The following is a 58,554-nucleotide window of genomic DNA, read 5'->3' on the forward strand; positions in this document are numbered from 1 at the left end:
TTCGTGCCCTCGGAGCGACCACCCACCACAGGCTCCCGCCCCCAGGCTCTGAGAAGAGGGGTGGGCTGGGCCAGGAGGGGCGGCTGTCCCCCAGCTCCTTTGCACCCAGTGCACCCAGCCCTGGGTCCTGCAGATGGAGAGCTTGCGATGAAGCCGCCCTTGGCCACTGCCCCTTCCCCAGCGAGGCCAGCCCCCTGGAGGGGAGGGAGGATGGAGGAGTGAGGGCTCCACACCTCAGCAATGGCAGCGGCATGGCCTCCCCTGAGGTCAGACTTCCCCAGCAAACAGTAGGCTCCAAGGCCCCAAAAGGCAGCATGATGTCATGTAGGAGCAGCGAACTAAGAGCAAAGAGATCTGGGTCGCGGCCCTGGGCAAGCCCCGACTGGCTGTGTGTCTGTGAGCAAGCCACATGCCTCTCTGAGCCTCAGTCCTCCAGCTGTAACACAGAACGGTGGGCCGATACTGCCAAGGTCCTCCCGGGCTCCGACGGTCAAAGTTCTCCTCCACACAAAGGGGATCTCGGTTGGAGGCAACCTAAGGGCTTGGCCTGGGCCTCTACCACCTGCCCCTGAGGCACCTGCCCCCAGCAGCCCCTCCCCTCCCTTCTCCCTTCTCCCCCCCTGCCCAGCACCTGAATCCCGGGTCTCCCTGCTGACCTGCCATCTCTGTGCTCCTGCAGCCCAGCCGGCCCCCAACCCCCAGCCCTGCCCCACATAGAGCCAAGGAGGCCGGACTGGGCTTGAGGATGAGGCTGAGCCGATGGCGAGAGCCAGGGACTGGACAGTGGCCACAAGCCGTTCACCTGTCACCAGGTGTTGGCACTGGAGGCTGGCCTCTCGTCTTCCTCCCCAAGGAAAGTGAAGAAAGCTGCTTCCAGACGCGGAGCATCTGCTCTCGGTCCCTCCACCCCCCCGCACCCCAGCTCTGCTGTGGAGGAGCAGGTTCCTCGTAGGGGGCTGTGAACGAGGCTGTCAAAGCTGCGTCTGGCTCGCAGGCTGGGGGCTTACGTAACTGACGGCTGGCGCCCCTACCCGACTCCACCTCAAGGCCCAAGGCCACCTGCTGCCCCCACCCCAGGCCCCGTGGAGTCCCTCCTCCTGGAAGGTGTCACAGCACCAGTGTCCTCCCACGAGGTCCTCCGCGCTGCCCAGACATTCTTCTCTGGGCCTTTCTGCTCCGAGGCGGGAAGAAACAAGCTTTGTTCTCCGTATTCCTGGTGTCTAGGAAACGTAGTGGATGCCCAGGAAATGTAGTTGAATGGACTAAAAAAAAAAATCACTAATAATAATAGAAACACATAGCACGTACCATGTGCCAAGGACTCGCCCAGGAACTCTGCATACACTAATGCCTTCCAACCTCATCCCAACCCTACACTGAGGTCCTATGCAAATCTCCCCAACACAAGTGGCTGAGCGAATGGCACTCTTTCAGGAGAAGGCACTGACCCAGGAGAGCCGACATCACAGGGCGTGAAGCCTGAGAGGGTGTAGGGGAGTGATAACCGGTTCCCTAGCTCCTCCATCTCTTGATGATCACACCTCCCCAGGGAGGTAGAAAGAGCAAAAATTCTGCCACCATCCCCGTTTCCCTGATCTGTAGCAGTCAGGATAGGAAAGATGAGGCCGTGTAACCTCCGAATCTTGGTGGCTTAACGCAGCAAAGGTTTCTTTTGCACTCATGTAACACAACAATCTCGGGGAGAGCAGGGCTCTGCTCCCCCGTGTCCCCACGGAGGAACCTGCCTGCAATTTCCCCAGCCGCTGCTCAGGACGAAAGGAGTTGGAACAATTGGGCAACAGCCCCGCAAGATTCCTACCCACAACTGATCCTTCTAACACTTAAGATTCTGTGATTTTCAGAGGCTGTTGGCAAAGATTCGCGGGTCAGATGTCCCTGAGTTTGGATCCAGGCTTCCCCCATTGCTGTGACTTAACCCTGCAGTGCCTCAGTTTCCCACCTGTGATCAGAGCCGATTCCTGCTTCAGGCGTCCCCCAGGGTCTGGTACTCACAAGGCCTCTAACCCAAGCAAGTGGTGAATATCCAGAGCCTACTGGATTCTCCAGGCTGAGTCTGAGCCAGGGAGTTTCCAGATTCCCAGGGTCAGGCCGGGAGGTCCCTGGGAAGCCACCGAACAGAGCCTGCAGCCAGCCCCCGCGGGGAGGGAGGTGGCAGTCCGCTGCTGCCGTGGCTGGCGCTCTGGCTCCCCCTCGTGGACACTCTCCCCTTCGCGCGCCCAGAACAGGGGCTCACTTTTATTTTTAAAATCTCCTGATTGCTGCGCCCCAGAACGCCCTGAGTCCTCGGAAAACCAGGACAGTTGGTCACCCTAAAATAGGGGAAATACAGATCCATCTTGGGGACTTGTGGCCAGAGCTGGAGAACACATATGAAAAGCCATCAGCTCGGGACCCACCACAGGGCCCACACTCTACAAGTGGAAGGTGCAGTCATCCTTACAGAGTGAGCCTGAGTCTGAAACCCAAGGCCCTCCCCTTCCTGGCTGTGTGCCCCAAGATCAGTTTCTTTATATCCCTGGGTGTCTGTTTCCCCTGGTTTCAAAAGGGGCTAATAATCATGCCGACCGAGCATGGTGTGGGGAGGGCAAGGTGAAGTAACGCAGGTAGAGCACGTCATTCAGAGGGCACCGTGCCTGCTCGGCAGGTGTGCCTGTGGTTAGTAACAGGGTCACTAAGGCGAGGGGAGAGCTGCTCCACGTTTACCAGGTGCTGTACCCCACCGGCACCCAGAGCAGCCAGTGGGTCTCTTACTTGGTCCTGAGCCTTCGTTCTTTTTTTACCTACCCACAACTGACCTAGGAGGTGGGGCCTGGCTGTGAGCAGCCTCCCCCTTGGTACCTTCACTCCCAGCCCACCCACCCCTCCCCCAGGAGGCATTTTCCTTGAGAGCAAGCTGAGGTTCAGGCCTTCCGGGGAGCAGCAGCTCCGGACCCCTCCAGTTTGAGGTTCTCCTGGGCCCAGGGGCCTCACACCCTGTCTATGCCCCAAACAAGGCTGGAAGTCAGGACAGAATCTTCCCCAGAGCACAAGGGCCTGTTTGAGAACAGACCCCAGCAAAGGTCCCGGGTTGGGGGTGGGGGGTCTTCAGACATTACGGAAGGTAGAAACCCCAGACTCTCATCCCTCTTCCAGGCTGCTCATTTGTTCCTTGTCAGAGTCCTTTCTCTGATCTCACCACCACCATTCATTCGCTGTGTGACCGTGGGATGGTACCCAAGCCCTCTGTGCTGTTTCCTCATCCCTGACATGAGGGTAATAAACCCCTAACTCAGGGTCTTCTGGAAAGAGGAAATCACGAATGTACTCGTGCCTCGCACACAGTAGTGCTCAGCAAGGGTGGCCCATTACCATCCATCCATCCATCCATCCATCCGTTCAGCACTGTGCTGCGGAATTCGACTCAACCTGCCCATGAACTGCCAGGGGGTAGCCCAGGGCAAAGGAAAGCCCCAGAAGGCCCTGGCACCCCGCATGAAATATGTTCCCAGCAAGCCCTTCATCCTGGTCTCTAAAGCCCTCCTCCCCGAGTCATTGTGCTGTCATAGCTACAGGGGACTTGGCTCTCCCTTGAACACAATGCCACACGGCTCCCTCTGCCTGCAATGCCTTCCCTTCTTCCCCTATCCCTCGTGAAGGAAGGCTGGGGGACCACCCAGGAGGCACCAGGCTGGCCCTGTCCCACCGTGGCATCCATGAGAACACACTGCATTTTCCTCCCCCACTCACGTCCCCTTTGTGGTGGGCACAGTGGTGTCCCCCCACCTGAGAATCCTGTTGGAGCCTTAACCACCAGGACCTCAGAATGTCACTGAGAGGATTGTGTTAAAATGAGGTTGTGGGACAGACCCTGACCCAGTATAATTGATGTCCTTTTAAGAAGAGATCGGGGGGCGCCTGGGTGGCTCAGTTGGTTAAGCGACTGCCTTCGGCTCAGGTCATGATCCTGGAGTCCTGGGATCGAGTCCCACATCAGGCTCCCTGCTCGGCAGGGAGTCTGCTTCTCCCTCTGACCCTCCCCCCTCTCATGTGCTCTCTCTCATTCTCTCAAATAAATAAATAAAATCTTTAAAAAAAAAAGAAGAGATCGGGACATACACAGAATGAGGACACAGAGCAAGGTGTGAGGACATGGAGCGAGGTTGGCCATACACAAGCCAAGGAGAGAGGCCTCAGGGGAAACCAACCCTGCCGACGCCCGGATCTGGGACCTCCAGCTTCCGGAGCCGGGAGGACATGAAGGTCTGCTGTTCAAGCCCCCCAATCTGAAGTACTCTCTTATGGCAGCCCGTGCAGAGGGGACCCTCCACCCCCTAAATCCAAACGGCATATTACAGGCTCATCCAAACTGGCCTTTTGCTGAATTGTGGTAGAAGCTTACCAGTCTACTACTCCCAGCCAATTCCAACTGCCCACTGAAACAGCTGTAATGACTCCAAAATGGCCGGGGCGGGGGGGGGGGGGGGGGGGGCGGGAATCATAAATCGCCTCTTGCGAAGAATTCGGTTTCCAAATACCTTTGCCCACCGACACTTTGTGCCAGGGTGTTATCAATGCTCAGTCGAATAGGTGATCCCCTGGTCCTGGGGCCTGCCACAATCCGCCCTCCTCCCTGGCCCTGCTTCCTTGCTTCATCAACAGGAACGGGCACCCAGAGTTCGAGCCCACTTTGAAACGCTGATGTTTAGGACTTCAGCACGAGCACTCACTTGGAACACTATGTACCCAGCACAGGCCTGTGTGCTTTGTAAACATTAACCCGTGTCACCCTCGCATCCCTCCTCATGAGGTGGGCCCTATGATCCCCATCTTCCAGGGGAGGGGATGAAGACACGGAGAGGTGGAGGGAACGGCTCTGGGTCCTGAGCTGGAGAGTGGCCGGCTGGGGTTTGAACCAAGCCATCTGGCTCTGAGACGATGCTCTTAACCACCGTGCTTGATTGCCTCGTATTTTAAGTGTGAAGTGCTTATTTCTGAGCTGCACATTGCCAAAAGGTGTAGTCGAAACCATCACAAGGCACCCTTTGGTCTCACCATACAGCTGCAAAACAAACGTCTACCTCTGCTCTTCTACACTTGAAGCTTCTGTCTGCATCGGTCGCTGTCAAATGAATCTACAACATTTATACTCGTGCTCAAATATATATGAAAAATAGTTGTTACGACACCCAAAAATATAAAAGCTGCTTCTTTCCTGAGCTGACATTTGGAGTGCTCATCTTCTGCATTTTTTAAATGCAGGGTTTTTTGTGGTTTTGTTTCTTCCACACAAGAGAACGGGCTTTGGGCAGCTCCCCACAAGCCCTTGTCTGAAATAAACCACTTCAAGTGTGGGCCATCTTTGTTTCCAATGAATAAAAACCCAAACTGGCAACATCCTCACAACACTTCCTCATACTGGGTTTTTAAATACATCGGTTCCGTAAGACTTCTGACCTGGGGGCGCAAAGGCACGGGCCTAGTGAAGGTGCCCTTCAGTTACCGCGGGTCCCCCGAGCCGGGCGGGCTGCTTGGCCTCCCGTCGGAGCCCCCCGCCCACTGTGGATAGAAACTCAACCACACACGCCTGAGGACAATGAAAACGTGTAAGTGTCCAAACCAACAGGCAGAAGAGCTGAGGAGCAAGTTCATCTGGTCTCCCCTCACGGAGATGGGGGACAGGGTAGCCCCCCTTAGTGGGAAGAGGAGGTACGAGGGCCACAGAAGCCAGGGGTGGGGTAGGGGGCAGGGGCGCCCAGAGAGGCCCGGAGTCACCTGGGCAGGAAAGGTGAACAGCGAGCATGCAGGGGGAGACAAGCTCGGCCTTCCTAGGAGTGGCTCTGTGCCCGGGGCTGAAGGGGCTGACCCGACATCTACCGTCTCCACTAACCCTTGAGCCCTCCCGGGGCGGCGGGGGGGAACTATTGGCACCCCCTTTCCACAATGAGAAAAGGGAGGCCAAACAGGGAGATGAAGCCGCTTGCCCCGCAGAGGCCCGTGTCCACAGAGCCGCGTGCAGAGGGCCGCGGGGCGGCCCACCCCCACAGCAGCTGGGAGCTGAACCCCCGCCCGGCCTAGGAGCCTTCTCCTCGGAGCTCATGAAGACCAGCCCCGGCCCGCCCTGACTCCCAGCCTGGATGCTCCTTCCTGGGCAGTTGTGCAGCCTCCCACTGCCACAGAAAAAGCCACGGAAGAGGCCGGGCTGCCCCCCTCTTGCTCCTCGCTCGGTCTTTGTGGAGGTTCAGGGGGCTCCTCAGAGGCCTGAGTGTTCTCGGGGCGCCAGGCCCTGCAGCTCCCTCCGCGCGCACCTGCCTGAGCACAGCGGCCACCTGGGTCACAGCCAAGCCATTGCCCCCTCTGGTCCCTCCACACAGGGCCTGCCAACAGGGCCAGCTACCCAGGGGATGGGGACTCTGCCAGGGCGGTCTTCCCACTGGACCAGCACCTCCTCCCAGGCCAGACCCATGTCTACACCAGCACCCCGCTCAGCCTGGGCACAGCGCCTGCCCGGTGAGGGCGTGGTGCATGCGGCAGAGTGGCACGGGGGTTCAGAGCACACCCGGGGTTGAACCCGGCCCCTGCCCTCCACGCACTGTGACACGTGCCTCTCTGAGCCTCAGTGTCCCCATCTGTAAAATGGAGGTGACCACAGGACCCACATCCACGACTGCTAGAGGGTTAAGTGCATCCCAGCTGACAAACATGGGTTGACCGAGCCACCATTTTGCAGTCTCCGCAGGTGGGGCACCAACCATCACAGGTAAGACCCCAGGTGAACACACTCCCTGGAGAAAGATCCCTCTCCACCTCCCAGAAACGCACGCGCCGGCTGCGGGGGTAGAGCTGACTCTCCTTCCGGCAGCCCCCGTACAGAGGAATGGAAAGCCAGGGTCTCCACCTGCACAAGATGAAAGGTGCAGAGGGTCCGGAAGCGCGCACAATGCTCTCAGGAAGACGGGCACCCCAACAAGGCAACAAAGAGCTGCTCGAAAGTTCTCCAAATTACCAAAGAAGAAAGGCCTTTGAGCATGAGCACATCGGAGGAAAACTAACTGAGCTCCTCTCGTCTCTGCATTTCCTGGCACCGGGGAGTCGGAAAGAGCTTGAGGCAGCTGTAAACGGCCACGCACGCACACTGTCGTGACAACAGGGACCGTACTCGGGCATCCGGGTTTCCTGCCTGTGTTTGGAGGAAGATCACACAATCTCACGCCGAGGTCGTGGCTGGCTTCGTTTTTACATGGTGGTTATTTATAAACACTGTGCTCATAGTTTATTAGAATAAAATGTTTAATACACTTGTCGGGATGCTCATGTTTTGCCTGAGGTTCTGTATTTCTAAATGCACCTTAAATATCAAGTATTTTATTTCACTGACTTTCCTTTAATTTTATGAATTCTACCTTCACATTGGTATATCATATTAGGCAAAATAGGGATACCTGGGTGGCTCAGTCAGTTAAGCCTCTGCCTTTGGCTAGGGTCATGGTCCCAGGGTCCTGGGATCGAGCCCTGCTCAGGGGGGCCTGCGTCTCCCTCTCCCTTTGCCCCTCCCCCCACTCGTTCTCACTTGCTCTGCTCTCTCTCTCAAATAAAAATTAAAAATTTTTTTAAAAAATAGTAGACAAAACCATGACAAAAAACTAATACTATGGATTTTCTCCAATACGTTACTAGTGCTTTCTACCACTTGAACCTCGTGACCTATGGTGCTGAATGCCACGACTTCCGGCTTACTGATGATAAACTCAGGCGCCCACAGATCAATGGGACAGAGCCCAGAAATAGACCCATGCACATACGATCGATTAATTTACAACCCGGGACATGAAAATATACACTGGAGACAGGACAATCTCTCCAGTAAGTGGTGCTGAAAAGCTGGAGAGCCACATGAAGAAAAGAGAAACTCACACCGTACACAAAAACTCAAAATGGATTAGAGACGAACGTAAGACCTGCAACCATAAAACTCCTAGAAGAAAACGGGGAAAGCTCCTTGACATAGGTCTGGGCAATGACTTTTTGAATCTGACACCAAAGGCCAACAAGGAAAACAAACAAGTGAAGGGACGACCTCAAAATAAAAAGCGTCCGCACAGAGAAGGGAAGCATCAACAAAATGAAAGCCAGCCCACGGAAGGGAACAAAGTACTCGCAAACCACATACTAACAAGGGGCTAATATCCAAAATAAATGAACTCATTTAACTGAGCCGCGAGACAATACAATTAAAATATGAGCAGAGGATCAGAAGCGACATTTCTCCAGAGGTCTGCAGTCAGCCGACAGACACATGAGAAGCTGCTCACCACCACTCACCACCAGAGAAACGCAAATCAAAGCTACCACGAGCTACCATCCGTCAGAACAGCTAGTATCAAAAAGACAAGAACAGGTATCGGCGGGGACAGGGACAAAAGGGAGCCTCGTGCCGTGTTGGTGGGAGTGTAAGCTGGTGCAACCACTGGGGAAAACGGCATGGAGGGGCCTCGATTAACTAAAACTACAACTACCATGTGATCCGGCAACCCCACTTCTAGGTATCATGGTATTTCCGCACAGAAAATGAGAACACTACTTTGAAAAGAAACAAGGCACTAGCAAGTTCACTGCAACATTATTTGTAACAGCCAAGACACGGAATCCACCTAAGCATCCCTGACCAATAAATGAAGAAACTGAGCAACACAGACACACACACACACACACAAATATTATCCAGTTATAGAAAAGGAAATCCTGCCATTTACAACTCGGATAAAACTGGAGGACACCATGCGGACTGAAATACGTCAGAAGGCGTCAGTCGGTCAGCCAGACCTCTGGCTCAGGTCATGATCCCAGGGTCCTGGGGGTCCTGGGGGTCCTGGGATTGAGTCCCGAGTCAGCCTCCCTGCTCAGTGGGGAGTCTGCTTCTCTCTCTTGCTCTGACCTTCCCCCACTGTTTGTGCTCTCACTCATTCTCTCAAATGAATAAAAAATCTTTAAAAAAGATGATATACGTCAGAGAAAGAAAAATATCGTATGATCTCACTTACATATGGAATCTTAAAAAAAAAGAGAGAAAAACCCCTCAACAGACACAGACAACACATGGGTGGTTGCCAGAGGTGGGGGTGGGGAGTGGGCAAAATGGGTGAAGGGGGTCAAAAGGTGCACACTTGCTATAAAATACGTCAGCCGTGGGGATGAAACACCCCACGTGGTGACTTTGGTTCATAATACTGTACTGAACATTGGAAAGTTGCTGAGAGATTTAAAAGTTCCCATCACAAGAGAAAAAAAACAACTGTGGTGACCGATGTTAACAAGACCAAAAAAAAAAAAGGAAATGGCAAAACAAATTAAGGCATATCCTCAGGCCCAGAGAAGTCGAGTGCCAGAACCAAGGCCACAGAGCTGTGGGTAGCCCAACGGGAAGAAAACCGGTCCACAGAATCCCAGAACCTTCACTCTTACTGACTTTGCTCTAAGGCCTAGGGGGAATGCATGTCCCCAAATCCCAAAGGCCACTGGAGTCTCACCACACTGCCCCGTCCCTTCCTGGGCACTTTGCTGCCACTCACCCTAAACACAACCCTGCAAAGCAGGGGCGGCATCCCTTCACGGATCAGGACACTGAGGCACAGGAAGGTCTGGTGACTCGGCCAGTTGGAGGCAAATCCACGTGCCCCACCTCCCCCCCAGGCCGCTGAGGCACAGCGGGGGCCGCCAGCCCTCCGCGCTCTCCGGGGCACGTGCACATGGGCTGGGCCCGCTGGTAATGTTGCCACGGCCGGAGGCCAGAAACTGGCCGCACCGGCCCCACAGACCGGTTCAAGAACGCGGAGCCCAGAACGTAAAAGCCTCACCCAAGAGCCCGAGTGGCAGACGCAGGTCAAAAGCCCGTTCAGGCCGGCTGCAGGGCTGGTCCTTCGCCCACACCTGCTCTGCGGGGACGGCAAGACGGGGGCAGCCACAGGCTCCCCAGCGCAGAGCCCACAGCGTGCACACACACCACGGCTTTATTAGTTCCACAGTCTTCCAAAGCACATCTCCTGGCCCTGCGCCAGGAGCAGATGCCCAGAGGCAGCGAGGCAGGCAGAAAGCGCCTTCCTGGGGGGCAGCTGGGGCCCCCTGCACTGGGGGGGGGTGGAGCGCAGGGGGCAGTTCAAGACGCCGGTGGCGAGGACAGCGACGTCCCCGGGGGGGTGGGGGGGGTGACGCGCAGGAGGCCTGGGCAAGTCTGTGGGGCCACGGGGGCTCACTTGAGGCGGTGGGGGGGGGGGAGGCTCCCCGGGGGGTGGGGGGGGTGACGCGCAGGAGGCCTGGGCAAGTCCGTGGGGCCACGGGGGCTCACTTGAGGCGGTGGGGGGCGGGGAGGCTCCCCGGGGGGTGGGGGGGTGACGCGCAGGAGGCCTGGGCAAGTCCGTGGGGCCACGGGGGCTCACTTGAGGCGGTGGGGGGCGGGGAGGCTCCCCGGGGGGTGGGGGGGTGACGCGCAGGAGGCCTGGGCAAGTCCGTGGGGCCACGGGGGCTCACTTGAGGCGGTGGGGGGCGGGGAGGCTCCCCGGGGGGTGGGGGGGTGACGCGCAGGAGGCCTGGGCAAGTCCGTGGGGCCACGGGGGCTCACTTGAGGCGGTGGGGGGCGGGGAGGCTCCCCGGGGGGTGGGGGGGGTGACGCGCAGGAGGCCTGGGCAAGTCCGTGGGGCCACGGGGGCTCACTTGAGGCGGTGGGGGGGGGGGGAGGCTCCCCGGGGGGTGGGGGGGTGACGCGCAGGAGGCCTGGGCAAGTCCGTGGGGCCACGGGGGCTCACTTGAGGCGGTGGGGGGGGGGGGAGGCTCCCCGGGGGGTGGGGGGGTGACGCGCAGGAGGCCTGGGCAAGTCCGTGGGGCCACGGGGGCTCACTTGAGGCGGTGGGGGGTGGGGGAGGCTCCCCGGGGGGTGGGGGGGGTGACGCGCAGGAGGCCTGGGCAAGTCCGTGGGGCCACGGGGGCTCACTTGAGGCGGTGGGGGGCGGGGAGGCTCCCCGGGGGGTGGGGGGGTGACGCGCAGGAGGCCTGGGCAAGTCCGTGGGGCCACGGGGGCTCACTTGAGGCGGTGGGGGGTGGGGGAGGCTCCCCGGGGGGTGGGGGGGGTGACGCGCAGGAGGCCTGGGCAAGTCCGTGGGGCCACGGGGGCTCACTTGAGGCGGTGGGGGGCGGGGAGGCTCCCCGGGGGGTGGGGGGGGTGACGCGCAGGAGGCCTGGGCAAGTCCGTGGGGCCACGGGGGCTCACTTGAGGCGGTGGGGGGTGGGGGAGGCTCCCCGGGGGGTGGGGGGGGTGACGCGCAGGAGGCCTGGGCAAGTCCGTGGGGCCACGGGGGCTCACTTGAGGCGGTGGGGGGCGGGGAGGCTCCCCGGGGGGTGGGGGGGTGACGCGCAGGAGGCCTGGGCAAGTCCGTGGGGCCACGGGGGCTCACTTGAGGCGGTGGGGGGCGGGGAGGCTCCCCGGGGGGTGGGGGGGTGACGCGCAGGAGGCCTGGGCAAGTCCGTGGGGCCACGGGGGCTCACTTGAGGCGGTGGGGGGTGGGGGAGGCTCCCCGGGGGGTGGGGGGGGTGACGCGCAGGAGGCCTGGGCAAGTCCGTGGGGCCACGGGGGCTCACTTGAGGCGGTGGGGGGCGGGGAGGCTCCCCGGGGGGTGGGGGGGTGACGCGCAGGAGGCCTGGGCAAGTCCGTGGGGCCACGGGGGCTCACTTGAGGCGGTAGAGGACCTTGCGCTGCATACGATGCTGGATCTCGCCCCGTCGTAGCATGAGCTGCAGGACCTTGTGGATGGCATGCTCCGGGTATTTCTACGGACACAAGGCCAGATGCGGGAGCGTGCCTCCCGAGGGGACCCCAGAACACCCCACTGGCTCACCCTCTGCGCGCTCCTATCCTCCCTGCTCCCAGAGAACGTTCTGGTTTAGGAAAGGCCTTCACACCCGTCTCCGTCCTTCCTAAGAAGAGCTCCCACGTCCTTAGCACCTACAACATACCAGGCACTGTTCTGTACATCAACTCACTCCCTCCCTGTGCGGCTAGTCCGCTGATTACTCCCATGTTACAGGGGAGGAGCTGAGGCGCAGAGAGGCGAAGTCACTTGCTCAAAGTCACACAGCAATTAAGTGGCAGAGCTGGGACTTCAACGGAGTCCACCTGACTCCAGAACCCAAGCTCCTGACACCCTACACTTCTCTAAGCCTCGGTCTGCTCGCCTACAGAATGGGCGTAGTCCCACCTACTGCCCAAAAGTGCTCTAAAGACTGAAGCAAGATGACGTACATGAAGAGGAACTGAAACCAGAAACTGGTGGACTGTTCCTGTGCTTTTAAAGACAGAAGCAGTTCTCCACAGCATCTAGAAAGCCCCACTCCTCTCTCTCTGGGGTCAAGAGCATTGTCCTCCAGGAGCTGGACGGCTCACTCTCCTGGCTCTGCCCCCGCCCCCAGCCCCATAAAAGCCAGGCAGTGGGGGGAAGGAATCGATGGGAAGGGCTCGGGGAGCCTGACTGTGGTTCTACCAGAACGCCAGCCCCCTGTCCTCTCCCCTAATGGGACAGATAAGTGCCCCCTCCCCAGACTGAAGCAGTCCCTAGGGAACGAATGACAGGAACAGGTCCAGGACAAGAAACAGCTGCCCTGTCCCCATCCCAGGCCTGTCTGTTGAGCCACAGGACACGGCTGCTGGGGAGGTGGGAAGCAGGCTACGGAAGTAAGCAGGAGACGCCCCCCGGCCCCGCTTCCAGGCCCCAGGGAAGGCCTACCTGCTTGGTGAAGTCCTGGATGATGCTGTGCTCGGACACCTGGGAGCCGATGGCAAAGCGGCGCTTAAGCTGCTTCTCGATGCGGCTCAGCAGCTCCTGGTCCTCCTGGCTGGTAAAGCCCTCCACCCCTGCGGGCAGAGAGAGACAGCTGGGTGGGAACGGGGTGCCACAGATCTCAGTCTGCCCGTGGTGGGGCAGAGGCCTGCAGAGACAAGGCCCCTGAGCCAAGAAAGAGGACTCAGAAGAAAAACTTAAAAAAAAAAAAGAAGAAGAAACAGCTCAAAGAAGGGGAACATGTGGGGGATAGCACAGGCCTGAGCAGATGGCTCAGCAGAGCCCTGAAGCCAGGGGACGAGGCACACCTGTGCGAAAGGATGCTCTAGGCAGAGGGAAAGGCAGGTGCAAAGGCAGGGAGGCAGAAACCTGACTTCGTTCAAAACCCAGTCCAGGGGCTAGGGACGTGGCCAGACCAGGGGTCAGGGGTCAGCTCCTGGGGACCCCTAGGCCATGGCACGGGTTTTGCTTTGATTCTGGGGGAGCAGCCAGTAGAGGGCTCTGAGGAGGGACAGGAGCTGACTTGTGGGAACACATGTCTCTGGCCGGTCAGGCAGCAGGGACAAAGTTCCAGGAGAAGCAGATCTCAGACAGCTGAAGCCCCCTGTGACACAGGAGGGAGGCAAGGCGCCCCAGGGAGCCCGGGCCAGCAGGAGGCTCCTGACTTCCAACTACTGATGCAGGGTGACCAAGGCCTACAGATAGATACCTTGGGGTTTCAGCTAAGGAGAGGGTGGGGCATAGTCAGTGAAGCCACTAGGACGGACTTCAAGGCTCCAGGTTGAAAGGGGTCTGCAAGGCAAACTCCTACACAGCCTACAAGGCCCAACTCAAATTCCACTGTCCCAAATCACACCTGACCTCCATGCATCAGCATCCCAGAGAGCTCTCCATTGGCAAATGTCTCACAGGACAGAAATCCCCTCTTGGGCAGAGACAATCTTCGCCAAGGGGAGGGTGGGAGTGATCCCTCTCACCACCCAAGGTACCAGCCACACTGGCCCTCGAACCTGCCAAGACTGCCCCCTCCTTGGAGGCATGGCACTGAGCCTTCCCTCTACCTAGAAGGTTCTCTACATCCCCCACCCACCCCCCCCACACACAGAGCCTTATGTCCTCATTTCACACCACTGTCTCTATGTCCCCTCCGCAGTGAGGCCGTCCTGACCAACCCCCTGATGCGGAGGCATCCAATCCTCCTCCAACACACCTGGCCTGCCAGAATCCGCCCCCCGAACTTTTGACTGCCTGAACCTGATCAATCTGCCTTTGCTCTCTCTCCCCCCACTTAGAATGAGAGGCCCACAAGGCAGGGACTTGGAGATCTATTCCCTCTTACACCCCAACACCTGGAACAGCGTCTGGCAAATACCACACCCCACCGGGTGAAGGAATGGATCTATCCCAGGAGAGCCTGGCACACAGTCAGTGCTCCAGAAAAATCTGTTGGAAGGCTGAGCCTGAAGCAGGTAGCGGGACTGACAGCAGTTTGACCGACACTGGCCTACGGGTCGAGAGAGCTGCATTCTAGCTAAGCAAACGGCCATCCTGGCACCACAAAAAGGCCTCTGAGTGTCCATCTTATTTCTAAGTGCCCAGCTGGCTTCTGGAAGGCAGCTGGAAGTCAAATGAGGGAAAGAGCTTTGGAAGCGCTCAAAATGGTTATGAGGTCACAAGCAGAGTGCTAGCGTTCTCAGACAATGACAAAATTACAAACCTTAACGATTAACGGGGTCCAGACGGTTGTGTTCAAGGGTCTGGAAGAGAAGCTGCTGCTTCTCATCTGGGAGGAAAACGGCTGGGGGCAGACCGGGGAAGGGTGGCTGACCGCCAAGAGGAAGCTCAGAGACGCTGGGCAACCGCACAGGAGCAACCAATGCTCCAGGCCCCCAGGATGCCACCCGGCCCCCCGGGACCCCGAGCCGGGACCCTCGGCCCGTGCCCCCGCGTCTGCTCACCTGACAGAGTGCCGGACATGGCAGCATCCAGCGTGGACACCTGGAAGAGCCGCAGAGCCTCTTCCACGTCGGCCTCCGTGGCGAAAGGCTGCAGCTTCATCTTGCTGAGGGCCTCCGCGATGCGCACGACGGCCTCCAGCTGCCTGCACGGGAGCGACGGGGTGGCCTCAGCTCACTCCCCGCCCCCGACCCGCGCTACTGTCAGGGAGGTGCCTGCCCAACGTAGGAAGGCCACCAGGAGACTGCCTGCGGTCCCCATGACCTGTCTCCCTTTCCTCTTCAGTAATGGAACCGACTTTGACTCCAGCATGTGGCACCCAGCTATAACACACTTCCCAGCCTCTCCTACATCCAGGTGCGTCTATGTGACTAAGGTGTGGCTGAGAAGTTCTAAGTTCAAACATTTTGTGGGGATTTCAGGAAATGTCCTGAAAAGATAGGCCCTTCTTCTCCTTCCTCTCCTGTCACCTGGAATACAGAGGTGAGGGCTGACGTTCCAGCAGCCATCTTGGACTATGAGGACGAGCCCGAGTTGCCAATGACTCTGAGGAGCCATCACACCAGTCCTGGACCACCCACCCTCGAAGATTCCCTAAGAGAGAAAGAAACTTCCAATTTGTTTACTCTTCTTTATTTGGGTTTTCCATTACATACAGCCAAACTCACTTCTAACTCATCAGCGCTGGCAGCAGGATGCAGCCCAGGTAGGTCCAAGCTCCTAATCGCTATACTCTACTGTATAAACTCACAAGAAGAGGAGTTTAAGAACTATGAAAGCAGGTCCCGAGAAGGAAGCAATTTCCCTGCTGTCACACAACAGGCCAGAGTCTAGGAGCCAGGTCTCGTAACTCCCATGACTGGACCCTTCCCTCACCCTCAGGCTTCCCTGCAATGAGGGAAGCCAGACAAAAGTCACAAAACAGGGTTCCAGGTTTTCTCAACCTTAAAACAAGCCAAGACGTACATATAATCAGAGAGGCCACTGTATATAAACTCCCAAAAGCCTCCCTGGCCAACAGCCCATACTACGGGCCTACACTGTGGTCAGCAAGGGAGCCTGGCCCAGGGCTTGCTAGGCACACCCTGCTTTGTAAACTGAGGCCCATCCAGCCCGCCTGGGTCCGGCCCTCCTGCGCCTGCTCACCGCACGGTGATGGGGATGTTGGAGCGGCGGTCGATGTCCCGCTCATGCTGACGGGCTCCGCTTCGCATGATGATGTACCGGTTCTTCAGTTTCTCTGCAGCCTCTGCCGACAGCCGGGGGCCACACTTCCTGCAGGACGGTGGGGGGCAGCTGTCATGAGGCCAGGAAGGAATCTGGGGGCACCCACCGCATCCCCCAGCCAGTGACAGTCACTCATTAAGGGGAATGTTGAGATCACCTAGTCCCACCCTCATCCTGAGGATGAGAAGACAGAGGCCGGAAGAAGGGAGTCAACTTCCCAAGGCCGCCCAGGACCTGGCATCAAGGTGGGGCGAGACACAGCTGGGGCCAAGCCCCTGAGGACAGAGCCCTAAAGATTCAGAACCAGGACAAGGACCCAGGACTGCTGGGCAGCGCACTGCTCGGGACCCCAAAGGAGGGGGTGAGTTCAGGACCCACCTGAATACAGCGCCTCACTTCCCACTGGGGGGGTTCTCAAAGATTCCCTGCCCTCAGTGTCCACCTCCAACAAGAGACAGCTGAGGGCGCGTGCAGGCTCTCGGCGCTGGGGCTAACAGCGCGGCCTCTGGGGCCGGGTCCCTGGGTTCAAATCCTGGCTCTGCTCCCTCCCACTTAGGACCTTGGACGAGTCACTTAACCTTTCTTTCCCTCCACTTCTCTGCCTCAGCCCCACCTGTAGAATGGCTCACTACAGGACCCTCAAAGGCTTCGGGACAGGGCGAAAGCTCAGTTACACGTGAAACACTCAGAGGAATGCCTGGCACAGAACGGTGACCATACGCATGGTTACTGTTATAGGCAATGTGTGAGCGAAACAAGACTAGGAGTCGCACTCACACACACAAAAAAGACTAGAAGTCGCAGCTGCCATTTCCTGAATGTTTCCTCCGTGCAGGGTTCTGCCAAGCTCTCAATCTCTGTGCAGTCCTCAGGAAAACCCCAGGCCACACCAGTCCAGGGAAAGCGAGGCTCAGGGGTCACCCGACTTGGCCCAGGTCACACAGTAGTGGGGGCGGACGCTACCCAGAGCCCGCAGCCACACTGTCCGCACTGCAGTGCCTCCCTGCATGGGAGAGTCCCAGGGGTCGGCGAGACCTTCTAGTTCCCACACCCTTGTTTTAGCAAATGGGGAAACGGAGCCCAAGAGCCACAGAGCAACCTGTGCAAGGTCACAAAGGAGCCGAGCTGAAACTGTAAGCAGGGCCTCATCTCAGGCACCCTGTGTGAGAGGCAGGCCCAGGCTTCAGGGTTCTCTCCCCCAGGAGAGCTGGGCCACCCCACTCCCGCGGGGCCCGCGTCCAGGACTCACGCTCGGCAGTAGGCAATGAACTTCTTCAGCTTGGCCAGGTCGACCTCACCCTCCACGGCCTGGGTCTGGGTCAGTGCACTCACGTGCAGAGTGATGACGTGTTTGGCCAGCATCTGGGGGCGCAGAGGGGACACTGGGTCAGCCCGCAGGCCCTCCTGAGCATAGATCCCAACACAGAAGTTGCACAGGCAGGGAGGGAGGGTGAGAACTCATGGAAAGGAGGAGGCCCCTTTCCTTGTGAGCTATGAGCTGATTAGACAAAATCCCACAGCTGCCAGGGCCTTATCTGCCGCCATAAGGAGATCAGCTACCTGAGAATAGGTCTCCAGCAAGGGAGGCAGAGCGGAGGGGCAGAAACAGAGAGCTCTGGGGCCATCGAGCCCCGGATCCAGGTGGGCCTCACACCTCTAGGCTTGCCCATTACATAAGCCATTCTGTTCCTTCCAGAGACGTTCTGACCGGAGCTGGGGTTCTACCACTTGCAAAGGTCAACTCCCCTGTTTCGTATACAAGGCGCTGAGGCCCAGGGAGAGAATGATTTACCCAACTGCACAGCACAGCCCCGGCAGGAGGCAGGACTCTGGACCCCTAGTCCAGCGTTCCCTGCAGGCCGTAGCCGCCCCCCCTCCCCACCCCGCCCTGGGCTGCCTGCTTACAGGCAAGTCTGACGGGCAGGACTTTGGGCCAAGCCCCTTGTTTACCCTCCCCCAGAACTGTGGGCCTGGCTCCCGCAGCCCCAGCCAGCTCCAGACGCACCACATCCCTCTCTTCATTGTGCTCGTCCTTGACGATGAAGATCATGTCAAAGCGGGACAAGATGGTGGGCATAAAGTCGATGTTGTCCTCCCCCTTCGTCTCATCCCAGCGACCGAACACCGAGTTGGCGGCAGCCAGGACGGAGCAGCGGGAGTTGAGGGTGGTGGTGATCCCAGCCTGAGAGGCAGAGAGAGGGGAGCAGACAAGAGAGATGAGACCCTGGGCACGCGTGTCTCCCACGTACACACGAGTCTCTCCCATGCACACGCTCGCACAGGCCGGCTGCTGCAGCCAGCAGAGACCGGGGCAAACCGGGCCCAGCCCAGGGCCCGATCGCGGCCCCGGGCCAGCACCCTCCACGTGGCCGGGCCAGGCCGGACGGCAGCCGCGCACCTTGGCTATAGAGATGGTCTGCTGCTCCATGGCCTCGTGGATCGCCACTCGGTCGTCTTCCCGCATCTGTGTGGGGCAGAAACGTCTGTGAGGCCTGGGCAAGGGGGCGGGAGAGCTGGGCAGCCGGAGACCTACAGTAGCGACTGGTCCCAAGTCCCGACTCTACGCCTGGCCCATGGCAGGAATCAGGTGGCCTCTCACCCTGGTGACAGTGAGCCAGGTGGGCTTGGCTCTCCTCTCCCCTCTCTCCAGATAGGGAAACTGAGGCTCAAAGAGGTTCAACTACTTCCCTCTAATGACAGGCCCAGGACCGAACACCAGTCTCCAAGTCAGAGGTAGTTTCTGCTGTCCCAGCCCAGGAGGCCACACCTTCGGCCCCATGACCACAAGGTGCCACCCACCTTTCGGCCACCACCTCACCGTCAGACCCACCTTGTCAAACTCGTCAATACAGACGACCCCCCCATCAGCCAGGACCATGGCTCCGCCTTCCATGATGAAGTTCCGGGACGAGGGGTCCCTCATCACTGAGGCTGTCAGGCCGGCCGCACTGCTGCCTTTCCCAGAGGTGTACACCTGGGGGATGGGGGAGGGGAGGGTGGCATCAGGACATCACCCAGCTCCAGTGAGTCAAGGACCCAGACTGATGTGGCTTGCCCAAGGTCACGCATCAAAGCTGGCTGCCGAGCCCAGAATAGAACCCGTGCTCCTCCCTTCGGGTGGGAAGGCCGCCCTGGGCACCGGTCTGGCCTGGAGGTTCTCCCCCAGGGGGCGTCCACGTCCACGGTCAGCTGAGCCCTACCACAGCCCTGTGAAGCAGCGCTCGGGCCCGCTCTCAGATGAGCAAACTGCGGCCCAGAGGAGAGGAATGCCACACTTCCAGGAGGCCTGAGGGCCGGGATGGGGACTCCTGACTCCTAAGGAGAAGCGTCCCCCTCCCCAGTCCCTTGTCGTCTTTGTACAGACCCACGCACCACAAGCCGCCACCCTGGCAAGTGGGTGAGGAAGTTGGAGGTGAGGAAGTTGTGGTGGGCTTAGAGTGTAAAACACACACGCCTTCAACAGCGCTTCAAGAAAGACAACGTAAAGCATGCCGTGGTGTTCTATTAACCTATAGGCTAAAACAGTAACACCTCAGATAAAATAATTAATTTCATCTGCTCCTTTTAGTTTTTAACCAGGGCAGCCAGAAAACGGGACACCACCCCCATGGCCCATATAGCAGCACCCGTGGGTCTCTATCACGCGGCTATGGCATGAACACCTGGCACTTCTGATCCCCCCGACCACACCTCCCCCCACACAGCCCTGTCCTGCTGGGTCATCTTCGCCCCACTCTGAGCCCCCAGGCCCACCGATCACTGCACAGAGGACCCCACCAACCACACACTCGGGGTCAAATCCCTGTGCTTGCACTTACTCGCTGTGGGACCCTGGGCAAGACTGAGCTATTCTGTACCCCAGTTTCCTCCTTTATTTAAAGGGGTCACAGCACCCACCGCACAGTGAGCGCAACGTTAGGCCAGTAAACCAAAGCAATGCGCTGCAAGCAGTGCCTGGTCCTTGATCTTCAGGTGCTGACTGATGTCATAATTTAGCAGGTGGATAAACGGAGTCTCAGGGACAGGGAGATGAGGCAACCCGCTCAAGGCCGGCAGCCAGCTAGCTACTGGCCAGGCTGAGACTCAAAGCCCACGCCGCCTTTTGGGCCGCACTCCACCCACCGCCCCAAACCACCCCACACCTGTTGGTCCCCTTCCTCCTCTCTGTGCCATCCTGACCCACAGCCAAGAAGAACGAGGAAGAGACTCTGGTGAGCCAGCCCACCACGGAAAGCCCAGGGACCAGGTAGCCTGGGCTGCAGCCTGCCCTCCTAAGGGGGCAGCCGAGCGGAGCGGCATGTCCCCAGGCACTCACCCCTATGGGGGAACACTTCTCCACAAACTTTAGCAGCTGGGACTTGGCCGTGCCCGGGTCCCCCAGCATCAGCAGGTTGATGTCTCCTCGGCGGGTGAGTCCATCGGGGAGCCTGGGGGAGGACAGGCAGGTGGGCCAGGCTGGGACTCAGGCCGGTCACGGGGAGGGCTGGCAGTGGGGCCCACAACCCGCATCACAAGCCTCGGTGCCGCAGGCAGGCGGGGGCTCTGGGCTGAGACCCTCGTTCACAGCCGTGTCCCCAGCCGCACCCGTGGTAACGATGGAGGAGAGAACTTGCCTCCAGGCCAGGGACAGCCAAGAACATGGCACTCAGGGCCGGGGCACACACGCTAAGGGTCTGATCAGATAGCCCTTGTGGCTGGAAAGGAGGGGGGGGGCCCCCAGCAGCCCGTGCACAGCACAGTGCGACCGGCACCAGACGGGCAGGATCCTGGCCCCACTGATGTGCCTCTCAGCAAGTCCCTTTCGCTCTCCATGCCTCAACTTCCTCACCTCCAAAGTGGACTTGGTCAGACCTTCCTCTGAGGGTGACTGTGAGGGCTGGCTGGGTGTCAGACACACGAAAGCGCTTGCAAGAAGGCCGGGTGCACAGTGAGGCCCAGTATGTGGTAGCTACTAATAACATTATCTTCTCTAGCTCTACTACTTTCTTGTTTCAACACAACATGCGCTGTCCTGCGAGGACCAGGTTCTCACCTGCCCTGTTCCCATGGAAACTTGGGTCCAGAGAGGGAGTGTCTCTCGCCCAAGGTCACACAGGAAAAAGTGGCAGAGATTTAATCTCTGGTCTCCAGTCTCCAAGCCCAGAGCTCTCCCCACTGCAGCTGCTGGCCCCCCTCCCCCATCCACCCCTAGTTCGGGTGAGGGGATCCCTCCGGGTAGGAGAGCATGGATTAGCCACTAGCCGGCTGACAGCAAGCCTCAGAGTAGGGGAAAGGACCTGGAAGTAGCAGGCAAGGCTGAGGGTCCCAGGAAAATGAGAACATTCAAGTCCTGACCATTGGCGGCCATCCTCCTATGGGCCAAGTCACCCCCACCCCAGATCTGGTGGGACTGGAACCCCACCTCTTTCGGGAACCCCCAAACAGCAGGCAGGCGATGGCCTTCTTCATGTCTGTGCCCCCGAAGATGGATGGAGCGATGCTTTTGGAGATGACCTCGTAGACATTGGGGAGGGCGGCCAGGCGTCGGAACTCCTCCTCTTCCTGAGGGGTCACAGCCCCGGCAAAGCTGCGGCCTGGGTGGGCCAGGGAGGGAGGGCACGTGAGTGCTGTGTGAGGCAGACCCTGCCCAGCCAGGTCAGGGCTCCCTGCAAGGCAGGGCCTCAGAGCCCAGATGGCATAAGCCTGAGGAGACAGAGCCCAGGTCTCCCTGCCAGGAGTGGGCCTGTGCTCACCATCCAGGGAGTGAGGGGAAGGGGGGTGTAAGGAGCTGGAGGGCCAGATCGTAGAGGCCCTCAGGGACCACTAGGAAGGGTGGGGACAGGGAGACCAGGAGGCCTGACCATAATCCCAGAGAGAGACGGCAGGGGCTCAGCCCAGGGTACAGCACAGCCGGGCCCCAAAGCCAACTCACCAGAGCCATCTGTGTCCACCTGGATGCCCAGGACACGGATGTAGGAGCTCCGGATGCCCACACCCACCCTGTCACGGCCCCTGCTGGAGGTCAGGCCAAACTTCTTGATGGAGTAGATGCCCATGACGGTGACCCTATTCCCAGGGACAACCCTGTCACACAGATACCTGAAGAGACAGGGAGGAGGGAGAAACAAAGTGAGAGCCTGGGGGGGGACAGCGAATCCCTGACCCTCTCACCCACACTGTCACACTCACAGTCCACCTTAGCATTTGTACTCCAGATCTCTCCATCCCTCAGGGCCCCCCTCCAAGCATGCATGGCTCAGCTGCCTACAGGATGGTGCTCAGCACCCTTGCTCGTGGTGGTGGCCTGACCCTTCCCTGCCCTCAAGGGCTCTTTTGTTTTGCCGGTTGGGGCCCCAGGAGAGGCTTGGTGCTAGCCACCCCAGCCTTCAGAAGCCACATCCCCATATATGCTGCCAGACTCGCCACGGGGCTCCCCTTGGCCAACTCGGGGGAAGCCTTCCTCCTCAGGCCCCCTGGCCTCTCTGCAAGGGCCCCCCCACCACCACTTCTGCCTCTTCGGGGCTCCACGAGCTCGGGTACATCCTGCCTCTGGACGTCCACGTCCTCTTTTCAAAACTAAGACACTGCAACAAGGAGTCTCCAAGTCGCTCCAGTGAGAACCAGTGTGGCACAGAAGGGACACTGGTGCATGCATCTGCACTCTGCCATTTAGAAGCTGCGTGACCTCAAAGAAGTCACCGTACCTCTCTGAGCTTGAGGGAAGGGGAGGGGGCAGCGACAGAGTAACCGGACCTGCTCATATAGTGGGATCAAGTGAGGAAACAGACCACACGTGCTTTACATGCCAGAGTCACATCCCACAAAGGAGCGTCACTGTCACAGTTTCAGCCCTGAGAGGATCCTAGGGCGCCCCTTCCCATGCACCACTTTGTTTTTCTTATTTTGGAGATGGGAAGAGAGTATCTTCAGCAGGCTCCATGCCCAGTGCGGAGCCCAACACGGGGCTCGATCTCACGACCCTGAGGTCATGACCTGAGCCGAAATCAGGAGTCGGTCACTTAAAGGACTGAGCCTCCTCCCAGGAGCCCCTTCCCATATACCACCTCTTACGTCTAGACTAGACTACCTGGAGAATAACCTAACAAACATCAAGTACTTAATTCGTATTAAAGACCAGTACGAAACACGTGCATTTTCCAATTAACATCTCCCAGCAGCCTAACTAGAGATTAAGGATGGTCATCACGCCCGTTTTACTGCTGAGGAAACCGAGCCTTCGCCGGCTCATGTAACTTGCTCCTGTCTGGCTCCTCCACGTTTCCACCGTCACTGACAAAGCTAACAAAAGCTCTGGACCCACTCCTCAGGAAAACACGCAGCACAGAACACCTGCAAGCACATCCAGCTGTGGCACCCCGGTCACATCTCCAAGCCTTCCTCCCAGGTGGCCACGAGAGGACCAGACCCCAGCCGAGCACCTCTCCTCCTTCCCAACTGGTCAGCAAAATCCAAGGAACGATGTTATCAGAAAGCCCGGGCACAGGCGGGGCAGCGGCATCAGACAAGCAGAGGCTCTCCGAGCTGCAGCTGTAGGGACTCTCCGGGTAGGGCCCGGGCTCCAAGCTCACGAAGCCATCAACCTCTCAAGAGTTCCAGGGCGCTCTGGAACTGCACAGCGGGGGCTACGTGCCTTGCTGATTTCGGGAAGACGGAGCGAGCGGAAATGTACGGGAAGCACCGGTGTTCCAGTGAACCAAGTGTTGCCAACCGGGCCTTCCTCTCCTCCCACCGTGCTCACCGGGCCTCGGCCAGGGCCACCCGCCCCCGCGGATGCCCAGCCCCAGCCCCGGCCCCTGCCTGCTTCACCTGTCACAGTAGAGCTGCATGTGTCTGGGCATCTCGCCGTGAGGCACTGCGTCAGGCAGCTCCTGCAGCTTGAGAGTCTGGAAGTCCACACACTTGCACTTGTCAGGCATGATAAAATATGGGTCCAGTGGGCATTTGGGGCGCCCGGCTTGATCCCTGTACGGGGGTGGGGAGGAGAAAGGGTCACCAGAGCTCCCCTGAGAACCCAAAGCCCAGGGAGTCCATCCCAGGAGTCGGCGACAAGATCCGGCCAGCAGCAAGTTGAGGGTCTCTGGGATAAGCTGAACAAGGCCCTTAAAAGGAGGGCAGCTCTGTGGGGGACCATGAGCCAGATCAGGAGTGGGGAGGTCTGCTCCAGGCCTGGCTCCTCCATTAATTTATGGGACACAGACAAGTCACACTCTCAACCCCCATGAGGTCTCAGTGTCCCCACAGGGAGAGGGGCCAAATCACCAATGACCTCACGAAACCCCCACTCAAATCCCAGGATCTCGTGGTGAGGGTCTGGGCACCTACAGACCATTCTCAGGGTCTAGGCCTCTTTTTACCTCCATGTAATGAAGTCAAGTTCAACTACCATAGCAGTGTTACTGCAGGGCACTCACTCCATGCCAGACCTTGTTCTACAGACCAGGGACCCAGGGGCAACAGAAGTCCCTGCTCTTACAGAGCTCACATTCTAGTCAGGGGCCGCCGGGGAGACTGAAAAAACCAGCCAACAAATGGCTGAGTGACAGAATGACAGCAGTGCCCCATGCTGTCGGGTGGGTGGGGAAGAGTGACAGGGTATGCGTGCACCGAGTGTAAGATGGAGGAACCTCTGGGAGGTGACATAAGAGAAAGCTGACGGAAGTGAGACCGAGGACTGCAGAGGGCAGAGGAAAGAGCACGTTCAAAGGCTCTGTGCCAGAAGTGTGCTCAGTGATCGCAGGAAGAGGAGGGAGGCAGTGAGAGAGGGAGGAGGACCACGGAGGGCCGTGCACGCCAGGACAGCGCCTGACTTTGGATGACGTGGAAATGACTGGGTCACCTGCAGGACAAAGAGTCCTCTCCACCAGCTGCGGGGTGGAGAAGAGACTGGGGGACGACCACTCCAAGTGAGGGAGAACAACAGCATGGAGCAAGGCAGACGTGCCCAGGTGGTGAGAAAGGGCCTGATTCTCTACGTGCAATCTCAGGAGCAGAGCCAAAAGGACTTCTCAGTTGTCTAGATGCAAGTAGGAAGAAACACTCTGAGACCAAGGATTTGGGCCTGAGCACCTGAAAAGATGGTGTTTCCATCTGGGGTGCAGGGGAGGGTCTGTGGAAGGGGAGATCTGGGGGTGGGATGGAGGTCAGGTCCGTGTGGGGTGCGTTCAAATCTGCAATGTCCACTGGACACCTACATGGGGATACCTGGCTGCCGGCCAGCAGCCGGATCCGACCCTGGAGTTCAGGGGAGACACATGTGTGAGCGTCCTCTGCATGTGGACCATCTTTAAAGCCCGAGATCACCCAGGGAGCGAGTGCAGAAAGAAAGCAGCGTAGCTAAGCCCCGGGGCACTGCAACATTTAGGTCAGGAAGCTGAGGGGGACCACAGAGGCCAAGGAGCAGCCTGAGAGAGGGGGCGGGGCCTTCAGATCAAGGGTGGAGCTCATTTCCTCTAAGGGGCCAGAGAGCAAACATTCGGTCTTAGGAGCCAAGAGGCCATATACTCCCCGCCTCTGCAGAGCAAACGTGGTCCATGGCAATGTGTAAATGCACAAGCTTGCCGTGTTCCTGGGCCGGCCACCCCAGCAAGCCTCCAGACAGACTCATTCCGCTGGACTGCTTTTCCCTCCCAACCCTGGGTTCCCCACAAAGGTTGTCTGGGAGTCCTGGTGGGGACAGAACTCGCCAATGGAGGACACCAGCCCTGAGCCCCAGCGCACGGGCCTGTGCCACTCCCATGGGACACATGCCCTGCTGCAGGCCGGCCCTCCCCCTTCCCATCTCCCCCCAGACGTCACCCCCCCACCCCAGCCGCTGGGCCCGGCAAGGCCCACTCACGTGTTGCACTTCCTAGGCAGGGCGTAGCCCTCCAGGCCCGGGTGCATGGCGATGTTGCTGAGCGTGTTGCGGCAGCTCCGGCACTGGATGGAGATGCGGGTGGCCTTGGCGCGGACCCCGGACGCCGAGATGATGATGCCAGGGATCTTCACCAGGTGCGACATCATGTCCGACTGCAACAGAGCCATCAAGAGCATGGTTGGTGGGCGCCTGGGTGGCTCAGTTGGTTAAGCGACTGCCTTCGGCTCAGGTCATGATCCTGGAGTCCCGGGATCGAGTCCCGCATCGGGCTCCCTGCTCGGCGGGGAGTCTGCTTCTCCCTCTGACCCTCCCCCCTCTCATGTGCTCTCTCTCATTCTCTCTCTCTCAAATAAATAAATAAAATCTTTAAAAAAAAAAAAAAGAGCATGGTTGGTTAAAGGGAGACAGGGACAACGGAGATTATGATAAAAATCTCTTTTTCTGGGGTGCCCGGCTGGCTCAGTCTGAAGAGCATGTGACTCTTGATCTCAGGGTCTTGAGTTCAAGCCCCACAGTGGGCGTGGAGCCTACTTAATTTAAAAACAAAAACAAAAAAAACCCCACACTTCTAGAAAATCTTTTTCTAGTGCAAAACAAAGGCAGCTTGACAGGGGCCCCAAAAGAGCTGCAGGATGTGGGGACACAAGCAAAGACCACAGCATGCCCTCTGGGTGCAACACATGACCAGGAGGTGCCATTAGCTCAGTGGGTGACACTCGGGCCCCACTGTGGAGCGTGCAGAGCACAGGCATGCGCATCACTTGCCTAGATTCTAACAAGAGCCCTGCGACAACCACTAACGTCCTGACCAGCATCACTTCCTGCTCACTGCTCTCCTGCTACTTTATCAATTCTCCACATGGCAGCCAGAGGGACTGTTTGCAGATGGAATCGGCCCATTCTACTTAAACATCTGCTGCTTTCCTACTGTGCTTCCTATAGAATCCAAGCTCCTTCCCATGGCTGGAGAGGCCCTGGCCCTCAGGCCTCTTCCCCCCTTCCCCCAACCCTCACGCTCACTGGGGTCCGGTCACACTGGCTACTTCTTATTCCATGAAGCATGCCACTGTCTGTACCTCAGTGCCTTTGCACCTGCTTCTCCCGGAGCCTGGAATGCTCTTCCCTTGGGCTGTCATGCAGCTGACGACGCATCACTCAGACTCACTCCAACATCACTTCATCAGAGGCCTCTTCTGACCACCATCTACCTCCCTCGGCCATTGTCACGTTTAGCTCGTTCTTCTCTTTTCTTCATGACTGTACATGGCTCCTGAAGCCATCACAATGTCCCTTACCTGGTTCTCCCCTCATAAGCTCTGTGAGAAGCAAGTCCCGTCTGTTTATAGTCAGGGTCTAGCCCAGCACCTGGGGCGTAGCAGCCTTTAGTATTTGTTGATTAAAACAAATCAACACCTGGGGCACCGTGGGTGGCTCAGTCGATTGGACGACTGACTCTTGCTTTCAGCTCAGGATCAGGTCATGATCAGGCCCCACTCCGAGCTCTGTGCTGAGTGGGGAATCTAGTGTGCTTGTCTCTCTCCCTTGCTCCTCCCCCCCACGCTCATGCTCGCTTGCACTGGCTCTCAAATAAATAAATAAAACCTTTAAGAAAACAAACACCTGGATGACAGCTGGCTCTGCCAACCCCTCCTGCTTCCCAATCACTCTTTAGCCACGCTGGCTGTTCTTCAACACAGCCTTGAACATAACCAAGCCCTCCTCGCCCCTCAGGCTTTGCAAGGGCTATCCTCCGCCTCCCTGGGGTGCTCTCCCAGTTGTCTGCCCGCTCAGGTGGTTCTCCACCAAGGAAGCCTTCTCTGTCTTTCCCAGAAGGCCACCCCCCGACCCCAATTTCTTCCACTGCACTTACGATCATCTACAACCATCACGGGTGACATTCACTGGTTTACTCAGGTTTCCTCCCACACACACCTCCTGGGAGGATATAAAGTTCACAAGAACAGGAACTTGTTGTTTAGTTCAACATTGTTTCTCCATGACCTGACTCAACGCCTTGCCAACAGGAGGAACTCACTTGTCCAGTGAGTTAATTTTAGGGGGAAGAAATGGGCTCAGAGAGGCTGAGTGAGCTGCTCACGGTCACACAGCTGGCACTCAGGTCTGGCCGGGGCCTGAAGCTCCTACACACCATGCAGCAGCCACCGTCACCCTCCGACCAGCCTCTAAGTGGACCCACCTTGAGGCTACGAATGCTGGACGGGCTGGCATCCGACTTGAGCATGACCTGAATGTCCTGGAGCACCTCCTCGCCCGTGGGCCGGGGCCGGGTCACCTCATCAGCCACCTCCTTGGCAGCTTCCTCTAGCTGGAGAAGAGGAAGGCGACAACTGTTGGTGACCAGAACAGGACCAGGAACCTGGGGGATTCAAGGATGGGGTCCCACTCACCAGCTGCAAGTGCTCGGCCGGTTGCTTGTACAAGTAGTCGGCCAGGTCCTCGTCGAAGCTGGCCAGGTCCTCCATCTCCACTTCGACCCAGTACTCCCCCAGATTGTAATGGCGCTTGAGCTCATCCCTGGTGTGGGCAGGTAGCAGGGTGGGGGCAGGGCAGGGTGCAGAGAAGAGGAAATCAACACTGGCTGAAGTGCACCTGCACCCCAAATTTGCCCACACCATTGCCACCACTACTCCCACTCCTCTCCCCAAACACACATCGAGTTCCAGGCGACTCTGTGACATAACCCTGCGGAGGCTCCCAGCTGCCCATAGAAGCATCCTCCAAAAACAGCTCCGTGGAAACAGTCCACAAGATGGTTGAAGGCGATTTCAACACGTAAAGACAGGGCTGTGTGCACAGGTCAGTTTGGGAGACTCCGTTCTTTCCCTGCAGGACCCCCTGGTGCCTTTTAGTTTCTCTCAGAGACTAACAAAGCACAAGGCTCAAACTTGGAGACCACAGATAACAGTGTGTCTGTCTTATCAACCACCAGATAGACTTTTTACAGAGCATCCCATGGGACTATTGTCCCAAAACACACTTAGGGACCACTGACCTATGCTACGCAGAGGCCTCTCCTCAGACTCATCTCAGACCTTATCCCCTCCGACCTTATGTGCCAGGGCCACACGAAATGGCCATCCTGGCCCAGAAAGCACCTTGCTATTAACAGGCCACCCATACCTCTCCACCCAGACATGCAACTGCTCCTATCGGAAATGCCCTCCACACCTGAAACTCTTCTCTCAGCCGAGGGTCAACTTGGGCTCCTCTGGAAGCCCTCCCTCATGTTCCTCCTTTGAGGCAACTGTCACCTTGTAATTTATCTCTTGACCTCATGCCTTGCCCCCAGACTCAGGAGCTTCACTGACCTCTGAGCTTCTAAAGAGTGAGGAGTACGGAGTCTCTTCATCTCCGTATCTCAGTGCCTAGACACAATGCCTGGCACACACATGGCCAACGTCAGCTGGTACATGAATAAACGGGAGGCAGAACTGCCGACGTCCATTTACTGATGACACAGAGAGTCTGTTACTTGGAAGTCATTCAGCTAATAATTGGCCGCGCCCAAGCCTGGACCCACAAGTTCACCTTTCTCTGCATTTTAAGGCGCTAGGGAGAGAGGCTGGGCCTACGAGGATTTGGCATGATGCCACAGGTTAGACAATGACTAAGAGCGGGTTCAGTGGTTAGCCCAGCACCTGAACAGTGCCTGGCACACGGCAGGTGCTGATCAACAGCAGTTGCAAGACTGGAACGGACGCGTAAGTGAAATAAATCCTGACAACCATCTTCACCTTCTGCACACGCAGAGAACTTGAGTTCAGGAGGCATCACAGAGACAGGACACAGGACAACAACAAGGAGGAAGTGAAGAGCGAGTCCTGGATAAAGAACCAAAGGGCCCAAGAACTTCTAGATGGTTATTAGGGGCCCACTCAACAGGTGGCCACTCAAAAGTTAACTTCAGGTATAAAATGTACAAAGCCAAATATCACACTGGCGCGGCCAGGATGAAGCTTCGGCTGGGACCCAAATCCTCAGACCTAGGACAGGCTCCTTCACCTCTCTGCGCCGTGTCCCCGTCGTGCTCCAGGACACTAGAAGGCTCTGGGTGCAGACGCGTGTTCGCACCGGGTGTGCTTGCTCCTCACCCGGGCGAGTGCATGCCCACCTTCCCTCCGGGCCCGCCCCAGCCCGCCCCAGCCCGCACCTGTATTTGAAGGTGAAGCCGGTGCGGTCGGTGCCCACTCGGTACTGGCGCAGGAACTCCTTGAAGCGCCTCTGCAGCTGCGATTTGCGGGCCTGCCCCTCGTCGGCCGCGGTGTCCCCCCCGAAGCTGTCGCTGTAGAAGATGCCGGGGTCGTCGAAGCCCGACATGACTGCGCCTGGCGCGGGGACAAACAGCTGGAGCAGGCCGGGGGCTCGCTCCCAACGCGGGGCGGGGGGACCCCGGCCCTCCCGGAAGAGAGACCCTGCCCACCCTGCTGCGCCCTCAAGTGCGGACGCCTGCACACTCCGCGGCCCTCACCCCGCCAGACCCGCCGGCCTCACCTCCCCGCTCCCGCACGTCCAGGCACACAAGGACGTCCGCGCTCCGCCGCCGAGTTTCGCGGGAAAAACGAGACGCCGCGTCCGGGCGCCGCAGGCGCTGCGCCCCGATTGGCTCGCCGGGGTCCCGCGGCCAGCGATTGGACCGCTCTGCGCCCGCGAGCACCGCCTCCCGGGCAGACCACCGGAGCGGATTGGCTGCGGGGCGCATGACGTCATGCCCCTGGCCGCCTTCCAGGCTCCATTTTGCAGGCCGGACAATTTGGCGCGAAACTTCCGACCGGGGAGGAAGCGGCGGCGCGGCGGGCGCAAAGATGGCGGCGGGGAAGCCTCCCGGGCCCGGGCGGCGAGTGCGCGCGAGGGCTCTCCGTGTACACCCCTCGAGCCTTTTTACAAGTCTTCTGGGAAAATGGCCGCCTGCAGAGCCAGGGCCCGGAAGACCTGGGGGCTCCAGCAGTCGTCGTCGCTCCCGGCGGGAGCCCGCTGCCCCCTGCGCCCAGCCCTCCCTGTCACACACCCTCCCGACGTCGGAGATGAGTCAGAAATAAGTCCTCTCTGGGCCCGAAATCGTCCATCCTTGCGACTCAAGGATGTTTTCTTAGACCCAAAGGGTGATACCTTTTTTCGTTGTAGATTTCTCATTACTTGGCAATGCTTAAAATCTGCGAAAATTCACGACCAGACACCCAACCTAGCTTGAAAAAGAGAAAGATTTGGCAAAACTCAGCGTTCTCCATCTCTCTTCCCTTCTTTTCCATTCCCACTCTCGAAGAGGAACAACTGGAAATTCTTTATCCCCTTGGCCACAGTCATGGAAACATTCACGCCGAGTATGTAAAATGCGTGTATTTTTACAGTGTATAAAACACAAATGAATCTGACACTTGCTTTTCTTATTAATACTTCGTGGAGGTTCCTCTGAGGACGGAACAGACTTAACTCATCCTATTTTTTGATTTTTTTATTTTTTTTTATTTTATTTTTTTTTTTTAAGATTTTATTTATTTATTTGACAGAGAGAGAGATCACAAGTAGGCAGACAGGCAGAGGGAGAGGGAGAAGCAGGCTTCCCGCGGAGCAGGGAGCCCGATGCGGGGCTCGATCCCAGGACCCTGGGATCATGACCTGAGCCGAAGGCAGACGCTTAACGACTGAGCCACCCAGGCGCCCCTATTTTTTTATTTTTTTAGTATTCTCTACACCCAACGTGGGACTCGAACTCAGGATCCCGAAATTAAGAGTTGCATGCTTTGGGGACTGAGCCAGCCAGGCGCGCGACTCATCGTATTTAACAGCTGATTCTCCATAGTGTGAATAGAATACAGACTATCGGGCCATTTTCCTATTAGTAGAATCAAGGTGGTTTGTTTCTCTGTCTCTCCCCTCCCTCCTTTCCTTTCTTTATCACTACAAGTAATGAACATTGACATCCCTTTCACAGAAAGCTGGGAAGTAGGCTTAGGGTGGGAAGAGCTGCAGCAATTTGAGTGCCTGCTCTTGGCAAACAGAATCTCATAACCTGTGGCTCCTGGGCCTGGTTGCACTTTGGAATCTCTCAGGGAACTTTTCACAAACAGGATCCCAGAGTCCTGCCCCAGGTCTCCAGACTCAGAACCTCTCAGGGTGGGGCCCAAGATCCCCCAGTGATTCTGACGCCACCAGCCATGCACTGGCATTTAGATACCCCTGGGCCCTCCACCGGCTGTGGGAGGTAGGTGTATTATTTTCATTTTGCCAGTGAACAGAAGGAGACGAGTGACTTACTTGTCCAAGGTTCCAGACTTGGTGACAAAGCCAGGACTGGGCACAAAGCTCTCCTGACTCCCAATCCTCAGGTACTAGTGGTGTTAAGGAAACACTTTCTCTTCTGCTTTCCCACCTTCAGGGTGGGTTTTCACTTGCCCAGATTGGGAAGCTGCACTATTAATAGTTCAGTGGCTTTCATGACTTAGGACAGGGTTTTAGAGCTGCCCAGATCTGGTTTACATCCTTCCTGCCCCCCAGAGTGGTAGCACCCCTCACGGGTTTGCTGTGAGCATTAAATGAGGGGACATAGGGGAAGTGACTCACACTCACAGCACAAAAATCACTTAGCAAAAATCACAAACCCCCGATCACCCTCATTTCATAATAGGAACTCATGTGGTCCAGTGTTGGCATTTTACCTGCATCTCATTTGCTCCTCAAGACAAGCAGGTGAGATAGGTCTCACTGTACTCATGTTACAGGTGACAGAACTGAGCCCCAGAGAGGTTAACAACTAACCTCAAAGGCAGAGCTACAAAGCAGAGTGGCAGGGATTGGAACCCAGGGATCTCACTGGAGTCCCAAAGACTCACTGTATCCACTAAGTAAATTTTATCCCAGAATCGGCTCATTTGAGCCTAACAGGGCAATGCCATCCTCAGTAAAGCTGAGTCTTGCATCAAACAAGGTTCAACACAAAGATTCACACACCAGCTGCCCAAAGCTCACCCCCCACATCCTCAGAACGGAGACCAGCATCCGAAACCGGTCCCTTTCACCTCCACTTCACCCGTTCTCCCCACCAGGCATTCAAGAGACAAACGGGGAAACGTTCAGCTCCCCAAGGGTAACAGAGCCCAAGAAAAACACTTCCAGTTACTATCAGGCACTGAAGTTTATTATTTCACACAAAAGTTAGAGGTCAAGGCCACAGTGTTGTTAAACACCTCCCTCCCCACCCCACCCCCAAAACTCACCCCAACTCTGCTATAAAAACAGAACATAACAAAATACCACAGTTCAGGTGGAGCCAGGAACAAAGAGTGGCTCCAACAGAAACAAGACAAACACAAGACACAACACTGTTGCACATAGATATGAAACTCGCCACGGCCCACAGAGAAGGCGGTCATGGCATGTCAAGGAGACCATGGACCCAGGGCATCTGGAGGTTCAAGACAGCTGCCACTTCTGGCCATGTCTTCTGGGCTCTGCTGCAGGAACTGGGAGTGCTGAGGGGCCAGGCAGGATGCTCATCCCATTTTGGAAGTTCGTGTCCGTGAGCTGGATGTGCTTTTGGTTGGGGAAGATGATGTCACAGACTCCCTTTCCAAAGACAGGGATGCAGGGACAGGGTGGGGGGCACAGAGAGCCCCCCATGCCTAAGGTAAGGAAGCCAGCCAAGAGATATTCCCTCTCCAGAAAGCGGGCCGTCCACTGGACACAGCTCACAGCGTAAGGAGCCAGCGCCCTTGCATTCACATGACATAAAGCCCCACAGCAACTGTTGCCACTAGAAAGCTGAGCGTAAGGACCCATCGGAGGAGCGGTGCCTGGGAGAGAAGGCTGAGCTGGGGCTTCCCTCTCGGAGTCTCCGTGGGAGTCGAGTCTGAAAGAGAGAGGGGTGCAATGTCACCAACAGGTGGACAGAGGTGGGGCGTATGGGAGGTCACAGAAAAACACAGCAAAAGGGCCTCAGCAGTCTCTAGGACAGTCCCTGCTCAATGCCAGGATTCTGCTAGCGCAGACAGGGAGCCCTCTGGCCACTGCTTGGATACCTCCAAAGACAGGGAGCTTACTACTTCTCTAAGCTGTCCACTTTTCCATTTTCAGCCAGCCCACGTTGGGAGAACACACCCTCCAGGAGCACTCAAGGGGCCCACACTGTGTGAGGGTAAAGACCCCTCCCCCCTACCAGGTAGCTCATCCCATCCCATCAGGACTGGCCTCCTTCCCAAGTTCCCAAGCACAATTCCACCAACAGAGGGTTCCACGTGGTCCCAGCTCAGGGGGGGAAGCCACAGGGCAGGTGGGGGAGAGTGGCTCCAGGAGCAAAGGCCTCAGTAACCTGCCAAGCAGGCAGCTGGGCTTCACCTCTCTGTTCACCGTCTCCCCTGCCCACCCCCCCCGCGGCCCCGAGCCACAATCCCGCCCAACCGTGTGTCAGGCTCGGTGAGGGTATATTTCGTGGAGCACTTTGGTCTTTCTGGAAGTTTTCCAGATATCCTCTCAGCACATGTCCCTCTCCGAGGCACATGAGGGAGGGACTGACGTGCAATGAGACCCAGGGGTTCCTTGTCTTCCCAGTGTCCCATGGCACGGTAACAGCTAGAACCGCTCCCAGCCACCCTGCCCCACATCAGGTGGTCTCTGCTCAGGAACCATGAAAGGGCCGAAAAAAAGCATCTAAATTAAGAGGCTCATGGGGCACCTGGATGGCTCAGTCGGTTGAGCATCCGACTCTTGATCTCAGCTCAGGCCACAACCTCAGGGTCGTGAGTTCAAGCCCCACGTTGGGCTCCGCACGCACACAAAAAGAGGCTCTGCCCATGACTCCTGAGGGTCCTCTGTGTGCACGTCTGTACTTGTAGCCAGTGAACTAGAACTTGTCGACCGCCCTTGATTTTAGAGATGGCGAGATTGAGGTTGCACAGCTGGGCCTGAGCCACACTCTGAAAGATGGCCCCAGGCCCCTGTGCCTGTGCTCTACTTCTACTTAAAATACTCAGAGGACAGGGGCGCCTGGGTGGCTCAGTCGTTAAGCATCTGCCTTCGGCTCAGGTCATGATCCTGGAGTCCTGGGATCGAGCCCCACATCAGACTCCCTACTCAGCGGGAAGCCTGCTTCTCCCTCTCCCACTCCCCCTGCTTGTGTTCCCTCTCTCGCTGTGTCTCTCTCTTCAAATAAATAAATAAAATCTTTAAAAAAAAGAAAAGAAAAATACTCAGAAGACAGAGAAAGACAGCTGGGCCCCGGGCTCGCCTCCCATAGAGCCCATCCCAGGGGGCAGGCCTCACCTTGCGCCCCGCTGCCAACCCGCCGGCGCAGCCCCGGGGCCTGCGAGGGGCTCTGGTCCTCGGCGTCCTGGCTCAGCAGCTCCTGCAGCTCCTCAAACAGCTACAAGACAGAAGACACGCGAGCCCGCCCCAGTGAGAGATGGCACTGGGCCCTGGCCGAAGGTGGTATGTTACGTTGTGCTAGGAAATCTTGAGGACTTCACGAAATCGTTAAGAAAAATATTGAGCAGTCCCATTCCTGTCATCCAGCTTTTGAGAGAAAATGTGACAGGTGCATCTGCATCGCCTGCTTGCTCCTCCCCCTCGTGCTCGCAGGCCACCAGCATCCTGCCGTGAGGGCATCCTGTTCATGCCCTTCTCCCGTGTCCTGGCCACGCCTGCACCGCCCGGAACCCCCCGCAGTGCCAACCTGGCCACACGCACCCACGACGGCAATGCTGTGGCGGAGGGCTGTCGCAGAGGGCTATGGCAGCGCCCATCACATCCCCAAAGGAATACAGCTGACACGACAGGGCCAGCCCTGTGGCAGCCCCTGCCATTGGGCCTCGATGGGTATGAACTCGCTTGAGCCTCCCAACAACTCTAAGAGGCGGGGGCTGTTATAGCCCCATTTTACAGACGGGGCAACTGAGGCGAGAGCAGCCAGCTGGTCAGTGGCAGAACCGGAGGCCTGGCTTCACCACGACCCACAGCCCCTTCCGCTGAGCAGAACCATCCCCAGAGCAGCCAGGGAGGGGGGGTGTGGGGAGGGTGCAGCGGGGGAGGGACAGCGGCCGCCCCGGGCTGCCAGACCCTCACCTGAATGTTGAGCAGGAACGCAGTCTTGGCCTCCTCGAGGACTCGCTGCCTGACCTCAGGGGTCATCTCCAGAGAGTTCATGCGGGAGCGGTAGAGCTGCTTAAACTTCGTGGGGCTGGCGATGTTGGGGAAGGTGAAGAAGTCCACGCCCTCCCCGGAGCTGGGCAGGGCCAGGGCCTTCTGAGCGATCTTCTTGAGGACCTGGCCCCCCGACAGGTCGCCGAGGTAGCGGGTGTAGGCATGGGCCACCAGCAGCTCCGGCTGCCTGCGCCCCACATCCTGGAGCCTCCGCACGTAGCGTCGCGTGGCCTGTGTGTAGGGGATGGCCTCCTGCCAGCGGGTTCCATACCAGAAGGCCATGTCCCGCTCCAGGGCGGCCTTGCGGTGCAGCTCTTCTGGGAAGTAAAGGGGGGCGTAGACCGGGTTGTCCCGGTTGCGCTCGATCTCCTCCTCCAGGGCCACGTAGATGTGGTAAAGAGAGGCCATCACCAGCTGAAACGGTCAAACGAGCAGGTCAGGCTGCTGGCCTCGTGCAAGAACCCCACCCAGCCCCTTCGCGGCTGCCTTGGCGAGACCCTCGGGGACTCCCCAGGCTGGGCTCCCACCTGCTGCTGGCCACCCCCCCCTCCAGTGGAACCGAAAACACTTTCACTCCACTGGATGAACGCGCGGCCTAACTTATTCCTTATAAAACCCCAACAGAGGAGTTGCTATCCCCGCTTTACAGGAAAGGAAACTAGGCTTGGAGAGCGTAGGAGACGGTGAGACCTCACAGGAGCGAGAATGAAAACTCGAGTCAGGCCGAGGCGTTGCTAGGAGCCAGCACAGCTCTGCAGCGAGGGAGGACCTGCATGAAAGCCTTCCCGGGAGCCTCCCAGCGCCTCTGGACTTTGACCTCCGATTCTCCTTCCCCGAGACCCACTCTGAACCCCAGCACCTCCAGAGGCTGGGCTGGGGGAACCGGCTTAGCACACCTTGGCTTGGGGATCTCCCATTACACATTAATGCTCTAGTCTGAGTTTGAAGGAGGACCAAGTTTAGATGTTCTGGTTGAGGTTTCCGACTTATTTCTGAGCCATGAACCTTCTCGGTGGGGCAGAAAGCCAGGCAGCCGGATACAAAACAGCCTGGGTTATCAAGTGTGCCAACCTGGTTCTAACCTCAGCTCCCTGGGCTGTGTGACCCTGGGTAAGCCACCTGCCCTCTCTGGGTCATGGAAGGTCCGAGCGACTGTCCCATCAAACCCTGGTCCCCTCCCCTGCCAAAGGGGACAATGATGTCCTAAAGGGGGCTGATGTGAGAGTCAAGCAGGGTGACACGGCTCAAGTACTAGACAGAGACTGGCACTTGGCCCTCAGTTCCGAGGCTGTGGTGATATATGCCCCCTCCATCAGCATCCTCTATGTGAGCACTGGGTTCTCTCCTGGATCTTCGTGCCCACTTTGGACTCAGCGGCTTAGAGGCAAGATCCAAAGTCCCAGTGGCTGGGGATGGAATACTCTGGCAGTCACCTCCCCCGGATCCTGCTGCCCGCAGCCACAGTCCAACAACTGGGTACACGCCATCTTCTTGAGAGAGGGAGGAGTAGGACGGGGAGAGGGAGCCAAGACTGGATGCGGTAGCCAAGGGCCTGACCCCCTAGCACTGTATGACACGTGTCACCGAAGCCTCTCTCCAGTTGGAAGGGGGAGGGTGCAGGCCGCAAGAGAGAGGAGTGTCAGGGGTCGAAGGATAGAGCTCCCTACCCCACACCCTCTGTTCAACCTGAACAAGCCTCTCCTCGCACTGATGTCTGAACACCCAACACCTGCCCCATTGAGTCTTCCCCTTCTATTTGCGTGAATTCCTCAGCCGTGCTGGGAAACAGCAAAATCCATGCCTAGCAGACAGCGGGTGCTTAAGAAGACCCTGCTGTGGAAATCCCACTTCACAGAGTAGATGCCCACAATCTTCCTGTGAGCGAGGGGTTGTGCTCGGCATCGAACCCATGCCACCCCTTACCCTCAGAGGCACATCAGAATTAGGTCAGGGGCACTAGCTTTGAAGGGAAAGCAGCCTCGGTGTGATTGCAGCCTTTCCCATTTACCTGCTGGCTGTGTGACCTCCCGCTAGCTACTTCACCTCTCTGAGCCTGCCCTTCCTCGTCTTCCTTACCCAGAGCTGAGGCACAGATTAGAAATGGAGTGAGTAAAATGCCCAGCACAGAACAAGGGTTCAGGTGATGGCTCTGGTACCCTAGCCCCTCACGGCACTACACAGCACGCTGTCAATTTGCTACGTGACCTTGAGTAGGTCACCTGCCCTCTTTAAGCCTCAATGTCATCTGCAACATGATTCCCTTGGACATGCCCCTCTGGTCCCTCAGCATCCCTGGTCCCAACCCCCACTTAAACCACTGGCCTGAGCACCTCGGACACACACCCGTCACACCCTCCAGCAGGGCTGGTCCCACCAGGCCACATACCTTAAAGCCTTTTTGGGTCACCTGGCCCTTCTGGAAGTTCTTCATGAACTCGGCATTCTCCGCCTGGACGTGCACCTCCTTGGTGGCCTCCTTCAGGGCCTCTGACAAATCCTGGGGCATGCTGCAGAGGGGGAGGGAGGGAGGGAGGGAGGGAGGGAAGGAGGGAGGGTGAACAAGGATGGCTCTGAGCAGGGTTCCTCCCAACGCTGAGTTTCTGAGGATGCCACCTGCCCATCAGCAGGCCTTTGAGCGGTATCAGGCTTCTCTACAGAAATAAGTCCAGCCTGCCATCTGATACACAGGCAAGGTTCCCAACTACCTTAGGATGCAGCCCCATCAACACGCTTCAAGTCATACGACCAACTGGGAAATCCTGGTACCATTTATTGTTTGGGGGGCCGGTTTGCAACACCCAGGGAGAAGTAGCCCCAGCAGTATGAACATTCATATTTTATATGAAAATTCATATTTAATAAGAACCTTCATATTTTATATCATAATTGCTTTGATTGGCTTTAGACCCCAATTTAATTCATTTATTCTATTGACATTTCACACTCAAATCCCTTACAATGTTACGCTCATCATAAAAGCACTTGGGTTAAAAAATCTGCAAAACTCTGTTTTACTCAAAGAAAAAGTCCCTTTCTGGGAGTATTTCTGCCCCATGTCCGTCTCCACCTCCCACAGAATTGTCTTTTCTCCTTTCTCTCCCGTACTCCTTCCAGAAACATCACCCTGGTTCTATACATGCTCATCAAACTCTTGGGAGAAGGGAAGGGGCCAGACTTGGAGGTGGACAGACTGTGGTTCAAATCCCAGCTTGGACGCCTGCTACCAGGGGGCCTTGGGCTTCTTGCCTCCCTGAACTGTGTGCAGTGCTCATCTGTAAAATGGGGACAGGACAGCCACGGTGGTGTCTGGTTCAGGTGCTGGACCGCTAGTGAGAGGAGGATGTGGCCACCAGGGGGCTCTGGCAAGAGAACCAGCCACTGTCACCCAGGCTCCTCGGCAGCCCCAGGGATTCTAGATTAAGCAGAGAGCACCTCCAAGGACAGTAAAAAGTCCAAAAAAAAAAAGATACCATGGGGACACTCCCATCTGGTTACCCACCCTGTGCCAGGGAGTCAGGCGCGTAAATCACCTTTCATCCCTCTAATCACCCCACCCGACGAGACCGAAACCCGGCTCCTCCTTATTCAGAGCCCAAGGGACTCAGCGAAGAGGCTTCCCGGCTGTGTCTCGGAGAGGGACTGCAGGCCACAGCTAGGCGGCACGACAGCGGCTGCCCTCCCGGGAGAGACCGATCCCCCGCGCCCCGCGCCCCGCGCCCCGCGCCCGGCGCTTGCCTGTCGGGCTGCGGGCGCTCCATCTGGCCGGCGCTCGGTGCGGGCTCCGGTGCGGGCTCCGACGTCTCCGGACGCGCGGAAGGACGAGCGAGACTGGCTGTGCCGAGCGCGGCCGCGCCGTCCATTTATCCCAGCGGCGGGTCACGTGGTGGCGGTCAGCAGCTGATCCCCACACTCGGCCCCGACGTTGCGACACCCGCGCCGCGCCCGCCCCAGGCCCGCGGGGGCGGAGGGGGAGCGGTCATATGACCCAAGGAAAACAAAGCAATTTAAAACAGGACGCTTAAAAAAAAACAGCAAAAAAAACACCTCTTGTGGAAATCTGAGCGGCTGTGTGATTTCGTCCCTTCCAGAGGCCCCCATGGCAGGTCGGGACTTGCGCACCCTGGGATTCCGAAAGGTCCAGAAAGCTGGGAGGCTAGTGGGCAACGGCCGGGACTTACCAGCCCCAGACCCTGCCTGCTGTCCCCTCCTCCCCGTGCTGGGAGCCTGCTCTCCCTAGACGTCACCTCTCCCCAGGGGACCCTGCGCTGACAGCCTGCATCCTCATTCTCACTTTATATGTACATTTAGGACCTTTTTTTTTTTTTTTTTTTTTGAGCACCTACTAAGTGGTAGAGACTGTATTGTGTTTATGGTTCCTCCCTACAACTATTCTCTAGGGTAGATCACTACCATTTTACAGACGGGGAAACTGAGGCAGGGGGCGATGAAGTGGCGTTCCCGGGGTCACATATAAAGCAGGAAACTGGGACCCAAACCTGGGAGTGAGTCGAAGTCTGCCCTCCTCCTCCAAGCTGTCTTAGCACTTGGTGCACGCACAACCTGAGAGCTGTGCCCAGCACACAAACTACTTCCCTGCCTGCATGCCTAGGGCGCTCTTCCAGAACTTGTCACAGCTGACTCCTCTCTTCACAGAGCTGGCCCCATCTGGGTCACTATTGAACTACGTCTGCAGGAGATCGATCACTTAGGACTGGGGGAGAGCAGGTTACTGGGTGAGCCCAGGTGAGAAAGCTGGATGATTCCTGAAGTCCTGTCCCAATGCCACCATTCTGGATTCTAAATTAAAATACAGAAACACAAACAAAAAACAAATTATAAAAAGGTGACTCTGGCTCAGGACGGGGATGCTGTTGGGAAATGGAGGTAGCAAGTGCCCCACATCTGAAAAAATGCAAGTACAGGCTTGAGCATGGTCTGTCAAGCATGGATTCCCCAACTGGGGGACTGTGGTGGCTGAGTCCTGCCGTTCCTTCCATCCTCGCGGGTCTAGGAGGCCCTGACGCTTGGAGGGAGTCTTCAAGAAGTGGGCAGTGGGTGCATCTAATCCGAGGTCAGAGTTCTGGCCCGTGAGCCACCCTCTTGCAGGGTCACTTACCTGAGTGTCAGTCACCAAATCAATCCGGCTATTGGGAGGTTGCTGAGCCTTCCAGGTAGAGGGACTGTGTCAAGGAGTTTAGTCTATAAACTATAGAACCACCTCTGTTTCTATGAACAATGGTTACCATGCTAATAGCTAATATCCACCGAGCCCTGACTGTGCACCAGCTACTATTTAAACACTCATGCATTCGCTCATTTAATCCGCACAATTACCCCATAAGGTTGGTATTATTATTCCCATTTTACAAACGAGAAAACTAAGGCAGAGGAAGTTAAGGTTTTGAACCCAGTCTGGGACAAAGATTTTTTTTTTTTTTAAAGATTTTGTTTATTTATTTGAGAGAGAGAGAATGAGAGAGGGGAGGGTCAGAGGGAGAAGCAGACTCCCCACCGAGCAGGGAGCCCGATGCGGGACTCGATCCAGGGACTCCAGGATTATGACCTGAGCCGAAGGCAGTCGCCCAACCAACTGAGCCACCCAGGCGCCCTGGGACAAAGATTTTAAAACTTCAAGGTGAGGTGTCCTCTCCCAGAGATGACAAGATTCACAGAGATCATAAGTGAAGCTGTAGCTACTAGAAGATTAAAAAAAAAAAAAAAAAGAGTTGTCAACAGGCACCTGGGTGACTCAGTCGGTTAAGCGTCTGTCTTCGGCTCAGGTCATGATCCCAGGATCCTGGGATCCAGCCCTACGTCAGGTTCCCTGCTCAGCAGGGAGAGCTACGCCCTCCCCCCTACTTGTGCTCTCTTTCAAATAAATAAATAAAATCTTAAAAAAAAAAAAGTGTTGCCAAGAATTTTCTAGAAATGAGGGCTATTAGAAACCAATGGCCTCATTAGAATGCAAGTTTCCTGGAGGGCAGGGACTTTGCTTTGTTCTGTAAATCCCTGAGCCTGGAACAATGCCTGGCAGGTAGCTGACTGGTCTGCACTGACTGATTGGAAAGAATGAATAGATAAACCACAAGATCTTTCTGGTAAACATGATAATATTGCTAGGCTGCCCCCAGAGGGCTGGAATCAAGTTACAAACTGCAATCTTAGCCCAATTTTATGGACCACTTTCCATGGGCAGAACCTTTAAGTGCAGGATTTCATTTAATCCTGACACTGGCCTTCCAGGTTATTGTAGTTTCATCTCCATTTTGTCCACGTAGACACTACGGCACAGAGAGGTTAATAGCTTTCCCAAGTCACACAGCTAGTAACAGCAGAGCTGGGATTCCAACCACGGTGCTTTGCAGCCAGAGCGCATGCTCCTGAACCCTGCCTGGCCACATGCCCTGTCACAGAGGCGTCCATCTGTGCCCCAGGAATTTGGGGGGATAAGGGTGCCAAGGTCTGAAAACTTCCCTCAGCACATCCGGAACCTGTCAATTCAGGAACCCCAGAAAGCAATGCTTGTGTGATCTGATTCCTTCTTATCTAACATGGGGGAGCAGAGGCCCCAAGTGGGGACCGACTTGCCCTGTAGGACAACACAGAGCCTTCAGTGACCACGCGTTCCCGGCTCCCAGTCCAGGCGTGCTCCTCATTCTAACTGCTGCCCTAAGAGCCCACGACTTGACCAGAACAGACGCTACACACCGACAACCCCGGGGCAGAGGAGGTTGGGTCAGAGCTGATCTGGCTCTTTCCTCTGTCCCAGTGTTGAGTTTGTGGTCCTTCCGCGTGCTGATTCAGCTTCCTGACTTCCCTTTCCCTGGCCTCAAGCAACTGGAATGATCCAAATGGTATTCTTTCTCCTCCTGTGGTAAGCTGAATAATGCACTGCCCCCTCCCCCCAAGGATGTCCGCAACCAAATCCCCAGAACCTTTGAATATGTTCCATTATGAGGTAACAAGGATTTGGCAGATATGGTTAATTTAAGGATCTTGAGATGGGGAGATTATCCCGGATTATCCTCGTAGGCCTAATGTAATCACCGAAATCCTTCTAAGAGGGGGGCTGCAGGGTGACAGATACAGAACGGGACATGACAAGAGAAACAGGACTCCAAGACTGGAAGATGCTAGTGTTGAACAATGGAGTCGGGGGCTATGAGCCAAGGAGAGCAGACAGCTTCTAGAAGCTGGAAAATGTGAGGAAGTGGATTCTCCCCCTAAAACTCCAGAAGAAGCACCCCTGCTGACCTGTTTCAGGACTTCCGACCTCCGGATCTCCAGAGAATAAGCGTGTGTCATTTTAAGCCGCTGTGTTTGCGAGAATTTTTACAACAGCAACAGGAAAGGAGGATGGCCCCCCTCGAGGCCTGCCTTTCTCATATGGGGAACAGAGCCTCAGCTTTGGGAAGCAGGACACAGATGCATAGACTGGGGTTCCCCCTCAACTGCTCCCTTCTGTCACCTCCCAGCCTGACGTGGGGCATTCCACCACAAGAGTTTGATTCCCTCGGAGAACCCACCCCCTCTTCTCCACGCCTTCCTCCCGGGGGCCAAATGCTTGAGCAGCTAGAATGGGCCCGTTTCATTCGAGTGCTAGGATACAAAGCTGAAGAGGTTGGAAGCCCACCTTGACAGAGCCTGTGTGCTCAGGATCCTAATGGAAGAAGTCTGGGACCAAGGGAAAATGATCTGGAATGGGGGCAGGGGGCACGGAAGACAAATGTGGGTAGAAACCGGGAAGGAATCCAGAGGTCTGCCGTCAGCCAGGCATTCTTCCCAGCATGGTCTCATTCCATCCTCACCAAACCCAGGAGGTGGGAGTTCCTCTGTGGTGGGCAGAATCACAGCCCCCCCAGAGATGGCCATGCCCTAATATCTGGAACCTGGGACTAGGTTATGTGACTGGTTGAATAGGCTCACTGCCCTCTGCCTCTGTCATGAAGACTGCAGACTTCAAAGTGGGGGAAATCCTGCTGGATTCTCTGGGTGGGCCCAGTCTATTCACGGGAGTCCTAAAGGTTGAGAGCTTTCCCTGCAGAGAGGCAGAGGGAACAGGGCAGGAGAAGTCTGATGTAGGGTCAGGAGGACTCAGGGATTGCACTGTTCAGTCAGGGTCAGGTCAGGGTGGACTCACAGGCTGGGAGGTGTGGGAAGAAGGTTGTTCCGGGCAGCCGGGGAGAGGCAGGACCGAGGCCTGCAGGTGGGACAAACCCGGCAGCAGAGAGAGGGAGGTCTCACTTGGGATGGATCACTGTGGATGCTGAGGGGCAGAAGGCTGCCCATCACCGTAATCCAGGGCTCGGACAGGACAGGCTGAGAAGCAGCCTAGGACCTCCGCATTCTAAAGCCAGAACCATCAAGAATGTCAGAAGAATAGGAAGTGGGATGTGAGGATGGAGAGGAGTCCCGGAGAACTTGGAATTGCCAGTTTACTACCACGGGGGATGCTCAGCGGCACATTCTGGGACGAACCGCCTTTGAGATGCCTGGGACGGGGCTTTGCAAACAACGTGCAAAGACTAGAGATATACTGGAGGCTTCTGTTCTTTTCTGGAAGCTTCTCTTCTTCCAGACTGCTGTGAAAGCTGCCCTTTCACCGAGACCGCTCGGAGGGAGGCTGAGGAAGTCGCCGGTGACTCAGCAAAATCCGCCTTCCTTCCCTTTGTCTCCGCGAGCCCCCCTCCCAACTGTGACTCAGCAGAATCGCAGTTGCTCGAGGGGAATGTGGAAATCTGGACTCAGCACTTGGCTGGCACCGCCCATCGCTCGCCTGGAAAACAGAAGTGGTTTTGGACGGAGGGCGGGCGCGGCCGTCTCCCAAGGCTCTGATGGTGAAAAACAGAGGTGAGGCCCCAGCTGAGGCTGGGGGACACGGGGAGGCTGGCCTAGGCTGGATGGTGTTCAGGGAGAAGCAGGAGACCCGCCTGGATATCCTCAGGCAGGGAGCATCCCAAGTTAACAAGGTGACCCAGGGTGTCCTGACCACCCCTTACCCCACAAAGACCCAAGAGGCCATGCCCTTGACCCAGTGGAGGGATTGGGCGGAGGGGGGGGTGCGGGGAGGGGGAGCCCAGTGGGGAGGTGCAGCCTTTCTCAGCAAGGCAGACAAGCCCAAGCCATAAAAACATCCTCAGACAGGATGGCAAAACAGACGCTTTCTGGGTTACAAGCGCCCCTATACACAAGGCTGAAACCCCACAAAACACTGGGAGAAAAGGCCACACGTGTCACAGACAAGAGACTGAACATTCCTAATATTAAAAAAGAAAGACAGGACAGGCCCCAAATGGAGTCACTTGGGCCAAGCCCAGTGTCAGCAAACCAAGGCTAACGTCTGACCTAATTTCAGTTTCTGCCTCTTCCAGGAATGTTACCTTTTTACCCAGTGGAGTCCCCTGGTCGGACCAGTGAGGTGATCAGCCTGGTAGACCCTCGCCACCCTTCCGCTAAAGGAAGGTGACCTTGCCTGAAACAATCCATGCCTTGTTTCCCTGCCCCCACCCCCCATTCTGCCTATAAGAACCCTTCAGAGCTCCCTTCTGTTTGCCAGGTGGGATACTGCCCAATTCCCAAATCACCAATAAAGCCAATTTGATCTTGAAATGTACTCAGGTGAATCTTGTTTTTTAACAGTAATAAAAGAGCTCCGAAGGGGCGCCTTGGTGGCTCAGTCAGTTAAACGTCTGCCTTCGGCTCAGGTTGTGATCCCAGAGTCCTGGGATCGAGCCCCGCATCGGGCTCCCTGCTCAGCGGGGAGTCTGCTTCTCCCTCTCCCTCTGCCTGCCGCTCTGCCTACTTGTGCTCGCTCTCTCTGTGTCAAATAAATAAATAAAATCTCCCAAAAGCAGTAGGACAAATAGTCACCAGGAAATGTTAACATTTAATTCGGGGAGTTTATCAGCAGCCTCCTGCAAGGGCTGGGGAGCGAATAGCAGCTTCCAACCTGTCAGTGGAACACCTTTTGGCTCCTTACCTCCTTCACTCCTCCGGCCCTGGGTTTTGCAGATAAGGTGACTGTGACCACATCACCCCTCTCTGGTCAACACCCTTCACTAGCTCCCACTGCCCTTGGGATAACATGCAAGCTCCTTCGCCTGGCACATCTGGCCCTCCGCCCTGGGCCCTGGCCACCTGTCCAGCAGGAGGGCCTCACCCCACCTGCTCCCTCACACCTTGCATGCCACTCTCAGAAATACCCCCTCCCAACTATCCAGGCACACACCCCTCTGGCCCTTTGCTCAGGGTGGTCCCTCCCGTCTAGAATACACATCCCCCTCTCGGGCTCCTTTGTCAAGCTCTTCATTTTTCAAGACTCAGCCCGGAAACAGATAATAGATCTCAATGAAAGAGTGAAGCCTATAGGGGCGCGTGGGTGGCTCAGTCGTTAAGCATCTGCCTTCGGCTCAGGTCATGGTCCCAGGGTCCTGGGAACAAGCCCCGCATCAAGCCCCGCATCAGGCTCCGCAGGAAGCCTGCTTCTCCCTCTCCCCCTGCTTGTGTTCCTTCTCTCATTGTCTCTCTGTCAAATAAATAAATAAAAATCTTAGAAAAAAAAAGAGTGAAGCTTATAAAAATAAAGAATAAATCGGGGCACCTGAGTGGCTCAGTCGTTAAGCGTCTGCCTTGGGCTCAGGTCATGATCCCAGGGCCCTGGGATCGAGCCCCGCATCGGGCTCCCTGCTCAGTGGGAAGCCTGCCTCTTCCTCTCCTCCTGCTTGTGTTCCCTCTCTCGCTGTCTCTCTCTCTGTCAAATAAATAAAATCTTTAAAAAAATATAGAATAAATCATAAAGGAAAATCTCAGGGACCTTAGATTGGCAGATTTCTCAAATATGACACTAAAAGCACAAAATGTAAAAGAAAAAATATTAATCAGCGGGACCTTATCAAAATGGACTTTTGCTCTTCACATGACACTGTTATAAAACATAAAGGGCGAGCTAGAGACTAGGAGAAATTATTTGCAAACATATATCCGACAAAGGACGTGTCCTGCGTCTCTAGAATACGTAAAGAACTTGTATGATTCAATGTTAAGAAGGCAAATAAGTTAATTTTTGAAATGGGTAAAAAGTTTGAACGGACAATTCATCAAAAGAAATATATGGATGCTAACTAAGTGCATGGCAAGATGTTCAAGTTTATATATCATCAGGGAAATTCAAAGTACAATGAGATAGCACTACCCGCCTATTTGAATGGCTAAAAATAAAAGGACTGCCCCCACCCTGTTGTGACTGTAAAGGAACCAGAACTTTTACTTTCTGCTGGGGAGTCAGGAAAGGATCTGAACCTGATACCGTAGGGGTCAGAATATGCCACCTGGAAATATGCCACTTTGCATAAGGTTTATTTTGAGCTAAAGACAACTGAGAAACAGCAAATGCCAAAAAAAAGGCGATCTGCCTTCTGCCTTATTTGCCTAAAAGCAGGCTTAGACTCATAATCAGCCGAGATGAATCCAGACTCTTAACAGCTCAGAGATGGCACCCAGAGGAATCAAAACAATAAGCCTTCGTGTATTAACCCTTATCTTCCCTAAATTTCCCCCAAGTATTCACCTGCTTGCTGCCCTTAACAAATCAACCCCTTTTCCTTTGCTCACTTCTCTGCAAAGGTACTTCAAGGTTGACCCTTGAACCACATGGGTTGGAACTGTACAAGTCCACTTATATGGGGATTTTTTTTTCCTGATAAATACAGTACAGTACTGTAAATGTATTTTCTCTTCCTTATGGTTTTCTCTTTTTTTAAAATATTTTATTTTTAAGTAATCTCTGCGCCCGATGTGGGGCTCGAACTTACACCCTGAGATCAAGAGTGGTACCCTCTACCGTCTGAGTGAGCCAGGCGCACCTTCCCTTTTTTTTTTTTTTTTTAAAGATTTTTATTTATTTATTTATTTGACAGAGAGAGACAGCGAGAGAGGGAACACAAGCAGGGGGAGTGGAAGAGGGAGAAGCAGGCTCCCCGCTGAGCAGGGAGCCTGATGCGCAACTCGATCCCAGGACCCTGGGATCGTGACCTGAGCCGAAGGCAGACGCTTAACCATCTGAGCCACCCAGGCGCCCCAATAAATAAAATCTTTAAAAACAGAACCAAACAAAGGACCATGAGGAAACTTCTGGGAGAAGTGAATACAATCATTATCTTGATTGTGGAGATGGCGTCACAGGTATATTTAAGTCAAAACTCATCAAATTAAGGGGTGCCTGGGTGGCTCAGTCGGCTGGGCGTCTGCCTTCGGCTCGGGTCATGATCCCGGGATCCTGGGATCGAGCCCCGCGTCGGGCTCCCGGCTCGGTGAGGAGCCTGCTTCTCCCTCTCCCTGCCGCTCCCCCTGCTTGTGCTCTCACACACACACCCTTTCTCTCAAATAAATAAATAAAATCTTTAAAGAAAAAAAAAACTCATCAAATTATATATTTTAAGTATGTAGGGTTTGTGTCAATTATATCTCAATAAGAAAAAGAATAAAGTTGAAAAACAGACTGAGTCCAGGCTTTCCTGAAGTTTCTCCCCCCCACCTTATAAGCCCCTCACTGAGCTTCCTGTGCCCCAGCCGCCCCCCATTCCAACCGTGAGCTCCACGAAGGCAGCAAGGACGGCACGGGACCCACTCTCTAGGCCCAGAGCCCAGCATATGGCAGGCAAGCACAACAGATTTAACCAATGAGGCTTGAACTCCCCACCTGCAGTCACATAGCTCACCTGGGACTTGAGGCCAGGTGTATCTGTCTCTTGTAGGGGAGAAAAACGTTTACTTTCTTTCCTTCTAGGTTCTTAGGCTGATTTAATAATTACATGGACATAAAACAGATTAACTGGAGAAAAACAAATTTAATTTTGTACACATGAGAGCCTATAAAAATACGGGACTCAAAGAAATGACCAAATCAGGGACACCTGGGCGGCACAGTCGGTTGAGTGGCCAGCTCTTGGTTTCGGCTCAGGTCGTGGTCTTGGGGTCATGGGCTCAAGCCCCACGCTGGGCTCTGTGCACGCGTAGCATGGAGTTGGCTTGGGACTCTCTCTCCCTCTGCCTCTCCCCCCGCCCCCCACTCTCATGCTCATGCTCTCTCTCTAAAATAAATAAATAAATCTTTAAAAAAAGGGGGGGGGGAAGAAATGACCAAATCAGGCAGATTTTATAGCTTTCAGACAAAGAAACAATAAATTTGTGAACAATTGACAAGCCAAGGAAGTCCGGGTTTGGAGTAGTTACTTGGGGGAAGTAACAAGCTTTATTTATGCAGTCTTCTCTGCCTCGGATGCCCTATCTCTGGCAATAAGGATGCCTTCTACTTTCCTGGTACAGGGAGGGCACCTTTCACATGGGAGACTTATTTCCTGCTTTCAGGGGGGACAAAGGAGATTCAGAGCGTCCTTGGCACTGGCTGTTTCTTAAGTAACTTTAACTCAGAATAATCAATATGCCAAAGTGGCATATTTTGGGGTGGCATATTTTGCTCTCCTTCACCTTCAAGCACACTCAAGTTCTATAACAAGCCGCTGTCTGGAGACCCTGGGTCCGGGGCAGTGAAGGGAGTAGAAAGAGCAACATCTTTCTCAGGCATTGTCCAGCTTCCGTTTGCCCAGATCCATGTGACTGAAGACCGGGGACCAGACCAAGCAGCCGTCTGGACTCTGGAGAGTTCAGGCTGTGAGGACAGCTTGGCCAATATGGAGCCTGACTCCAGCTCCAAGACTTGGTTCAATCTGGTTCAACAGGATCAAGGCACTTCTAGGTGATGTAGACGGGTTAAAGCAATGAACTCTAGAAGAGATTGCAAGTCCAGGATCCATGACTTACCACACGTGTGTACGTCAACTCCCTAAGCTTTATTTCCTCATATGACAAATCGATAAGTAATAACAGCATCAGCTCCAGGGAATGTGGTCAGGATTAAATTAGTTTTAACATATGTAAGAGGCTCACAATGGGGCCCAGGGAAGAGGAAGCCTTCACTAAGCATTCCTCCTTCTGTTTGGTTAGAGAGTGGCATCCAGTTCCCCTTTCCGGATTCCGCCAGAGCCTTTTTCCTACCTAGAAACTTCTGGATGGCTCACTAAAATCTCACAAACCTTGCTCTCATTTGGGAGTTCAGAACCTCAGGGTCCTTGGGGGCGCCTGGGTGGCTCAGTCGGTTAAGCATCCGACTCTTGATTTCAGCTCAGGTCGTGCTCTCAGGGTCGTGAGATTGAGCCCCGCATGGGGCTCCATGCTCAGCTCCAATCTCAGCTCTGCCTGAGATTCTCCCTCTCCCTCTTCCTCCACCCCGACCTGCTGCTCGCTCTCTCAAAAAACAAACAAACAAAACCCCACCAGAACCTCAGGGTCCTCATCTTAATTTTTTTCTCAATAAGTAGACTTCCTTGAAATAATTTCAAATGTCCAGAAACGTTGCAGGGATAGTACATAGAATTCCTCACCTGGATTCACCGGGTGCTAACATTTTGTCACATTGTTTTTATCATTCACTCTCTCTCTCGATTATAGATAGACACACTCTCTTTTATATACATATATAAATATATTTCTGGTTTATTAGAGAGTGAGTTGCAGACATCATGCCCCTTTGCCCCAAATTCTTTAACATGTATTATGCCAGAGTACAGCCTCTTCTAACCACAGTACAATTAGTACGATTATAAACATCAGGGACCCTAACTTCAGCACAAATACATTATAAAAAGCCTACATTCAAAGTCATCAATTGGGCGCCTGGGTGGCTCAGTTGGTTAAGCGACTGCCTTCGGCTCAGGTCAGGATCCCGGAGTCCTGGGATCGAGTCCCGCATCGGGCTCCCTGCTCGGCAGGGGGTCTGCTTCTCCCTCTGACCCTCCCCCCTCTCATGCTCTCTCTCTCTCTCTCAAATAAATAAATAAATACTCTTAAAAAAAAAAAGTCATCAATTGCCCCCCAACTGTTCTCCCCGCTGTCTGGGTTCCAGTCCAGACCCCGCATTGCGTTGAGCCGCTCCGCTGCTCTGCTGTCCACAGCCCCCGAGCCTCTGCAGAGAGCAAGATGGAGTCACTCACGTCCAGCAGATGTCCTTGCAGCAGTGACGCAAGCCATTAAGGGTACGGCAGCTAAGAGATAGCCTGAGACCAGATCAGCTGACACCCCAGAACTGATAACAGGCAGAAGTACAGTGGGTCTGCGGGGGTCCGGGACTGCTGAAATCCCTCTAAAAAGGGAGGAGTTTGGCAGCACACGGTCAGACCCCTCAGACATGACCCCTCTAGGTCTGACCACTTAAAAAAAGCAGCTGCCACCAAAGGTTCCGCCGGATTGAGCAGGTGCCCAGGACTGACCCAGGCGCCACCCAAGTCTTATCTCCCCTGCGTGCCCACAGACTGACTTCACGTTTGGTTCATTAACTTCCTACCCACTCTGTTATCTTGTGGACTGTGTGACTTGTCTCGTGTTCTGCTTTGCGGGCCAGTAAGAAGCCAAGTCAATCACGTCTTCCAATGCCACTGACTTTGGAATCCTGAACCTGCTTTATAATGATGTTAATCTTGCTTTATGCCTGAATAAAGCTGACCTCATGGAAGGACACAACTCGTGTCTTTCCTAGGTGCTGGTGACAACGAGCTTGTGGCTGGGAAGATAGGAAGGGGCTGCTTTTTGCACTGGACCCCCTGTTTGAGTAGATGCCCGCCGCTAGGTGGGATCACACGCCCACCTCGCTGGGCTGCCGGGTCTGCAGAGCCGGCCCTCGGAGGCGCTGAGCAGGTCGGGGTCCCTAACGTGAGGCTGGGGAGGCCGGCGAGGACCCGCGGAGCAGGTGGCGGGGGTGGAGGGAAGGACGCCGGCTCTGCGGGGACGCGGCCGCCTGCGCGACCTGGGGGCCCCGGGGAGTCGCCGCCTCCGCCGCCGCGGCGGCCCGGATTTCTCCCCAGGGGAGGGAGCCGGAGCACCTGAACCGTGACTCAGCGAGAGCGGCCCTCGGACCGTGACTCAGCGAAAACAGACCTCGGGACCGTGACTCAGCGAAAACAGACCTCGGGACCGTGACTCAGCGACAACAGACCTGAGATCGGGACTCCGCGCCGAGCCTGCCGGCGTGACTCAACAGGAAAGGGCGGCAGGGGTGCGGGGCAGAGGGTTCCTCAGCGGGAGGCCGTCCGCGCCCGACCCCTGCCCCCAGCGCCCGCCGAGCTCAGCAGCCACCAGCGCCCGCGGGGCCGGGCCTCGGGGAGCGCGGGAGTGGCAGGTACGCGGGCTACCTGAGCAGGTGACCTGGCGCAGGTAACTCAGCCCGTCCCAGCGTCGTGGGCAGCGTGGGGACGGCTGCGGCGGCCTGGGGGGGTCCTCGGCCCCGTTGAGTGATCCCACCACTTCCTTCTGCCCAGCTCAGCCAACGCTTGGCTGCCTCAGTGTCCCCATCTTCAAACTGAGGGGCAGAGAGAAGCTCCCTTCCCCGGACGGCATTCCGTGGGTGTATGTTTATACTTTAAATAATCCATTTTTATCCCCTAGTTAGAAGACGCTGCCCGGCCACTGTACTGCACTGAAGTCTATGATCCCCAACCTGCAGACCACTGTTGCTAACGTTCTCGTGTATTTGTTAGGATTAAAAAAATAACCAACTCTATCATGCCCACAAAGGAGTATATTCTACAGTATGATTCTGTGCAAGGAACAGTGATAAGGGGAACATAGCTTATGAAGTAGCTCTTTCTCTTTTTTCTGTGCAAATTCTATATGATTGTGATCCTAATGTCTATGGTATACCTTTGTCTTCCTTTGTTTCATTAACACAACTGTTTTCCCAAATTGTAACAGGGCCCTTGTAAGCATTATCTCAAAGGCCTCACAAAAATCCATTCAGGAGACATTCATTCATTCAACACGGTATCCCGCCCGAGTGCCTGGGGCCTACTGTTAAACCTTTGGGTTGCTTCCTATTTATTTTTTTCCTATTGAAGGAGAAAGATAAGGAGTATTTAAAACAGTCTCTGGCTTTCACATACTAGGGGAAGGGCGTTTTTCATATCAGAGAATTGTCTTTTTTTATTTTTGAACATACGTTGCTTGCTTTCCCCTGCTCCCCAAGATCTGGATGGAAAGGTTAAAAACAAAGGAGGAAGAAGGGTGGGCTATGAGGGACTTCTGAGACCAGGGCCTTCAACAGATGCTGGAAAGCAGGTAAACTGACTTCTCCCTGAGGCTTACCTAGGGTTCACCATACTTAAGGGGGCCACAGAAATGTTTTAATTTTAATTTCTTTTAAAATCAGAAGAAAACAGGGGTGGCCTGGACGGTTCAGTCAGTGCCCGTCAGAAACCTGACTCTTGGTTTCCGCTCAGGTCATGATCTCAGCGTCCTGGGATTGAGCCCCAAGTCGGGTTCCCTGCTCAGCAGGGAGTCTGCCTCTCCCTCTCCGTCTCCCTCTCCCCCTGTGTGCACGTGCCTCTCTCTCAAATAAATAAATAAAATCTTTTTAAAAAAAAAATCAGAAGAAAACAAAAGAATACAATAATAATAAATATAGAATAACGAATCCAGTTGAGAGTGTATTCATCTCTATACTACTTCAGTCCTAAAATGCTATTTTTAATTTTAGTTATTTAGTTTTTTATTTTTTTAAATGGAGGAGAGGGTCCTCAAAGACAAAGGTGCCTTGGGCCCATGAAAGTCAGAATGCATCCTTGCTGGTAAGCTGGGGTCTAGGATGAGAAAGTGAGCAGTAAGAAATTGCCAGGGGTGAGAAATGGCCCGTGGGCTTGCCAGCAGAGGTGGCTGATTCTAGACTCCTAGTAGCTACCTGGGTGGTGCTCCTGGCAGTGGTCCTTCACTGCAAACCCTCCGTCAGATCTGCCATTCACCAGGGCTCCGATGGGGTTCTTTGTGGGAATGAAGGAATAGGCCCCCAGAGAAGAGATGGAGGAGGGGTCCGAAACCGGCCAGGGGAACAAGGGGGGCTTGCAGGACAGTGAGCTCCCTGGAGGGTGGGTAGGGCTGGGACCTTGGCGTTTAATTTTCCTTTTCCTTTTTCCTAATTAAAGGGAACACCAAGAACTTGGGGGTACCATGGAAGCACACACTGGGTTACAAATCGTGTAAAGAACAGCAAAAGGAACATCTTCAGGTGAAGCGTTTCCTGCATTTTTGACTATGGGTTTAGATGGAAAACCAAGAGCAGAATTACTGACTGGGCCAAGCATAGAACTAACTAATTTTAAGGCTTTTGGAGTCTTGGGGCGCCTGGCTGGCTCAGACAGCGGGGCATGTGACTCTTGATCTCGGGGTTGTGAGTTTGAGCCCTACGTTAGGGGTAGAGATTACTTATAAATAAGCTCTTTGAAAAAAAGACTTAAAAAAGATTTCTTTATTTATTTGAGGGGGGACAGAGAGTGTGGGGGGAGGGGCAGAGGGAGAGGGAGAGAGAGAAGCAGACTCCCCACTGAGCATGAAGCCTGAGGCAGAGCTCCATCCCAGGACCCTGAGATCATGACCTGAGCCGAAATCAAGAGTCGAATGCTCAGCCAACTGAGCCACCGAGGCACCACCTCCCCCAAAAAAGGCTTTTAAAGCACAATGAATCATGGAACACTTCATCTAAAACTAATGATGTAATGTATGGGGATTAACATAAGAATAAAAAAAAAAGGCTTTTAGAGTCTTTTGCCTAATTATGGGTAAAAGTAAATGACTACTTTTTGTAACTTTATTTCTCATGTTTCTATAGTAAATACGACTTTTGCCACTGGGGCTCAGAGTCGGGGCAGTTTGCTTTTGTTTGAGTGACAGCCGGGAGGAAGGACCACCCCAGCACTCTGCGGGATGATGTGCTGTTTGGCTGCAAGTGAAGGCAGCGAGGGGTCTGGGACTCACCCCCTAAGGTAGGAAGAACAGGCACTGGGGCTTCAGGAAGAGGCCTTTTACCTTGTACCCAGGGCTGGGAGGAGCCCTATCACAGGTTGGTTGGCATGACTTTGCCCCTGAGCAGCTGACTGGGCAGTTGGGTGTCCGTGGCGTGTGTGCGTGGGATGGCGCGGGGTGGAGGAGGGTGGTGGGGAGAGGTGGCAGGAGTAGATGAGAAGGTTGGTGGTGGTCGAAGGTGAAGGAAACGCTCTCTCTCTGTCTCTCTCCTGGCAGGTGCCTGCAGCAGCCCCCTCCTGCCCGGAGCTCAGCCTCAGTGCTCCGATTTCCTGAAAAGCCCTCTTTATGCCCCTATGGAGTTTGGGGTGAAGCTCCAGGGAGCCTGAGGGTCTGTTATAGGCAGAACTGTGTCCCTCCCCAAATTCACCTGTGGAAGCCCTAACCCCCAGTACCTTTCAACGTGATTGTATTTGGAGATGAGCCTTTACAGAGGGGATGAAGTTAAAACCATGCTCTTCGGTTGGGCCCCGATCCGGTCGAACGGGTGTCCTTCTAGAAGAAAGACACCCGGGCGCATGCACAGGGGGAGGACCTGTGAGGACACGCCAGGAAAGCTGTTGGCAAGCCAAGCAGAGGCCTCGGAAGAAACCACACCTGCTGACATCTAGACCTTCGGCCTTCAGAAGTGTGAGAAGATGAGCTTGTGATCGTCTGAGCCACCCAGTCTGTGGCGTGGGGTCACGGCCCGTGGCTGGCACACGGACACTGGGCCCGAGACTCAAGACCGGAAGGACCCCTGAAAGAGCAGCCTCGTTCAACTTCTCCTTCCTCTCCTCTTCTCTCTCCCTTTTTATTTTGAAAAAATGCCAGACCTACTAAAAGGCTCAGGACGCAAACGGGACACTGCATGCCGGTACACCCTTCCCTGGGATCATGCCTTGTCGGGAATTGGCTCTTTTTGTGTGTCTCTCTCCTTTTCTCTCTCTCTCTCTTTTTTTTAAGATTTTATTTATTTGACAGAGAGAGAGACACAGCGAGAGAGGGAACACGAGGGGGAGTGGGAGAGGGAGAAGCAGGCTTCCCGCAGAGCAGGGAGCCCGATGCGGGGCTCGATCCCAGGACCCTGGGACTGTGACCTGAGCCAAAGGCAGATGCTTAATGACTGAGCCACCCAGGGGCCCCTCTCCTTTTCTCTTTTATTATTATTTTTCCAGAACCATCTGAGAGTACGTTGTGGACATCCTGACACTTCACCTGTAGGAACAAGGACACATCCGCATTGTTATCATCACAGTAAAGACATAAGGCTGACGCCTTAACGTCCTTTACTTTACTGTCACACTTTCCCAGGGATCCCCCAAAAACAGTCCATTGGAGGACCCCCAGAATCTAATCAAGGTTCATGCCCTCCTTTTTGCTGTCATGTCTTAGGTCTCTCGTGGCATTGACTCTGGAAGAATTGTTTGGAAGAGACAGGTTAGTTGCCTTGAAAATGTCCCATGTTTTGGATTTGTCTTTTTCCCTCACGGTGAGATTCTGGTGGAACATTCCTGGACAGAGTCCTATATGGTCATGTTGCGTCTCCTCATCGGGTGGAACCAAGGAAACTGAAACCCAGCTAGTTGGTGGCAGAGTTTAGATGCATTTCAGTACCAGATTATTATTATTTTTTAAAGATTTTACTCATTTATTTGAGAGAGAGAGAGAGCGCAAGCGGGGTGGGGAGGGGCACAGGGAGAGGGAGAAGCAGACTCCCTGCTGAGCAGGGAGCCCAAATGACACAGGGCTCAATCCCAGGACCCTGAGATCATGACCACAGCGGAGGGCAGAGGCTTAATGGACTGAGCCACCCAGGCGCGCCTTCAGTACCAGATTTTTTATTTGCCTTTATCAAGCCTGTGACTGATTGTGTAGAACAGGAAAAGCGCCTTTGTGTCAAGTGGGGGGTGTTCATTAAACAAAGGAAAACAGAATCTATTAATATAAGCAATGCTGTTCTTCCTTGTAAAGCCTGGTGGTTAAACACACACGTAGGACACAGCTTTGAATCTCATTTGTAATAAGCCATGTGACCTGAATAAGTCTTAACGTCTCTGGGCCTCGGTTTTCTTATCTGTGAAATGGGGATAATAATGGTACCTACCTCCCAGGCTTGTGGGACATGAAATTATCCATGTCAAATACTTAGCGTGGTGCCTGGCTTGTAATTAATTGCCCAATAAAAAGTAATTATTCTCATGGATGTGTTTTTATAATTATAATGATTGACAAATAAAAGTGCCCGGCCTTATCACTTCCGTGCTTCCCCACTCCCGGAAGCAAGTGAGCAGGAACTAGGTAGAGGCAGATAAGAGTGGGCAGGCCATAGCTTGAACTTGAGGGAGCCCCCGCTAGGAGGAAGGATGTGGCCTGAAGCCTGAGTGTCCCAGGATTCTCCGCGGGGCACAAGACTCTGGGCTGCACACTGTGGACCCTGTGAGTGGTGTCTGAGGAGCAGCCTCTTTCCCCAGAGCCCCTGGAGGGGGGTCATTCTCCATATACCCCTGGTGAAGGATGGGGTTGCACTTCCTGCCTCCCCTGGGGGAGGAGGAATCATGTCAAATTTCAGGCCTGAGCATCCTGTGGCCAGTGTCAGACCCTGCACGGCTCTTGTCCTCTGGCTTGGAACAGGCCATTCGGATGATGGCTTTTCCCCCTGCCTGGGTCCCCAGGTGTCTCTCCCTGCCAGCCCGCCATGGACACGCGTGTGCACAGAAGACCACCCTTTCCTGGGGATGTCGTGTCCAGCACGACTACAGTCAGTAACCCCGTCTTGTATGTTTGAAAGTCGCTAAGAGAGCAGATCTTAACAATTCTCATCACAGGGGCGCCTGGGTGGCTCAGTCGTTAAGCGTCTGCCTTCGGCTCAGGTCACGATCCCAGGGTCCTGGGATCGAGCCCCGCATCGGGCTCCCTGCTCGGCGGGAAGCCTGCTTCTCGCTCTCCCTCTGCCTGCCAGTCCCCCTACTTGTGCTTGCTCTCTCTCTCTCTGAAAAATAAATAAAAAAAAATTTTTTTTTAAGATTTTATTTATTTATCTGAGAGAGAGAGAGCATGAGAGGGGGGAGGGTCGGGAGGGTCAGAGGGAGAAGCAGACTCCCTGCCGAGCAGGGAGCCCGATGCGGGACTCGATCCCAGGACTCCAGGATCATGACCTGAGCCGAAGGCAGTCACTTAACCAACTGAGCCACCCAGGCGCCCAATAAATAAAATCTTTAAAAAAAATTCTCAACACAAGAAATAAAAAAGATAACTCTGTGAGGTGACGAACGTTAACTACATTTGTGGTGATCATTTCGCAAGGTATGCATATATGAAATCATCGCATCGCGCCCCTTAAACTAGTATAAAGTTCTAGGTCAATTACATCTCAATAAAACTGGGAGGGAAAAAAAAGAAACGCTTTGTTATTGGAGCAGTAGAGGGGGGAGGCTTGTTTATGACCTCAGCATCACCCAGCCCACCCGCCTGCAGCCCCTCAACCATGCTGCTCCCTTCCCAGCTTCTCCCCTTCCCTTCCCTTCCCACCAGCCCCGCCCCCCCCGCTCCCCCCCCCCCCCCCCATGCCTCTCACCTTGCCCACCTGGCCACCCAGCAGTCCGCCTGGTGCTTCCAAACCTATCTGGGAGGGGCCTTGGTTCTGCCCGCCGCAGCGGGACCCCCCCC

At 55.6% G+C, this 58,554-nt stretch overlaps 2 protein-coding genes and 1 long non-coding RNA gene across 11 annotated transcripts; 1 reads left to right on the top strand and 2 right to left on the bottom strand.

Annotated features, from left to right (window-relative positions):
- Positions 1-9,986: 9,986 nt before the first annotated feature.
- MCM5 (minichromosome maintenance complex component 5) lies at positions 9,987-30,522 on the bottom strand. 2 transcript variants are annotated; one of them, XM_045872631.3, is made up of 17 exons: positions 30,373-30,522; positions 30,032-30,206; positions 28,269-28,395; positions 28,058-28,186; positions 25,840-26,012; positions 23,811-23,966; positions 21,916-22,082; positions 21,406-21,577; positions 20,320-20,431; positions 18,835-18,978; positions 18,403-18,468; positions 18,010-18,186; positions 17,254-17,366; positions 15,924-16,052; positions 14,780-14,922; positions 12,768-12,895; positions 9,987-11,814 (listed from the first exon to the last, which is right to left on the bottom strand). In XM_045872631.3, the coding sequence occupies exons 2-17, from the start codon at positions 30,196-30,198 to the stop codon at positions 11,713-11,715; spliced, it is 2,205 nt and encodes a 734-aa protein (XP_045728587.1). In that variant the 5' UTR covers positions 30,199-30,206; positions 30,373-30,522; the 3' UTR covers positions 9,987-11,712. The 2 variants fall into 2 exon arrangements, with proteins under 2 accessions (XP_045728587.1, XP_064446720.1); XM_064590650.1 differs by lacking the exon at positions 9,987-11,814 and adding an exon at positions 11,844-11,989.
- Positions 30,523-33,150: 2,628 nt separating this feature from the next.
- On the bottom strand, positions 33,151-39,903 carry HMOX1 (heme oxygenase 1). 5 transcript variants are annotated; one of them, XM_045872633.3, is made up of 5 exons: positions 39,745-39,903; positions 38,396-38,516; positions 35,932-36,423; positions 35,134-35,233; positions 33,151-33,724 (listed from the first exon to the last, which is right to left on the bottom strand). In XM_045872633.3, exons 1-5 carry the CDS (start codon positions 39,867-39,869, stop codon positions 33,594-33,596), a joined length of 969 nt encoding a protein of 322 aa, XP_045728589.2. In that variant the 5' UTR covers positions 39,870-39,903; the 3' UTR covers positions 33,151-33,593. The 5 variants fall into 5 exon arrangements, with proteins under 5 accessions (XP_045728589.2, XP_064446724.1, XP_064446723.1 ...); XM_064590654.1 differs by lacking the exon at positions 39,745-39,903 and adding an exon at positions 39,540-39,685; XM_064590653.1 differs by lacking the exon at positions 39,745-39,903 and adding an exon at positions 39,509-39,666.
- An 11,157-nt stretch (positions 39,904-51,060) lies between these two features.
- Positions 51,061-57,087, top strand: LOC123843313 (uncharacterized). Of its 4 annotated transcripts, XR_010411353.1 has the most exons (5): positions 51,061-52,464; positions 53,081-53,172; positions 54,033-54,115; positions 54,716-54,869; positions 55,126-57,087. It is a non-coding gene; the product is annotated as an uncharacterized LOC123843313 (long non-coding RNA). The 4 variants fall into 4 exon arrangements; XR_008505915.2 differs by having other exon boundaries at positions 51,064-53,172; XR_006790554.3 differs by lacking the exon at positions 53,081-53,172 and having other exon boundaries at positions 51,064-52,464.
- Positions 57,088-58,554: the final 1,467 nt, after the last annotated feature.

Source organism: Mirounga angustirostris, unplaced genomic scaffold, assembly GCF_029215605.1.
Source record: "Mirounga angustirostris isolate CCGP_5_RB_7025 unplaced genomic scaffold, mMirAng1.0.hap1 SCAF_5, whole genome shotgun sequence".
Taxonomy (NCBI): Eukaryota; Metazoa; Chordata; class Mammalia; order Carnivora; family Phocidae; genus Mirounga; species Mirounga angustirostris.

Bases quoted from the DNA above. Each gene is read 5' to 3' on its own strand.
- HMOX1 (XM_045872633.3), bottom strand. From the start codon at position 39,869: ATGGACGGCGCGGCCGCGCTCGGCACAGCCAGTCTCGCTCGTCCTTCC. The intron at 35,234-35,931 runs GTGAGGGTCTGG...TCTGTCTTGTAG, and splicing joins CGTTCCTGCTCAACATTCAG to CTGTTTGAGGAGCTGCAGGA. The intron at 33,725-35,133 runs GTGAGGCCTGCC...TCTCTCTTTCAG, and splicing joins GGTTGGCAGCGGGGCGCAAG to ACTCGACTCCCACGGAGACT.
- MCM5 (XM_064590650.1), bottom strand. From the start codon at position 30,198: ATGTCGGGCTTCGACGACCCCGGCATCTTCTACAGCGACAGCTTCGGG. The intron at 18,187-18,402 runs GTGCGCGGCTGC...TCTGCCTCTCAG, and splicing joins AGACCATCTCTATAGCCAAG to GCTGGGATCACCACCACCCT. The intron at 16,053-17,253 runs GTGAGTCCTGGA...ACCGTCCTGCAG, and splicing joins TTCATTGCCTACTGCCGAGC to GAAGTGTGGCCCCCGGCTGT.